This window comes from Schistocerca piceifrons, chromosome 9, assembly GCF_021461385.2.
Source record: "Schistocerca piceifrons isolate TAMUIC-IGC-003096 chromosome 9, iqSchPice1.1, whole genome shotgun sequence".
Lineage (NCBI taxonomy): Eukaryota > Metazoa > Arthropoda > Insecta > Orthoptera > Acrididae > Schistocerca > Schistocerca piceifrons.
Window position 1 is genome coordinate 216,167,195 of NC_060146.1, and position 72,089 is coordinate 216,239,283.

The window sequence follows — 72,089 nt, forward strand, 5'->3', positions numbered from 1 at the left end:
CTCTCCTTCTCCCCCAAGGCGTGTCCCATCTACAGCACCACCTGGCGGAAATCGCCCTCGGCCGTCTTCTGTGTCGCCGAGGCGCACTGCTGGCGGCCGATCAACCGGCCGATCAGGAGCTGCTCCTGAACAACCTATGGATCAGGATCTTCTGCCTTCGGCTGAATGCCATTCCATGCTGTCGGTCGCAAGCTCCGAGCAGTCGTTGAGTTGACAGCAACCTTGGTCACATTCCTCCATTTTCTGTTCACCCTATGTCCATTATCCACTGGAATACCCGCGGTATTCGAGCCAATCGGGATGAATTGTCCATCGTCTTACGATCCTACTCGCCGGTCATCTTCTGTCTACAGGAAACAAAGCTGCGTCCCCATGACCGCTTTGTTCTCCCTCATTTTCAGTCCGTCCGATATGATCTCCCCTCTGTTGAAGGCACTCCAGCACATGGAGGACTCATGATTCTTCTCCATGAAACTCTCCATTCTCACCCCATCCACTTAAACACTTCCTTCCAAGCTGTCGCCGTCCGTCTTTCCCTTTCCGGATACACGTTCTCTCTTTGTACTGTATACATTCCATCGTCCACACCAATGGCACGAGCTGATCTCCTTCATCTTCTTGGTCAGCTTCCACCCCCCTATTTGCTGGTTGGGGACTTCAATGCCCACCACCCTCTTTGGGGAACTCCACATCCTTGTCCACGTGGCTCACTATTGCTAGACGTCTTCCACCAAGCGGATCTAGTTTGCCTCAACACTGGGGTCCCTACATTTTTGTCTGCCTCCACGACAAATTTATCTCATTTGGACCTTGCGGTCGGTACTGTTCCGCTAGCACGGCGCTTCGAATGGTTCTCCCTTGATGATACACACTCGAGTGACCACTTTCCATGTGTCCTTAGACTGCAGCCTCAACTGCCACACTTGCGCCCGCGACGCTGGAAGTTTGCCCAAGCTGATTGGACACTTTTTTCGTCTCTAGCGACATTCGATGACCGTCACTTTCCCAGCGTCGATGATGAGGTCACACATATTACCGACGTTATTCTTACAGCTGCGGAACATTCAATACCACGCACCTCCGAATTGCCCCGGCGCCCCACAGTTCCTTGGTGGAACGAGGCATGCCGTGATGCAATACGTGAGCGGCGACGTGCTCTCCGCGTTTTCCGCCACCATCCTACTTTGGCCAACTGTATCCGCTATAAGCAGTCCCGTGCGCGATGCCGTCGCGTCATCCGCGATAGCAAGAAGGCAAGCTGGAAATTCTTTACTAGCTCATTTAACACCTTCACTCCCTCCTCGGAAGTTTGGAGTCGGCTTCGACGGTTCTCAGGCGCGCCTAGTTTCTCCCCGGTCTCTGGGCTCACTGTCGCGCATGATACATTAGTGGACCCCGTCGCAATTTCTCTCGTTGGGTCAGCACTTTGCTGAGATTTCGAGCTCTTCAAATTACCCGCCAGCGTTTCTCCCGAAGAAACGTGCAGCGGAAGTGCGACCTCTTGCTTTCTCCTCTCAAAATCGCGAAAGCTACAATACTGTTTTCTCCATGCGGGAACTCCAACATGCACTCTCTTCTTCTCGCTCCTCCGCCCCGGGACCGGATGGTATCCACGTCCAAATGTTGCTGCATTTATCAACCCATAGTCTGCGTTACCTCCTTCGCCTTTATAATCGAATTTGGACCGACAGTACTTTTCTCAGACGATGGCGGGAAGCTATCGTCGTTCCTGTTCCGAAACCTGGAAAGGACAAACATCTCCCCTCTAGCTATCGCCCCATTTCTCTCACGAGTAGTGTCTGTAAGGTTTTGGAGCGTATGGTGAATTACCGTTTAGCGTGGTGGCTGGAATCCCGCAGTCTTTTAACACCTGCCCAATGCGGATTCCGAAAGCATCGTTCTGCAGTTGACCATCTTGTTGCTCTCTCCACTTATATCATGAACAATTTTCTCCGGAAACGCCAAACAGTAGCAATATGTTTTGATCTGGAGAGAGCATGCGATACCTGTTGGAGGACAGGCATCCTCCGCACACTGTTCTCTTGGGGCTTTCGAGGTCGGCTGCCCCTTTTTCTTCGCGAATTTATGGAAGAGCGCATATTTAGGGTGCGAATGAACACTACTCTCTCCCGTACTTTCTCCCAAGAAAACGGGGTACCCCAGAGCTCCGTGCTGAGTGTTGTACTGTTTACCATTGCCTTCAATCCAATTATGGATTGTCTCCTTCCTGATGTCTCGGGCTCCCTCTTTGTGGACGATTTTGCGATCTACTGCAGCTCTCAACGGACCAGCCTTCTTGAAAGACGTCTTCAAGGATGTCTCGATCGCCTCCACTCGTGGAGCATCGAAACCGGCTTCCGTTTTTCCCAGTAAGACCGTTTGTGTTAATTTTTGGCGACGTAAGGGGTTTCTTCCGCCCTCCTTACATCTAGGTCCTGTCAACCTTCCGTTTTCAGACGTCACTAAATTCTTGGGTCTTATGTTTGACAGAAAACTGTGCTAGTCCTCCCACGTTTCCTATCTTTCGGCTCGCTGTCTGCGATCCCTTAACACCCTCCGTTTCCTGAATGGTACCTCCTGGGGAGCGGACCGAGTGGTCCTTCTCCGCCTCTATCGCGCCTTAGTGCGCTCTAAATTGGACTATGGAAGCATAGTCTACTCCTCTGCTCGGCCGTCTATTCTTCGGCGTCTCGACTCTATCCACCACCGTGGATTACGTTTAGTGTCTGGAGCTTCTTACACCAGCCCTGTGGAAAGCCTTTATGCTGAGACTGCTGAACCTCCGCCGTCCAATCGGCGAGCAGTCCTTCTGAGTCGTTATGCTAGCCATCTGTCTTCCATGCCTGCTAATCCAGCCCATGACCTTTTCTTCGACGCGTCCTTTGATGTAGGTTATGCAGGCCGCCCCTCCTCCCTACTACCACCGGGAGTCCGCTTCCGTCAACTGCTCCATTCTCTTTCCTTCCGCTTCCCCAAAACCTTCTTGACAACTTGGGGTACAGCACCGCCTTGGCTCCGTCCCCGGATCTGCCTGCTCCGTGACCTTTGTCGATTTCCCAAGGATGGTACCCCTTCACTTGTTTATCGTCGGGCATTTGCTGCTCTATGTGCACAAATGACGGACGCCACATTTATTTACACCGACGGCTCGAAAACATCGTTAGGTGTAGGGAGTGCCTATATTGTTGGCGAAACCCCAAATCACTTTCGGCTTCCCGACCAGTGTTCGGTTTATACTGCGGAGCTTTACGCTGTTCTCCAGGCTGTCCACTACATCCGCCGCCATCAGCGGATACAGTACGTTATCTGCTCAGTTTCTCTCAGCTCTCCTCAGTCTCCAAGCTCTTTATCCTGTCCACCCCCTGGTCCACCGGATTCAGGACTGTCTGCGCTTGCTCCACCTGGGGGGCGTCTCGGTGGCGTTCCTCTGGCTCCCGGGACACGTTGGTATCTGTGGAAACGAGGCGGCCGATATTGCAGCCAAGGCTGCAGTCTCTCTTCTTCGGCCAGCTATTCAATCGATTCCCTTCACCGATCTACGGAGCGGTTTATGTCGCCAAGTTGCTCACTTATGGCATGCGCATTGGTCAACACTTCCCCATAATAAATTGCGGGAAGTGAAAGCCCTTCCTTGCGCTTGGACCTCTTCCTCCCGAACGCGTCGTCGGGAGGAGGTAATTTTAGCTAGACTCCGGATAGGGCACTGTCTTTTTAGCCATCGACATCTTTTAAGCGGCGATCCTCCCCCACTCTGTCCCCACTGCTCTCAGCTGTGGACGGTAAGACACCTTTTAATTGAGTGCCCCTATTTTAATCCGTTACGCTCCCGTCTACAGCTATCGCCTGATATATCGTCGATTTTAGCAGATGACACGCGCTCAGCCGACCGCGTTCTCAAGTTTATTAGTGCCAGTGACATTTGAAGCTTTTTTGGGGGCAACCGACCCCTTTCTGTAGTGGATTTTTAAGCCTTCCTTCTGCTTTTATTTTCTCCAATTTTATGACTTTCGTTCCCATTGCTGCTGGTTTTCAATTTCGGTTTTTTACCGTTTCCTAAGTCACGGACCGAGCGCTAATGACCATAGCAGTTTTGCGCCCTAAAACCCCCCCAAAAAAAGGCTCTGAGCACTATGGGACTCAAGATCTGAGGTCACCAGTCCCCTAGAACAGAACTACTTAAACCTAACTAACCTAAGGACATCACACACTTCCATGCCCGAGACAGGATTCGAACCTGCGGCCGCAGCGGTCGCGCGGTTCCAGACTGAAGCGCGTAGAACCGCTCGGCCGCAGCGGCCGGCCTACTGCCTCACTGTTTCGACCCGAATGATCTGCAGAAAGGCGGGTAATCATCGTCAGCGGTCCTTCAGGCATAGAATCACTGTCTACACCCTTACACCCTGCAACTGGTACGTGGACCCGGGATAGTGGTATGTTAATACAGATCAATCCCAGAATGTCGCTCTCAGATTAGTGGAAGAGCAGATCAACTGACCACTGCCCCCCCCCCCCTCCCCCCACTTCGTAACGCTGCAGACACCCTTCTACTTTGCGGAGTGCGAGGGGCCGGCTGTGGAGCGGCTTCCGGCGGTCGCAGCTGCAGCTCTGCCGTGCCGTGCCGTACGCACACAGTGAGCCCGCCTGCCTGCCTGCCACCTGGGCGCCCTCCTTCCGGTCTTTTGGCACAGCTCCACCGTCCGTTACGACCTGTGTGGTCCGGCGAAAAGGCGAACTGCCGCCGGACGCGAAGGGTGCCACACCGATGTGGAACTTCTCGTCCCGTTCGGTGGGTACATTTGCCTTTCAAACGCAGAAATCGGCTTTCACAGCGTTCAGCATCGCTCTTTTATCAGAATCCAATTTCTGCCTTGTGTTACACAACTCTAAATACGAATATTAGTCGACCACAGAATTATTGCTCCGGTAGTGAGGTCAGTTCGGTCGGTTTGTCGTGGGTTTTTATCGCGAGAACACGCTGAACAAGTTGGTAGTTGTATGCACATGCATCTTGCAAGCATTCACAGTACGACGCGTTTACCTTAGTCTCAACCGTTCACTATAGCATCAGCGCATTTTCGCGATAACGGCCACGGAAGGCTAAGTGAGGCAATATCGTGGTCGGATGGTAAAATTTCCCTTGTGGTTGCTGCTGTTGTTGTTTCTGATGACAATTATAATGATAATCATGATGATGATGATGATGATGAAACTTCCTGGCACATTAAAACTGTGTGCCGGACCGAGACTCGAACTCGGGACATTTGCCTTTGGCGGGCAAGTGCTCTGCCAACTGAGCTACCCAAGCACGACTCACGCCCCGTCCTCACAGCTTTACTTCTGCCACTTTCTTTCAGGAGCGTTAGTTCTGCAGGTTCGCAGGAGAGCTTTTGTAAAGTTCGGAAGGTAGCTCGGTGGCAGAGCACTTGTCCGCGAAAGGAAAAGGTCCCGAGTTCGAGTCTCGGTCCGGCACACAGTTTTAATCTGCCAGGAAGTTTCATATCAGCGCACACTCCGCTGCACAGTGAAAATCTCATTCTGGATGATAATAATGATGATGATGATAATGATGATGGCAGAGGTTTCCGTAGACCAGCTTTCTTAGACCTTTACCCCTGTGTGCAATCAGACATTAGCTAGTACACTCCCCCTCCCCCCTCTCCCTACCATCTATTGTCCGCTCCCCTCCCCCACATTCTCATCAACTCTAGGACGTAAATAAATTGTAGAACGAAAAACTTTTCTTGGAACACTTATTTTTAAAATGATGAAAGATAAATGATATTTAGTTTGTGTGGGTGCGTGCTTGAGTGAGTGTGTCTGTGTGTGTTTTATAATGGGGGACGAAGCGATTCGTGGTGCATCACAAGTGCTACCCACAACTTCTTATCAGATAAGAAAGCTAACTATCCACGGTGAGGGTAGACACTTGTTAGTAAACATACTTCCCCTGCATTACTCTTCTCCATTGCACTTGCTTGACCTGCACGCTGCAACCCGCATTTAAAATCAAACAAGTTCAAATGTGTGCCCCATACTTACTGCTCGTAAATCACTTCGTTGCTGCACTCCTTATTTCTGAACTGGCACAAACTGGACAACTTCAGACTGTAAACGCTTTGTGTCTAACCATTCTAATAATAATAACAATAATAAAAACAAAAAACTGTGTACAACACTGTAGTAGCACTTATGTAGTTACTGCTGTCTCATGCTGTTAATTGACCCATTTATCTGTTTCGAAGCGAGCAATGAAGCAATTTCTGGACTACTGCAGTTACTACCTACAACTTGAAGATACTTTCTTGAGATATTTAGCATTCCTTACGTATACGTCTCCCTTTTATCATCAGCGACGTACGGGACAAAACACAACATACGTGTGTAGTGGATGGACTATGTGAAGTACCTCCGCCGCATTTATGCTACTAATTGAAAAAAGTAATTATTGATAACTTGTATAATCAGTATTAGTCTTACAAAATTGTGATAATAGTAATGGTCTGTTGAAAGTAATTCAGTTTCGTGACAGAAACAAAAATGATTTAAATCGCTCTAACCATTATGGGACTTAACACCTGCGGTCATCACTCCTCTAGACTTAAAGCTATTTAAACCTAACTAACCGAAGGACATCACACACATCTATGCCCGAGGCAGGATTCGAACCTGCGGCCGTAGCAGCAGCGCGCTTCTGGACTGAAGCGCCTAGAACCGCTCGGCCACAGCGACCGGCTGACTGAAACAGAATCGAATGGTATAGTTTTTTCCGCTCAGAAAATTTCATTTTACCCCTAAGGGGGTAATTACCCCCAGGTTGGGCACCACTGCCGTAGACCCACATTCAGACAATTTCTCCACCCTTCCACCCTCGAATAGCACCTCACAAAAATTAACATAAAAATCTTCTCGTGCGAGCTATGATTTCTCTTGTTCTACCACAATGGTCATTTCTTCCTACGTAGCTGCGAATCGCCAAAATATGTTCGCATTAGGACAAGAAATCTGGTGAGTGACAGTTTATAACAGATCTTACTGTAACGAAAAATCGTCTTTGCTTTAATAATTGTCACTTCAACTCGCTTATCACGCCCGTGACATTATCTCTCCAGTTTTGCTTTTCAATTACGTCCATCAATGCCCTCTGGTAAGAATAACAAACTGCGGGGATAGACAAGCGTAGTGTGGACAGTCTCTTTGGTGGATTTGGAGCACATTCTAAGTGTTCTGCTAATACATGACAGTCATTGGTTCGTCTTCTCCCCAATCTATGTTACTTCTCCCCAATCTATGGTTCCCAGAGCCGGTCGCGGGCTATCTAACAAAACATTGATTTTCAATATTTCGTATGATTAGTGGCCGAATTTGAAAACGTAAATAGCTGTCATAATCTACTCATTAAGAGCTATAGCATGACGTGAAAAGTTTAACACAGTAGGACAGCTATTACGGCTACAAACTGTGAATATGCCAGACACAGCGTAACAAGCCGCACGTAAATTACGTAGAATAAAGGGTGAGTCAAAAAGGAAGATCGTATTTTAATTGTTTACTAGCTTCTCAAGTAGTCGAAATTCGACAAACTCTGTTTATAAAGAAACGAAAGTCCATCGTTTTATATAATTAAATGGAATTTAGTTCTTAGCTGTTCACACGTTTCAAAACAACAATATACTTATCGTTATCAAGGTCCACATTATTTATATTACTTTGTCAACGCTAATATTGTATCTGTCTAGCTCTTCGTCTTTCAATTCGACCTTTTAGTGTTCTTCTTCAAGGCTTAGCACAAACTGTAATAACGGAAGTTGTAGGTATTCAAAATGAAGAAATAGGAAGTCGAGAGCTTACTACAATTTTTATGATAACGGCGGCAAATGAGGAGGGAGTTAGTTCCATTTACTCTTAGACAAAACTAAACCAAAAAACGACGCCAACAAACAACGTTATGCCGGCCGCTGGTGGCCGAGCGGTTCTGGCGCTACAGTCTGGAACCGCGCGACCGCTACGGTCGCAGGTTCGAATCCTGCCTCGGGCATGGATGTGTGTGTTGTCCTTAGGTTAGTTAAGTTTAAGTAGTTCTAAGTTCTAGGGGACTTATGACCTCAGCAGTTGAGTCCTATAGTGCTCAGAGCCATTTGAACCATTTTTGAAACAACGTTATGTACAGTCTGCGTTGCCCTCAATAGCTTCGTTACTATGACGTATTGTTTACCACTGCTGACAAGGTCAACGACCAAGCAGTTGTGCCTTTGTAGCTGTCCGGTATGCGTGTGTTACTGAAAAGGAACGATCTGCAAAATTTAAGCGCGAACGTCTCTAGGAGGCGATTTCACGAAATGTCGTTACTCTCTGTGTGTCATTTCGATGTTATTGAAATATTTCTATAGTATTGAAATGATTCTATGATTTCTCTTGACTTCTTAGACCATTCGAAGCGCGTCCTTGGTATAGTGCGCAGAAAAACAAATTTTGTGTTAAAGTTGGCAAATTACAACTTTCCCTTATGGAAACACAACATGAATGCCGTTGTATGACGTAACCTCTGTTGCGAAATGTTTTACTTTGCAAAATCTGCACTGTAAATTCATCAGACCGCAATTGTAACTATCAGAATTATGTGGAATTAGCTACAGTGCACGTTTAAATGCGCCGTTCAATGAAACAGTTGCATTATCATCATGGAAGTCTACGTTCCTATTACTTTCTCTACACAAAAATTGTCTCTCTCGAGCTTTGCGCCTTTCACTCCGACCCGTCAAACGTTGGCTTTCCAGTGTTTCCCTGCAACGAATATACAGTTTCCGTATTATAAGGGAAGTCGGAAGCCGTAAATATCCTTATTAACACTATTGAAAACATTATCGACCTAGCAGTTGTCGCATGGTAGCTGCCTGCTATGTGTGTGTTACTGCAAATGAAACGTTATTTTCATGTGCCATTTCTACCACACCACCTGTTGATGTTCGCGTACTGGTGATTTTCGTGAATGACACAGAACGTATCGCCAGAGTTATGAATACGAAAGCATCTACTTCTTTTCACCATTGTTAACAGTTACGTGCACTCGTGAGTTTTCGTTTGTGCACATCTGTGGCAAAATACCTTTCGAATTATATAAGTTTCATTGAACTCCAACTATAAAAATCGGTACTTCAATTTTCGTGTTCAGGTATTAATGTTATGATAAACTAGCGCATGTCACCGGACAGAGGAAGATTCAGAGTTGTGATACAGATACACCTTTGCTTTGTTTACGGCAACATGGCGACTACACTGCAAGAGAAATCGTTTGGTGTGTTGGAATTTGCGCTATGCCAGTCCATTGATGGAGTGCAACGTGCATTCCGCCGTCGACTGAGCAAGAAGCGGTCTCTGGAAAAGCGGATTTATGACTGGCACAAAAAAAAAACTCTTGTAGGTTGGTTGCATATACGAAGGGAAGAGCGCTAGTCGGCCATGCACGTCTGATGAAAATGTCAAGCGTCCACACGGAGCCCTCGGAAGTTCCCCAGCAACTTCAGGTTCCTCAGACAACGGCACGGCGTGTTCTGACACGTCACCCAGATATGAAGATTTACAGGTGGCAGTTGCTGTAGCAGTTGCGTCCCGAAGAGCGTAACAGAAGGTACGGGTACATTTCATTTCTCCAGAATGTGACAGAGGACACTTTCCCTGAACGGCTAGTCTTCTCGGATGAATCGACATTTCATCTAACGGATATGTCAATCCTAAAGGCCCGGGGTCTATTCCCGGCTGGGCCGGAGAGTTTCTACACTCAGGGGCTGGGTGTTGTGTTGTCCTAATAATCATCATTTCATCCCCATCGACGCGCAAGTCGCCGATGTGGCGTCAAATCGAAAGACTTGCACCCGGCGAATGGTCTATCCGGCTGGAGGTCCTAGTCACAAGATATACAGGGTGGTCCATTGATGGTGACCACGCCAAATATCTCACAAAATAAACATCAAACCAAAATACTACAAAGAACGAAACTCGTCTAGCTTGAAGGGGGAAACCAGATGGCGCTATGGTTGGCCCGCTAGATGGCGCTGCCATAGCTTAAACGCATATCCGTTTTTTTTAAATAGGAACCCCATTTTTTATTACTTATTCATGTAGTACGCAAAGAAATATGAATGTTTTAGTTGGACCACTTTTTTCGCTTTGTGATAGATGGCGCTGTAATAGTCAGAAACATATGGCTCACAACTTTAGACGAACAATTGGTAACAGGTAGGTTTTTTAAATTAAAATACAGAACGTAGGTACGTTTGAACATTCTATTTCGATTGTTCCAATGTGATACATGTACCTTTGTGAACTTACCATTTCTTAGAACGCATTCTGTTACAGCGTGATTTCCTGTAAATACCACATTAATGCAATAAATGCTCAAAATGATGTCCGTCAACCTCAATGCATTTGGCAATACGTGTAACGGCATTCCTCGCAACAGCGAGTAGTTCGACTTCCGTAATGTTCGCTCATGCATTGACATTGCGCTGACGCATGTTGCCAGGCGTTGTCGGTTGATCACGATAGCAAATATCCTTCAACTTTCCCCACAGAAAGAAATGCGGGGACGTTAGATGCGGTGAACGTGCGGGCCATGGTATGGTGCTTCGATGACCAATCCACCTGTCATGAAATATGCTTTTCAATACCGCTTCAACCGCACGCGAGCTATGTGCCGGACATCCATCATGTTGGAAGTACATCGCCATTCTGTTATGGAGGGAAACATCTTGTAGTAAAATCGGTACAACATTACGTAGGAAATCAGCATACATTGCACCATTTAGATTGCCAACGATAATATGGGAGCCAATTATCCTTCCTCCCATAATGCCGCACCATACATTAACCCGCCAAGGTCGCTGATGTTCCACTTGTCGCAGCCATCGTGGATTTTCCGTTACCCAATAGTGCATATTATGCCGGTTTACGTGACCGCTCTTGGTGAGTGACGCTTCGTCGCGAAATAGAATGTGTGCAAAAAATCTGTCGTCGTCCCGTAATTTCTCTTGTGCCCAGTGGCAGAACTGTAGACGACGTTCAAAGTCGTCGCCGTGCAATTCGTGGTGCACAGAAATATGGTACGGATGCTATCAATATTGATGTAGCATTCTCAAGACCGACGTTTTTGAGATTCCCGATTCTCGCGCAATTTGTCTGCTACTGATGTGCGGATTAGCCGCGACAGCAGCTAAGAAACCTACTTGGGCATCATCATTTGTTGCAGGTCGTGGTTGACGTTTGACATGTGGCTCAACACTTCCTGTTTCCTTAAATAACCTAACTATCAGGCGAACGGTCCGGACACTTGGATGATGTCGTCCAGGATACCGAGCACCATACATAGCACACGCCCGTTGGGCATTTTGATCACAATAGCCATACATCAACACGATATCGACCTTTTCCGCAATTGGTAAACGGTCCATTTTAACACGGGTAATGTATAACGAAGCAAATACCGTCCGCACTGGCGGAATGTTACTTGATACCACGTACTTATACGTTTGTGGCTATTAAAGCGCCATCTATCACAAAGCGAAAAAAATGGTCCAACTAAAACATTCATATTTCTTTACATACTACACGAATATGTAATAAAAATGGGAATTCCTATATAAAAAAACGCAGTTGATATCCGTTTGACCTATGGCAGTGCCATCTAGCGGGCCAACCATAACGCCATCAGGTTTCCCCCTTCAAGCTAGACAAGTTTCGTTCTTTGTAGTTTTTTCGTTTGATGCTTATTTAGTGAGGTATCTGGCCCGGTCGCTATCAATGGACCACCCTGTATAAAAGACAGACTCTTTGTTCCGCCTATGGCAGCTACTCTCCAAGATACGACAAATCGAATTGTCGTAGGTGTGTATTCAATAAACAGGGACCTTTTCATTCGTCTGGGGAATGAAATAGACTTCCGTTTCGATGTTTCTGGAGCAGTGTTTGTGCGAATATAAAACTTTGAAATTTCCTCAGCCCAGTGACATGCACAATGTGTTCCTACCGTTCACAGTTTATCTGTAAGAAATAAGTGATACCTGTTCGTTCTATTTGAATCAGCCTGTATAATCGTGTAGTGTTTGCGAACGAGAGCACTTAGTGATGTACAACTAAACTTGCAGGTTATTTCAAACCTTTACGAAAGTTTTTTTGTTTTCTCTTTGACACGCCCCAGAAAACAATAAAAGGAAAAAAAATTGTCGCTTATTACATTTTCGCTGTAAATGCTGTAAGAGATTAGCATCAGGCTTCAAGTTTGAACTCGTGACTTCTTTACTATTGAATCTACTCGCAGCAGATTTTGCAAACAGTCTCTACGTATACCAATGAACGTACCTACAAAAGTATATCGCTGTACAATACGGAATTCAGGAAACATGCCGTGACCATCGACATGCGTAACGATGTTGCATTTCTAAAAACGCAGAGCAAAGTACCGAGAATATAGTGATCCAGTATCTGATAATGAGGGCACTTAGCGAGTTCCGTCAAACTTTAAGCGTTCCGGCGCAAAGTCACTCGCCGGCCAGGAACGTTACAGGAGAGGGGGCTGTGAAGAAGGCGCCAGCCAATAAACACTACGCGTACCGACCTCCTCTAGGACGCCAGCGAGACAGCAGCGGCCTCTAGACGAAGAGAAACATAACGCCGCACCTCCAGGCTGCAGCCCAGTTGGCCCACTTCTATAGCAGCGACTTAGGAACTGTATTACCTCTCTTGTATTGCGAGTTGTATATACGAGGTGCGGCTAGAAAAAAACCGGACTGATGCTGGAAAAAACATTTATTTACAATTTCATGTTATCTCCTTCAATGTACTCTCCTCCTCGGTCTCTACACCGCTCCATACGAATTTTCCACTGTTCATAGCAATGCTGCAGATCATTTTCGGTAAGTCCATACATTACTTCCGTCGCTTTTTCTTTTACTGATTCAACAGTCTCAAATCTAGTTCCTTTCAAAGCTGACTTGACTTTAGGGAAAAGAAAAAAGTCACAGGGGGCCAAATCAGGTGAGTAGGGTGGATGATCTAAGATGGGAATGTTGTGTTTTGCCAAAAACGTCTTCACTGACAACGCACTGTGAGCTGGGGAATTGTCTTGGTGAAGGATCCATGACTTTTTTCTCCACAAATCGTTCCGTTTTCTCCGTACTCGCTCACGTAGGGTAGCCAGGACGCTAATGTAGTAATGCTGATTCACTGTTTGTCCCTCTGGTACCCAATCAATGTGCATAATCCCTTTGATGTCAAAAAAAAACAATCATTATTGCCTTGAATTTCGATTTTGACATTCGTGCTTTTTTTTTGTCGTGGAGAACCAGGAGTTTTCCAATGCATCGATTGGCGTTTAGTTTCGGGATCGTAAGTAAAAAACCACGATTCATCGCAAGTAATAACATTTTGTAAGAAGGTGGGATCACTTTCAATGTTTTCCTGGATGTCAGAACAAATCATTCTTCGGCGTTCCTTCTGTTCAATTGTGAGACACTTTGGAACCATTTTTGAACACACTTTGTTCATGTTGAAACTTTCATGAAGAATCTGCCTAACACTTTCCTTGTCAACTCCTGTTAACTCAGACACTGCTCTGATTGTTAAACGGCGATCTTGTCGAACAAGTTTACCGATTTTTTCAATGTTTGCATCAGTTTTTGCTGACAATGGCCTGCCAGTGCGAGTGTCATCACTGGTGTCTTCGCGGCCATCTTTAAATCGTTTAAACCACTCAAACACTTGTGTTCGCGATAAACAATCATCGCCGTACACTTGTTGTAACATTACAAACGTTTCACTTGCAGATTTTCCTAGTTTGAAACAAAATTTGATGTTAACACGCTGTTCTTTCTGTACACTCAACATTTTCCGACGCACAGACAAAACGTCAACTACTTAAAACAAACGCCACGGGCAGATTGAGTGCAGGAGGCAGATGAAACTCGAGCAGTAGGCGGAGCGAGAGTCACGTGACAGGCCACGCGACTTTCAGCCTTATTGCATTCGTTTTATTGTTTCACCAGTACTAGTCCGGTTTTTTTCTAGCCATACCTCGTACTGAAGAGATTGCTTATGCTGCATGTCGGCCTTTGCTTGCGACATATCATTGTAGATTCTCAATGTCAAGTATTTTAATCATTTCCTTTTATAGTAAATTTCATTAATACGATTTGCTTGAATTGTTGTCTAGCGACCCGAGAAAGCAGGTTTCCTAGGCAACCCACACTTGACGAGTATGCGGGATACAACAGTAAACATAATTTCAAACGTTTAGTAAGCTCACCCTCGCTTAAGTTCTTAAGGTCAAATATTTATAATATCGGGTGATCAAAAAGTCAGTATAAATTTGAAAACTGAATAAACCACAGAATAATGTAGATAGAGAGGTTGAAACACGTATGTAACGTAGCAGCGATGGCGAGGCATTGCAGCGTCTCTGACCAGAGAGTATGCGCTTGACCGCGCGAGTGTTGCGAGCTGTACGCGAGTTGCAGTAGTCGTGTACTCTGTCAGTAGTTGTTGCGAGCAGTAGCTCTGTTCAGTTGCGTGCAGTACGCTAGTAGTCGTCATGCAGAGCACTCGGTCAGTGGTAGCAGCCCAGTGCGGTTGAGTGATGTAGTCTGTCGGCATTCTGCTCAAGAGGCTGAATGAGGTATATTATTAATTAAGGTAATGATCAGATAATGTAAAGTTTATTTATTGTAATTAATCTCCAACAAGTGCCCCAATAATAATTTTTATTTCAAAAGCATTTTTCAAAAAATTTTATTTTTTATTGAACTAACGATTTCGTTGCACTTCCCATTTCATTCCACTTCTTTTAAAGAAAAATTTCAGTAAAATCACAGAAAAAAGGAATATTATTATTTGCAATGCAGTTCTTCCAAGCCGTACGCAAGAATAAGAGCAGAAATTTGACTAGCAGTTACAATGAGGTAAGACTTTAATTCTGATTGTTTTACACAGGGCCAAAGACCGATATTTCGGTGTAATTGAATTATCATTATCACTGAGTTTTTCTTATCACTGAATTCACTTTAAAATTTTTTGTGAGGAATTTATATTTGAGTCAGATTGCGATTCTCATTTTATTGTCATTAAATTTAATTGCTAGGGAGGTTATTCTTGGCTCCTATTCATTTATTATTTCTGTCTTTAAAATTTCAGTGGAGAGTTCACACTTAGCGCAATGACCATTAGCATTTCTAAATAATATTTTCATTTCTTTATTTTAAATTTTTGTGGGGAGGTTACACTTGGCGACCCTGCCAGGATCGTATTTCGTTGAGAATCTTTTGAACAACAGTCAGATATCTGCTCTTATTTGCTTAGATATAATTAGGATTTGGCGCAACACTTTTATTAACTTGTGACTTTCTTTCTACAGGTCAACGGCAATTCGTTGCTCTGTTGTATTTGTGTGTTGTTTTTGCATTGTGCTTATTGTTTTGTGAATAATTGTGACTATTGTAAAAATGCCGCGAAAGACTGTGAATAGTGCTTCGCGAGGTATTATGAATGAAATTACCGACTCAAACAACTTTACCGATAGGACATATGACACGCAGTGTAATGATGACAATCCTGCGTTCACTAACAATCAGTGCATTCCAACCACTAATGATGACTTTTGTCTTAATGATGAACTAACGAACTCAATTGTCTCGTCTGTTAATTTGACGACAATTGATGACGCGGGACGCTCTATTGCAATGAGCGCTGCCGAGCTTCACACACCCGATTTAGAAAATTCAAATAACGTACAGACAAATTTTTCGAACGAAAATGGTCAGTGTACTGAAAATTCGACGGATTCATTTAACGCGACAATTGCAGGTACACAATCAAACAGCACTGATAATGGAGTAAGTAATGTTACTAGGGGTCAATTTATGGCATTTTTGGTACAAAATTTCAAACAACTTAGAGAACAGTATAAACAACTTAATGCAAAACTTGATGAGCAGAACAAACGACTGGAAGAAGAAAACAAACAATTTAGAGAACGGAACAAACAATTTTCTGAAAGTATTAAACAGCCGAGAGAAAAACACGATAATGTTAATGAACAGAACAGGCAAGTTAGTGAACAGAATACAGCTGTTACCGTGCAATGCCAGGACATTAAAGAACAATTACGTGTGAATACTAAGACTTGTGCTAATAACAGTAATGAAAAAGTTGGCACTGTTGCACAAGAATTAAATAGTACACGCGTAGGCATAACAGAATCACATAAAGACAAGATTAATGCAGTCACTGAACAATGTTCAGCGAACGAAACACAGATACACGAAATTAATGCAGTCACTGAACAATGCCTTAAAAACGCAGTACAGATTCGCGACGAGATTAATTTAGAGTCAGTGGAAGTTTCACACACTCCGAATACGGAAGCTGACGAGAAATTTGCACGACAGATCAACCAAATTGACGAAAGTGTTACAGTAGCAGAGTTGAAAACTATTTCAGTCACCAATACATCACAGAATCCGCCACGTTGCGAGCATTTGTCAGACTTACGCAGTGCGTATAATGTGAGCAATTTACAGAGACTACGAGACGTAAAATCCGAAAAGCCACGCGACTTAAAATCTGAAAAGCTATGCAACTTGAAATCCGAAATACCACAGATGAACAGATTCACTCACAAACCCGAACGTGTTTTCAAATTCAATGACGAGAACGTAGATTACGAGCAATTTTTATCCGCTAGAAAATGTAAGGAATTTAATAATGGCAGAACACAGATACATGATTTGCATTGTATACGACAATTTATTTTTGTACTTTCACCTCTATTACCTGTAATGCAAAAGCTAGCTTTGAACCAGATGCGACAATTTATTTTTGTATTTACAACAGCATTGCCTATAATGCAGAAACTAGAATTAACATGGATACAACTATTTGCTTTTGAATTTATACCGCAATTGCCTGTAACGCAAAAGCCAAAATTTATTTGCAGTGCGTAAATGACCTCAGGGGATTCATTACGCTTTAATGAATATGTGCCGTAGCGAGCATAGGGCCCCGAGCTGTAGTAGTGCTGTTTCATCTTTAGTTTTCTGCACTGCTGCCTTTTCTTCTACTATCCTTTATATCTATCCAAACTGCTCTTTAACTATTGCTCTATCTAGAATTAAGAAACATTGTAATGAAAACCCGATATGACAAATCTTTTACCGAATGTGACAATTTTCAGTAGGCACTCCCGTAATGACAACTACCGCCGTAATTTTAATTACAGATAAAATCGTAATCATTGTTATGTGTAAAATTATCAGTAACAGGAACGACATTTTTGTAACAATAGATGTTTTTCACCACAATAGCATGAAAGTCAGCCGCTTAGCATACCTAACCAACAATGCAGTCTACAAGGTCAACCAAACTTTAATGTTTCGCCGCGTGCACGTATAGTCCCAGCTCCAACAAATAGTAACGCATGGCAGCAAAGAAATAACTACGTACAGACAACACACCATTTCAAATCCTATCGCAATGCGCCGTATAGAAATTACTATCATGACAGACGTAAAAATAACGAGCACAATTTTCAGCGTACATTTAATAACAGTCGATCTTTTCAGCAGCAAGAACATCAGCAACAACACATTATCATGAATGATCCAAACAATAGGTGTCATCTATAGCGTAACACGTCAGTAAGAAATAACAGAACAGTTCATATAGTGGATATGCCACAGCATCCTCCCGTAAAATAAATAACGGAACGTACGATAGATTTTAACCAGATACAGCACAGATTGCATATTACAGTAACGCAAACATTACTTTTGACACGCAGAATTTTGTCCACGAGAATGTTATTTGAAGCATGCTTTGTTGAATGCTCCACTTTTATCGCACCCAGACCTTACTAGAAATTTTTCCATTGCCACCGACAGTTCCAACACCGCTTTAGGCGTACACATTTTCCAGGAAATTGAAGAAGATGGGTCTACAGTAATTAAAGACATCGCATTTGCAAGCCGCATTTTGTCACCTGCTGAACGAAATTACTCCGTTACAGAATTGGAAACATTATGTGTTGTATGGGCTTTTACGAGATTTCGGCACTTTCTTTATGGCAGACATACCACCGTGTACACAGACCACAGAGCGATACAATTTTTACTTTCGGCTAAGTTCACTCACGACAGATTAAGCAGATGGAAACTATATTTACAGGAATTTAATTTTACAATAGTTCACATTCCCGGCACGCAAAATGTTATAGCAGACGCACTATCGCGTTCTCTGAGCAACAATCAGCAAGACGTAGCAACCAACTTCTGCAAAACAAATTTCAGTGTCATGTACATTCAGCAAGTTGCATTTGAAAACTTTATTTCATCGTCATTACAGGACATAGCACAAGAGCAAAATAAAGACAACGTGTGGAAAGAAATTAAACACCTTTGGCAAGATAAGAATAATGTTACGATTAGAAACCATTACACTGTACGCAATGACATTCTGTTTCGCCGCTCTCATCCTGACAGTTGGTTATTATGCATTCCTGACGAACTGGTTAACAAATTAATTTGGTACACTCATTTAAGTTACGCACATTACGGAGCACGAAAATGTTTTCTTATACTGAGACAGAACTGTTATTTTACCAACATGGAGAAACGTATACGACGAGTTTTAGCGTCTTGTAAAATTTGCCAGAAAGCTAAATCAGACACCACTTCACATATTCCTTCATTATATCCCATTATACCTGTTAAATTAAGACACATGGCCGCTGTAGACATTTTTGGTCCAATTCAGAGAACTAACAGAGGTTTTTGCTACATATTTGTCGCTGTTGAGCTCACTTCAAAATTTGTTACTTTCACTCCATTACGCAAAGCTACTGCTAAAACTGTTTCGAAGGCATTTGTAAAACATTTTCTATTTCATGTAGGGCATGTGATGAAAGTAATTTCTGACAATGGATCTCAATTTCGTAGTAGCGTATGGACACGCATGTTACGAGCTAGAAACATTTCTCCGATTTATATATCCAAGTACCATGCTTCTTCGAACCCCTGTGAAAGATTAATGAAAGAAATTGGTAAGCTGTGCCGAATATACTGCCACAAAAGACATATTGATTGGGATACACACATACCCTCATTCCAAGATGTAATTAATTCCATTCCAAATGAATCCACTATGCTATCTCCGTCTGTTATACTGAAAAACGTTGAACCACCAAACAAAATTAAAGAATTAGTAAACTTCCCTAAATGTCGTCGACTAAGACACCACGAAATAATTGACATTGCGCTGAACAACATCAAACGTGCCGCAGAGCGCCGGAGAAGACAGCAAAAACAGGTTTGTAGACGCCGAGACTTTCACGTTGGACAGAAGATATTAGTACGTACACACTATTTATCCAGTAAATTAAAAGGTAAGTGCAGTAAATTTGAGCTTCTATACGCAGGTCCATATCGGATTCGCAGCATCCCTCACCCCAATGTTGTACACGTCGAAACTTTGAGAACCAGAAAATCGAAAGGTAATCACCATATCTCAAACATTAAACCGTTTATTGAATGAAACCACTTTATGATTCAACACGCTATGATGCTATTCACTAATGCAATTATATTCACCTGACTAATTACTGATGATTATCGAATTTTTTCTTGGCAAGTGCCCGGCAAGGTAAGGTTAGCAGGTCGTTTTTCTTGTCGTTACACATCAGACCGTGCACATTTTCCTTTTTTTTTATGTACGATTGTATTCCAGTTTTGTTTGTATGCACTGTGAAATAGTTAAGATATAACACACCAGTTGACTTTGACATTTTTTGCCTTATGCCATCTCAAGATCGTGACTGTTTAAATTTTTTTTTTGCCGCTGCATTGTGATATTCTCTGTACATTTTCGCTCTGAACACTGTCTATGTCTTTGACATATTACGTTTTCTGTCATGTTATGCTGTATGGTTAATTATGTTACCATAAACCAGTCGTTATTTAGTGGGTATATGATTTAAATGCAAGACATTAATCTTTGTTCATCAATTTCAGAAAGAAATGATGCGTGTAAGAAATAAATTCAACAGAAATGGGAATTTCACCTACGGAATAAACGAAAGAAGATGCAATAACTTTATGAGGAAGAGTAAATGGATCAGGATTAACAGGCATTAACAAGAATATACTATACTCATCGTAGAATAGCAGTCTTAACTAATTTTTTCTTTCAGAATACAAGGTGATTGATGCAGGCTGTCAGACAGAACTACACATCTTAGTTTTAGTGATGAAATGTGCTAGAGATAAGGAATAGTTGTATAATGAGTAATGAAGTGATTTTTTGCAGATGATAATGAATACTGATGAATAAGATGAAGAATATGCTATTATGAATAATGAAGTTTTTCTTTATAGGTGATGATAATAATGAAGTTATGGTAATGTGGATAATGAAGTGATGGATAATGAAGTTTTTTCTTTACAGATGAGGATAATGTTGAAGTTATATTTAGGCTATGTAGTTACTTAAGTATTTGTTGCAGTTTGTTTTGACAGCAGGTGTTATATTGCATAGTAGGATGACGGAAAGTTTTGGAAAGGACAGCTATAGAACACATTTTTATACACATTTCACTACCTGTTAATTCGAAGTTCACTACTTTTCAGCATAGTGTGCGTTTCTTCTTTCAGGTCAATAATCCATTTTGTATATTTTTTCAGGAGAAGTTTTTCATGATACTTACTAAACCTGTTACTTATTATACCTGTTGTAGTACTTGCATTTTTATTTTTTACCCATTTGTGTTTATCATTTATAAATGTGATCACATATACTGCCTTGTTACATAACCTTGCTACAGCTGACTCATGACGAATGACGTTACCTATCCTGATTTGCAGCAATAGGTCAAAAGCAAGTAGTGTTATGCCTCAGCAATTAATTATCGATCCCAACGCAATGCATTGCTAACAAAACAAAAAAAAATGTATTACCAGTCCCAAATAGTGATACCAGTTTGAGAAAGTTCTGAGTAATGCTGATCAGCTCTGAATAGTATGGCACTTGAGTAATGACTTCTTAATGAGACAAAAAAAAGTATATATTTAAAATAATGCTTTGTCACTAACTAATAACTGCCACTGTTTATTGTAATGAGACTACTTATAATGCCTGTGATTATTAATGCTTTGATTGTAATTAGCTGATTTTTAATAATGACTTTGTAATGATCTGAATAATACTGAATGAGGAACAATGATTTATTGTAATGAGACTACTTAAAATGCCCATGATTATTAATGCTATGACTGTAATTAACTGATTTTAATATTGACTTTGTAATGATCTGAGTAATACTGAATGATGAACTATGTTTTATTCCATTCAATACTTGCTGGCCACTGAGCGCCAATAATTAATGTCACTCCATGAATATGTTATTAATTATGCCATTAATTAACTCTTGTTTTCAATGCTATACTTTGTAACTGGAAAAGAATGCGATTATTTAATAATGCTTTGTAACTAGGAAAAGAAGGCTACTGATTCTATGTAAAACAATTAATAAACATTTTTCTGTAATACTGCATACTTGGTACAGAAATGTTCAATAACTGGGCTATGAATGCCGCAAACTACTAATGAAGACTGTAATTGTCAATATTATGTGACTTAATGTCCTTCACCTCATGAGTTAACTACCCTGAATTACTGCAATGTCCATTTGTCCTGTTTATCCCAGTGATCATGGAGCACTATCTTTGGTTTTGCACTAATTCTACGTTGGTGTGCCTTGTAAGAGCGTAGTGTTGACACGACATGCTGTCCACCACCGTGAGCGGTGAAGACGTTATTATGGTCCCACTGTTTGGTGTACCTAATGTACTGCCAAAATGAGAACATGGAACATTACTACGACCGTTCAGTGTCTTGGCTACACTGATAACTTATGATGGGAAAAGAACTGCAAATTGTGTCACTTGGTGTTGTACTTCTGTGGAAAGATATGGACTTTCAGAACAGCTGTGTGCAATCTAAAGTGCTACAACCATGATGCAATCCTTCCCTTTCCTATCCTAATTCTTGTCACATAGTGAAAATCATTTTTTTGCTAACATCATTTATGTTCATGGGTTATACATTTTTTTTTTTTTTTTTTTTTTTTTTTTGATTCGCTGAACTCCAGTGCGAGTACACTTATGTCACTTATCGATATGAGTTTTTTTGCCATTATGTTTATTTATTGCGAAAATGCTAAAGACATTTTTTTGATTTGTTCTGAAGTACAGTATATGTACACTCTTGTCTTTTATATTGTATATACATTTTTTATTTTGATGATATGTTCTGAACTACAGTGCATGTGCACCACGTTTAATTCATGTATCTAAACATTCTGTAAGTTATACAAGTTGACTAATTAACGAAAAATTTTGCCGCGCTTGGCAAGTCCAAATGACTCACCATCGCTGCCAAATTTTTGCCCCCCCAGTGGAGGGTTATGAAACACGTATGTAACGTAGCAGCGATGGCGAGGCATTGCAGCGTCTCTGACCAGAGAGTATGCGCTTGACCGCGCGAGTGTTGCGAGCTGTACGCGAGTTGCAGTAGTCGTGTACTCTGTCAGTAGTTGTTGCGAGCAGTAGCTCTGTTCAGTTGCGTGCAGTACGCTAGTAGTCGTCATGCAGAGCACTCGGTCAGTGGTAGCAGCCCAGTGCGGTTGAGTGATGTAGTCTGTCGGCATTCTGCTCAAGAGGCTGAATGAGGTATATTATTAATTAAGGTAATGATCAGATAATGTAAAGTTTATTTATTGTAATTAATCTCCAACAAGTGCCCCAATAATAATTTTTATTTCAAAAGCATTTTTCAAAAAATTTTATTTTTTATTGAACTAACGATTTCGTTGCACTTCCCATTTCATTCCACTTCTTTTAAAGAAAAATTTCAGTAAAATCACAGAAAAAAGGAATATTATTATTTGCAATGCAGTTCTTCCAAGCCGTGCGCAAGAATAAGAGCAGAAATTTGACTAGCAGTTACAATGAGGTAAGACTTTAATTCTGATTGTTTTACACAGGGCCAAAGACCGATATTTCGGTGTAATTGAATTATCATTATCACTGAGTTTTTCTTATCACTGAATTCACTTTAAAATTTTTTGTGAGGAATTTATATTTGAGTTAGATTGCGATTCTCATTTTATTGTCATTAAATTTAATTGCTAGGGAGGTTATTCTTGGCTCCTATTCATTTATTATTTCTGTCTTTAAAATTTCAGTGGAGAGGTCACACTTAGGGCAATGACCATTAGCATTTCTAAATACTATTGTCATTTCTTTCTTTTAAATTTTTGTGGGGAGGTTACAAGGTACAAATTGACACACATGCTTGGAATGACATGGGGTTTTGTTAGAACTAAAAAAATACAAAAGTTCACAAAATGTTTGACGGATGGCGCTTCATCTGATCAGAATAGCAATAATTAGCATAACAAAGTAAGACAAAGCAAAGATGATGTTCTTTACAGGAAATGATCAATAGGTCCACCATCATTCCTCAATAGCTGTAGACGAGGAATAATGTTGTGAACAGCACTGTAAAGCATGTCCGGAGTTATGGTGAGGCATTGGCGTCGGATGTTGTCTTTCAGCATCCTTAGAGATGTCGGTCGATCACGATACTCTTGCGACTTCAGGCAACCCCAAAGCCAATAATCGCACGGACTGAGGTCTGGGGACCTGGAAGGCCAAGCATGACGAAAGTGACGGCTGAGCACACGATCCATCACCAAACGACACGCGCAACAGATCTTTCACGTGTCTAGCAATTTTTTTTTTGTTCCAATAAAACCCCATGTCATTCGAAGCATGTGTGTCAATTTTTACCTCTCTATCTACATTATTCCGTGATTTCTTAAGTTTTCAAACTTATACTGACTTTTTGATCACCCGGTATTTGTAATGAGACATTTGAAGCTGGTTCATACAATGGATCTCAATTCCTTAGAAACTGGAGATTTGACGGTAGTGTCTAAGTGATGGATTCGTTTTAAACTGTTGGTGATTGTGAGCCCAGACATTTAGTTAAATCTACCTTGTGAACGCCTCTTCATCTCTGTACAGCTGCCGCGGGCTACATCCATTTAAATCTACTGACCCCCTTAGGCGGTAGTCCCCGACTACAAATTTAAAACCAACCCTTCACTACATTGCCAGTCTGACGATCCCATGATGCCTCAGGACGTGTCCTGTCAACCGGTCCCTGGGTTAAGTGAAGTTGTACCATGAAGATCTCTTTCTCTCTGTTCGATTCAGTACCTCATCATTAGTTACTCAATCTACCACCTAATCTTCATATCTCTTTCATAGCACCTCATTTCAACATCTGCTATTGTCTACTTGTCTGAATTGCTTATCGTCCACTTCTCACTTCCATACAAGTCTACACTGAAGACAAACACGTCCAGAAAAAGACTTCCGAACACCTATCTTCTGACAGGCGTTCGATACAGTACCGCGCTGCCGCATGAATAAAATACGAGCGTACGTTATGCCAGACAAACTGTCTGAGTACAGTGAAGAGTTTCTAGCAGACAGAACACACATGTCATTCTCAATGTCTCCAGCCGAAGTAGCAACTTCTGGTGTGTCCCAGAGAGACGTCTACAGACGTTAAAGTAACCTCTGGTGTGCCACAGGGGAGTGTTACGGGACCATTGCTTTTCACAATACACATAAATGACCTAGTAGATAGTGTCGGAAGTTCCATGCGGCTTTCCGCGGATGATGCTGTAGTATACAGAGAAGTTGCGGCATTAGAAAATTGCAGCGAAATGCAAGAAGATCTGCAGTGGATAGGCACTTGGTGCAGGGAGTGGCAACTGACCCTTAACATAGACGAATGTACTGTATTGCGAATACATAGAAAGAAGGATCTTTTATTGTATGATTATATGATAGCGGAACAAACACTGGTAGCAGTTTCTTCTGTAAAATATCTGGGAATACGCGGACGGAACGATTTGAAGTGGAATGATCATATAAAATTAATTGTTGGTAAGGCGGGTGCCAGGTTGAGATCCATTGGGAGAGTCCTTACAAAATGTAGTCCATCAACAAAGGAGGTGGCTTACAAAACACTCGTTCGACCTTGAGTATTGCTCATCAGTGTGGGATCCGTACCAGGTCGGGTTGACAGATGAGATAGATAAGATCCAAAGAAGAGCGGCGCGTTTCGTCACAGGGTTATTTGGCAAGCGTGATAGCGTTACGGAGATGTTTAGCAAACTCGAGTGCCAGACTCTTCAAGAGAGGCGCTCTGCATCGCGGTGTAACTTGCTGTCCAGGTTTTGAGACGGTGCGTTTCTGGATGAGGTATCGAATATATTGCTTCCCCCTACTTATACCTCCCGAGGAGATCACGAAAGTAAAGTTAGAGAGATTCGAGGGCCCATGGAGGCTTTCCGGCAGTGTTCTTCCCGCGAACCATACGCGAGTGGAACAGGAAAGGGAGGTAATGAGAGTGGCACGTAAAGTGCCCTCCGCCACACACCGTTGGGTGTCTTGCGGAGTATAAATGTAGATGTAGATAACTGTTGTAGGAGTACTACTTTTGACAATACCTACACACTCATGTTGAGAAACAAACCTTGAATGACAAGACATAGGACGTTCATACTCACAGGACATGTACATTAGAATGATCTGCAGAAGAGATCTGCAGAAACGATTAGCATTTGAACCGTGTCGACCCGCGAGTTCGAGACCAACATCGGTATCGCGGCGCAACACCACTTACGGCTAAAACGTGCCTGCGGTTTTCTTTGTCGCTATAAACTGAAGTAATGGGACACTGTGACTTGAGCAGAAGTGGCCCATGCGTCGCAGACATATGCGCGAAACATACCTGTAGGGAAGCAGCCTACTCACTCCTTAGAGAATTCATGTGCCTTACGTGGTGTGCCAGTCTAGTCCGCTGTAACTAGCTATGACGTCACGAATGTTGCGGAAGACCTTAAAAGTAAAGTAAATGATCTGAAAAGTTAGTAGCATGTCAGGAGTGGTGCTAAAATGATAATGTCTTAAGTTTCAGTTAACAGTTTTCGAAATTTGGACGTTTTACGTAAAAATCGTCGGCGCAACAGAAAGGAGCTAGAAACCTCAAAGTATATAGTCGGGTTCATTTTTCATTGTAATTTAATGGAAACAGCCTGTTGGATCTCTCAAAGTAATATCTTGGTTTAAATTCATGATTTTCTGTTTTTGTGTCCTAAAAGTACGGAAGCAAGGTAGATTAAGTAAGTGATTAGATAAAGCTAGGATGTTTAGATTTAGGTAGAATGGAGATAAGCTATAATAACAAAGATGTGAGAAGTTTCCAAGAGGTAGCTATAGGACTATAGCTGTAGTTTCTCTCCAAAGGGCAAGTTCAGAGCTCATCTATTGCGTGCAGTGCAACTAAAATAATTCTCTCAACAAAAGTATTTAACCTAGCCACATTAGAATTTTATTATAGATACTTACGTGTGTGCTGATTCCACAATTAAATCGAGAGCTTCATTGGCCTGCCGCGAATGAAGCAATTAATTATTTAGCAACTTGAAGTGGTGTTCTGCTAGCCCAAGCGACTAGCCAGGAAGGCAAATGTTGTCGGCTGCGCCTTCGGCGGTCCGCACCGCGGCTATGTGAATATGAGTGCTGCGAGATAGTGTCAGGCCCCAGTTCTCTTCTAGGTTCGCAGCAGCGCGCACTCCGTGTCGGAAGCCGCGTCGCGTTTGTGCAGTTTCCAGGACAGCCTTGGATGCCGTATTACGTAATTCGATATGCACTTAACAGTAAGTTCGCATTGTGGTAAAGTGTTAATTACGGAATGACTCCAGTGAGTTAGTCTCGGTTTCCGTATGTCGTATTTTCACGTGTCGCCGCAGGACTGAATAAATGGTTCAAATGGCTCTGAGCACTATGTGACTTAACTTCTGAGGTCATCAGTCGCCTAGAACTTAGAACTAATTAAACCTAACTAACCTAAGGACGTCACACACATCCATGCCCGAGGCATGATTCGAACCTGCGACCGAAGCGGTCGCTGCTCCAGACTGCACCACCTAGAACCGCACGGGCACTCCGGCCGGCTGCCGCGGGACTGACTTCCTACAATTGCTAGCGTGGCGTTTGATGAGTATTAACATTAAATTGTGGCAAGCATTCACTTTGAACATTTACATCGATAACAGTAGTTTCTGAGTGTCAAAAGGCAAGTTTTGTCAGGAAATACAGGGTGTCCGAAAAGTCTTTCCCTGAGTACATAAAGTGATAACTCGAGCGAGAAGTAAGATAGAAATATGAAAGTGGTATCTAATTGTTTACAAACTATCAAAGTTTTTTTCACACATCAGTAAACATCCACATGAGCACCCTTGGTAGCACGTAGCACATCTAGGAGATATTCAATTTCCGTCCACACAATAGCCAACATCACTGGAGGGATCGATTCAACGACTGTGGTTATCGGTTGCCGCAGGGTTTCAAGTTCTGGTTCGGTAGACCTCGTCCTTGACATAACCCCATAAAAAGAAGTCTAATGGGGTTATGTCAGGACAGGGTGGAGGCCAAACCGTTGTCCCATCACGACCAATCCATCGCCCAGGAAAGGTCTTATCGAGATAGGCACGGACATCCGAACCCCAATGAGGCGGTGCACTGTCTTGCTGAAACAAGACATCGGGGTGATACTGAAGCAGCTGAGGGACAGCATACAGTTGCAACTTGTCCAGATATACTGTAGATGTGATGGTAGCCTCAGCGAAGAAGAATGGCCCGATAATTCGATCGTGCAACAGCGCGCACCAAACATTGACAGTTGGACTGTCTCTGGTGCACTCCATGACCTCGCCAGGAGGTTGTGAACCCCAAATGCGCACATTATGGCGATTCACTACTCCACTGACAAAAAAGGTCGCTTCGTCGGAAAAGGCAATTCGTCTGAGATAACCATCATCGTCCTCAATACGTGATAGCATTCCGACCGCAAAGTCATATCGACGTGTACTGTCATTGGTCAAAAATGGAAGTGGAAGTTAACTGATGTGTGAAAAAAACTTTGATAGTTTGTAAACAATTAGACACAAGTTTCATATTTGTATCTTACTTCTAGCCTGAGTTATCAATTTATGTAATCAGGGAAAGACTTTTCGGACACCCTGTATTTCCTGACAAAACATGCCTTTTGCCACTCAGGATCGAGTAGTCCACAGGTCATAAATACTATCTTTTAGTAATATTACGATGTCAGAAAATGCTAATATTAATAAATAAATGAATAACTTGGGCATAACTGAAAATGTACGATCTCATACGAACTATACCGATAGCGGGCTCAAGTAACACCCTGTGCACCATAGTCAGCAGGTGTCGATAGGACGCCTTTCGATCTACTCATGCAGTAAACCAGGCTCTCATATCTTTAATAGCTAGCTTATAATCAGTGTCAACAAGTTCGTTTTGCTGTGTTTCTTAAATAAACGTACCATAAAGCTATCCCGTGTAAAAATTATTTACACGTAAAAGAACTTCTTCGCGGTTCATTTCGTAAAACATTAGTATTGCGCTTTCAGAATCCGATGGCGCTGCTACGGCTCTGCAAGGGGCCATAAAACTACGAGAGCATCTCAGTAACAGGCAGGAAGGTCACTCAGGCAGTTCAAGGACGGACTGGCTTAATTATCGCAAAACTTGGATAGGACAGCGTGACCAGTTATTCTGTACGCCCCTTATACCAACATCTACCGACTCGCCGAGGTTTAGTACAAGTGGGGTTTTCTTGCAAGATGTAGAGCAGGACAGCGAATAAATTCGAATTTTTTTATTGCTTATTTTATTAGACTGATGCTTTAACAATGACATCTCAATGTTTCAAAATCGAAATCCGCCTAGGAATATGATTCAAAAAGGTTTCTTTCTTCTTCTGCACTTGCCACACCCCCTTTTCTCCGTGCTGTGTACCTCACTTTGTCTGCGCTAGATATTTTTTGTGTTAATTTTTCGGTCACACAGTCGAATCAATCTGCAGATGTATCTACACTCCTGGAAATGGAAGAAAGAACACATTGACACCGGTGTGTCAGACCCACCATACTTGCTCCGGACACTGCGAGAGGGCTGTACAAGCAATGATCACACGCACGGCACAGCGGACACACCAGAAACCGCGGTGTTAGCCGTCGAATGGCGCTAGCTGCGCAGCATTTGTGCACCGCCGCCGTCAGTGTCAGCCAGTTTGCCGTGGCATACGGAGCTCCATCGCAGTCTTTTAACACTGGTAGCATGCCGCGACAGCGTGGACGTGAACCGTATGTGCAGTTGACGGACTTTGAGCGAGGGCGTATAGTGGGCATGCGGGAGGCCGGGTGGACGTACCGCCGAATTGCTCAACACGTGGGGCGTGAGGTCTCCACAGTACATCGATGTTGTCGCCAGTGGTCGGCGGAAGGTGCACGTGCCCGTCGACCTGGGACCGGACCGCAGCGACGCACGGATGCACGCCAAGACCGTAGGATCCTACGCAGTGCCGTAGGGGACCGCACCGCCACTTCCCAGCAAATTAGGGACCCTGTTGCTCCTGGGGTATCGGCGAGGACCATTCGCAACCGTCTCCATGAAGCTGGGCTACGGTCCCGCACACCATTAGGGCGTCTTCCGCTCACGCCCCAACATCGTGCAGCCCGCCTCCAGTGGTGTCGCGACAGGCGTGAATGGAGGGACGAATGGAGACGTGTCGTCTTCAGCGATGAGAGTCGCTTCTGCCTTGGTGCCAATGATGGTCGTATGCGTGTTTGGCGCCGTACAGGTGAGCGCCACAATCAGGACTGCATACGACCGAGGCACACAGGGCCAACACCCGGCATCATGGTGTGGGGAGCGATCTCCTACACTGGCCGTACACCACTGGTGATCGTCGAGGGGACACTGAATAGTGCACGGTACATCCAAACCGTCATCGAACCCATCGTTCTACCATTCCTAGACTGGCAAGGGAACTTGCTGTTCCAACAGGACAATGCACGTCCGCATGTATCCCGTGCCACCCAACGTGCTCTAGAAGGTGTAAGTCAACTACCCTGGCCAGCAAGATCTCCGGATCTGTCCCCCATTGAGCATGTTTGGGACTGGATGAAGCGTCGTCTCACGCGGTCTGCACGTCCAGCTCGAACGCTGGTCCAACTGAGGCGCCAGGTGGAAATGGCATGGCAAGCCGTTCCACAGGACTACATCCAGCATCTCTACGATCGTCTCCATGGGAGAATAGCAGCCTGCATTGCTGCGAAAGGTGGATATACACTGTACTAGTGCCGACATTGTGCGTGCTCTGTTGCCTGTGTCTATGTGCCTGTGGTTCTGTCAGTGTGATCATGTGATGTATCTGACCCCAGGAATGTGTCAATAAAGTTTCCCCTTCCTGGGACAATGAATTCACGGTGTTCTTATTTCAATTTCCAGGAGTGTAGAAGGCTGTGAAAGGAATAAAGGCCAAGAAATTAAAATTCACTGGGATGTGCTAAGAGACTGACAGTCAAAGTAGAGGACACATTACAAATATGTTATGGAAAAGCCATCAGAGACAATGTACGTAAAGTGAAAACGATGCACCAAGTAGTGTGGGCAGTATTCTTCCACCAACCTTCCAAAGATGAGAATCTTCAGCATTTCCTGCGTGGCAAATATCTTCAGACAGAAGCCTGTTGTAAGCCATACATCCATAGGCATGGTTTGCCAGCTACTGTTTTTAGTGTTATAGAGCCAACTTTCATATACCCAGCTTATCCTTAACTGCTAAAAAAAAAAGTGTATATGGAAAAACGCGAAATACAAATGACAGCTAGGTTTCTGGACAGGCATCGATGTGCTATTCCTGGCATCATTGTGTGACGAGCCATAGTGTTTGGCTTTGGGTCACAGCCGGCAGTGATTCAGGGAACTCTGCAGGGGCAAGGGTAAGTACTGCGCCGTCAAGTATTAGCTCTCGTGCAACGGTATGATGATGCCATTTTTCAACAGGGCTCATGCACTCATGGCACGTGTCCGTATAAAGTGTGTATATGATTCATGGAGCTGAATTCCGTCTACGCATCTAAATGAAAGACAGTTTGTTTATTGCCATACGCGTTTCGCTTCTTTTATTTGTGAAGCATCCTGACTGGCTTGTAATAAATATTTCTATGTGCATAACATGTGTTTTTTTTTGCAGTAGTTACAACATGTTCAAAAATGGCTCTGAGCACTATGGGACTTAACATCTAAGGTCATCAGTCCCCTAAAACTTAGAACTACTTAAACCTAACTAACCTAAGGACATCACACACATCCATGCCCGAGGCAGGATTCGAACCTGCGACCGTAGCGGTCGCGCGGTTCCAGACTGCAGCGCCTAGAACCGCTCGGTCACACCGGCCGGCGAAAGGAAGTCGGCCGTGCCCTTTCAAAGGAACCATCCCGACATTTGTCTGAAGCGAATTAGGGAAATCGCGGAAAACCTAAATGAGGATGGCCGGACGTGGGTTTGAACCGTCGTCCTCCCGAATGCGAGTCCAGTGTGCTAGCCACTACGCCACCTCGCTCGGTCGAAATTTGGCCAGCTGGCGTACGGGGACTAGTAAACACATCTCCAGGACCACACATAAGGGCTAACAGCACTAAAAATCTTAAGTAACATCGTACGATAATTTCACTTGAAACGTCCACTTTGGAAAATTATGAATGACTGTGCTGGTAAACCTCTTATGTTATTTGATTTTCAAACAGCTGAGCAAAACTGGACGTACTCAGACATTTCTCTCTTTACTTATTGTGATCAGCCCTAAACTGACGCACATTTTTTTTTTTTAGTGCAACGCAGTCTTTCAATAAGCAATCCCTACAAAAGAATGGCCCTGACTAACAATAACCTATACCTTTCATGAATCACTTACCTTACAAAAATGTTCGTTACTCAAACTACTGCAATACAGCAAGCGCCAATACTGCCAGCTAAATAAAAGATTCTAACTACTGAAGGCGCTAACTACTGATGGGCATAGTTAGCAAATGAAAGATTTTGATGGAGAACGAACAATGTATTTACCTTAATAGTGTTCAAAAGTCACAATATACCGGGTGATCAAAAAGTCAGTATAAATTTGAAAACTTAATAAAACACGGAATAATGTAGATAGAGAGGTAAAAATAGACACACATGCTTGGAATGACATGGGGCTTCATTATAGCAAAACAAAACTATTGCTAGACGCGTGAAAGATGTCTTGGGCGCGTCGTTTGGTGAGTAAGAGTGATATCAGGTGTGCCGCAGGGTAGTGTCATAGGACCGTTGCTGTTCACAATATACTTAAATGACCTTGTGGATGACATCGGAAGCTCACTGAGGCTTTTTGCGTATGATGCTGTGGTATATCGAGAGGTTGTAACAATGGAAAATTGTACTGAAATGCAGGAGGATCTGCAGCGAATTGACGCACGGTGCAGGGAATGGCAATTGAATCTCAATGTAGACAAGTGTAACGTGCTGCGAATACTTACAAAGAAAGATGCTTTATCATTCAGCTACAGTATAGCAGTTCAGCAACTGGAAGCAGTTAATTCCATAAATCATCTGGGAGTAGGCAGTAGGAGTGATTTAAAATGGTATGATCATATAAAGTTGATCGTCGGTAAAGCAGATGTCAGACTGAGATTCATTGGAAGAATCCTAAGGAAATGCAATCCGAAAACAAAGGAAGTAGGTTACAGTACGCTTGTTCGCCCACTGCTTGAATACTGCTCACCACTGTGGAATGTGTACCAGATAGGGTTGATAGAGAAGATCCAACGGAGAGCAGTGCGCTTCGTTACAGGATCATTTAGTAATCGTGATAGCGTTACGGAGATGATAGATAAACTCCAGTGGAAGACTCTGCGGGAGAGACGCTCAGTAGCGCGGTATGGGCTTTTGTTGAAGTTTCGAGAACATACCTTCACTGAAGAGTCAAGCAGTATATTGGTCCCTCCTACGTATATCTCGCGAAGAGACGATGAGGATAAAATCAGAGAGATAAGGGCCCACACAGAAGCATACCGAGAATCCTTCTTTCCACGAACAATACGAGACTTGAATAGAAGGGACAAACGATAGAGGTACTCAAGGTACCCTCCGCCACACACCGTCAGGTGGCTTGTGGAGTATGGATGTAGATGTAGATGTAGATGATCGTGTGCTCAGCCACCACTTTCGTCATGCTTGGCCTCCCAGGTCCCCAGACCTCAGTCCGTCTGATTATAGGCTTTGGGGTTACCTGAAGTCGCAAGTGTGTTGTGATCGACCGACATTTCTAGGGATGCTGAAAGACAACATCCGACGCCAATGCCTCACCATAACTCCGGACATGCTTTACAGTGCTGTTCACAACATTATTCCTCGACTACAGCTCTTGTTGAGGAATGATGGTGGACATATTGAGCATTTCCTGTAAAGAACACCATCTTTGCTTTGTCTTACTCTGTTATGCTAATTATTGCTATTCTGATCAGATGAAGCGCCATTTGTCGGACATTTTTTGAAATTTTGTATTTTTTCGTTCTAATAAAACCCATGTCATTCCAAGCACGTGTGTCAATTTGTACCTCTCTATCTACATTATTCTGTGGTTTATTCAGTTTTCAAATTTATACTGAGTTTTTGATCACCCGGTATATATCAGTTTATGTCACCCAGTCTTACAAATTTCCTTTTTCTGACGGACACACGTCCAGATCGTCCGCTGTCAAAACTCCGCCATCTCTCTCCCCACATCCACCACTGCTGGCGGCTCACCTGGAACTGCGCAACGCTACGCGTTGTTCCCATCCAACTGCCCAACACTACAATAGTGAATATTCCAACAACGCCATCCAGCCACAGACTACACACAGCACAGTAAGTGATTTTCATACAGAGCGCTACGCGGCGTTACCAACATAAAAACCTAAACAGCCTACTTACACACTTCACGAAATTTGTACTAAAAAGTTGATTCTAATCTGAAAAACTAGAGAGAAACTTGACAAAATATAACAAAGTAACATATTGTAACTACTACATAATACACTTATCATACTCGATGTAAAAAAAGGAAGACGTATTACAGGCTACTGAAGATGTTTCACAAATAAAAGGAGCGAAACCCATATGGCAATAAACAAACTGCCTTTCGTTCAGTTGCGTACACGGAACATACCTCCATGAATCTTGAAGCAACTAAGGAACGACAGAAAACAGACAAAATGACTATGTCTCTATGGTGTTCAGATACTCCCGAGGATAGCAACATTCCCAGGTTCATCGCTGACAGACCAGCTCGGACTTTAGCCTCGTTCAAGTGCCTATATCCAGAATATCAAGAACCAGTTACATCAGCTTGTAATGGTTCTTTATTTACGTGACCATTACGCCACTCCAACCCCAGTTCTCGATACCAGTAATATCGTACACATTTTCTGCGAAGTAACAGACATATTTTTGTGACAATATCCACATTTGGTTTTATTAATGTATATAGGTTCTCCGATGTATCGATATATTACGGTGATATGGATCTTGTGTGTCTTCATTTCTGTGAGACTGCCATAGTCTTTGACTTACTTGTACCCGTTTTGGCGCGAGTGCGCAGAGAGCAGTCTTTGTTTCACTTTGCAGAAGTTAAGTTGTTATTTCGCTTTGCAAAAGAACAGCAGGTCTTGTGTTTGGTTAAAGTGGAAATTAAATATATGAAGATTGATACAAAACTGTTTTCTTGATGATATGACGATTAAGAAGAATTATATGTGAATTTACAAGAAGTTTAATAAAAATGTGGTTCGTGAACACCAAGTCAAAAATTATTTCTACCATACCATTGTTCTGATCTGGGATTGTTTGATCATTAAGAATTTCCTGAAAAACGCATTTGTTAGGTCTTCAAATATTGCTAAAATACAGATCTGGACCTTCTAGCAGTCAAAGTGGAATCACCCTAGAATCTACGTGGGAATCCATTCAAGATAAGTGCCAAAATTAATGACTTGCTTACAGTGACTTCATTATTTCCATTCTGACGATACCATCCACAGTCAATAACTTTGTTGTTGCCCGATAATGCGAACATATGCTCCGTGAGCAACATTATTAATCTGATTTCTTACCTACTTTGCAAGTGGTGGTATTGTTAGAAGCTGTGGTCCAACTTGTCTCAGAAGGGATACAGAATCAAATTTTGCATCCAAGTCCGAGGTTCCTCAACGCCTTACCGATAGGTGGGATCGTGTTCCCAGTCTCTTATTAATTTAACTCGGTTTTGCAATCACTCATACATGATCACACATCCTCTCAACCTGCAATGTTTCATTTCGTTTCGTCCTCCATTTCTGGGCGCTTCACTATTTTTTGTCGGCCTTAGCATTCGGGATGGTCTGTCTCAGCCGCATCGCCTTGTACACAGCGCCACACTGTACTATGCGAAGCGGTTCTCCGCTGCCGAGGTCCCGGCGCGCAACCTCGCCGTATGTGTGTCAATGTTTGTGGAACGCGACCGCTACATCGCCGCTCGCTGTTCGCCGCCTGTGACGCAACCACACGGCTTTCGCACGCGACCCGTGCCTGCCATTGCAGAAGCGGGCGCGCCTTTGCGGCTATAGGCGCAGCTGGCGACCGAAGGTCAGAAATGGGCTCTGTCTACTCTCTTCGAACTCGCCAGCGGGTCCTGTGTCGTCATCTCCGATCGCGCCGTCTCCGTATACTCCAAGTCTTGTCTCGCGGGTCTCAGCCGCTGCCCGTTTAACTAAAAACACGGTCCAACGAGCTGTACGCGCCCTGTGATGTACGCCACAGCACTAAGAACTACAGAGGTGCACGAATTCTCTTTCGAGCCTGCCTGCCCCTTGCTCCGCCGCAACCAGCAAAGCAGCTATGCCTGTCGCAACGGAGACCTGAGAGTACATGTGTACCGAAGCGCAGTGGTGAAAGCAGATCATGGCTAAGTTACACGGGACCCGTTCAGCCTGCTGCACTTGGCAACAGGTTGCGCGTTAAATTCGCCGTGATCACAGTTTAACTTCTCTTCCCATCTAATTGCAGTTTTTTTACTGTTAAAAAGAGTCTTGATCACGATTTATTTATCAAGGTGACCGGTTTCGACCACTACTGTGGTCATCTTCAGACGATTGAGTAGGAAAGAAAGAGGTTCCTACTCAATGGTCTGAAGATGACCACAATAGTTGTCGAAACCGGTCACCTTGATAAATAAATCGTGATGAAGACTGTTTTTAATAGTGAATATTTGTAAGGCATTGATCACTGCCATAATGTATTCAAAAGTAATAAATTGTTATGACTGAATAGTACCTAGTTTCTTACATGGAAACTTTTCAGTGAGAGAAGTCGCTTCCCCAATATTTTTACACAATTATCTCCCACACTTCCATCTAGAAATTTTGTTACTGTTTCGAAAGCTCATGTCTACAAAAAATATGATGAGTTAGTTACGGTTCATAATCATACTCTGCCTGACCCTCTTTGTCTAAGTCAGCACCTGGAGTAAAATTTCTGTGGCTCTGTGGAATTCCGGTTATCGTCGACACTGAAAATTCTTAAAATAATAACCAGAGGCGCAGTCGTACGCCGTGGGGAAGGCCGTCTCGGGTGCTACGACTGGTCACTCCGCAGCGTGGGAATCAGCGTCCAAGTTGTGTATTAATTTCGATGAAGTCCAGAAATTAATCTCTTAAAATTGAGCGTAAACGACAGTGGAGCAGACTCTGCTGATTTCCCAGGATACAAAGTTCCTTACGAGTTACGACACTCCAAATAATGTTCCGAGCCACATACAAGGGAGAAGTCAAAATAACCAAACAACGGAAAGTACCTTTTTCATTCATAAAATTATACTTTTTTCGTAAACAATCTTCATGGCAACATTTCCGGATACATCATCGTCTTGTATGGATGAAATGTTAGCATAATTAATCCAATTACATCCATTATTCAAAAAGGCAGCTTACAACAATGCCGCTAATTTCAGTTCGACTCCGATTCTACTCTCCGAAATTCTCAGTCGGAAGTTGTCAGTCCACAGTGCACGTAATGTTCCACGTTATATCCACAGAATCTTCGTGTCACGACTCAGAGATAATCTGCCTCTCGCAGTCGTAAGGCGTCTTCGAACCATACAAATAATCCGCTCAAATGTCACCCACTCGAAATCATTCCAAGCGCCATCACCTAGGAATTACTTAACCTTGGTTTATAAGAGCGGAACACAATATGCACCGACGCATATAACCCATTCCGGCTTCCGCGAAAGTACAACCGATTAATGGATAGTTACATATGGATGCTTCACGTGCCTGTTACAAAGCACTACATAAATTCGGACTGTTGGTGTACTGAATATGTGTCGATGTGCTCTGCGCTTCACGACCGCCCAACAACGCCTCGACGTACGTAAACGTCTTCAGTGCTTGGCTCATAGTCTAAACACAGTTTTGAAGCATGTTCTGAGCAAACAGCGTAAATAGATAAACAGTAAATAAACAAATATGGATGCTTCACGTGCCTGTTACAAAGCACTACATAAATTCGGACTGTTGGTGTACTGAATATGTGTCGATGTGCTCTGCGCTTCACGACCGCCCAACAACGCCTCGACGTACGTAAACGTCTTCAGTGCTTGGCTCATAGTCTAAACACAGTTTTGAAGCATGTTCTGAGCAAACAGCGTAAATAGATAAACAGTAAATAAATAAGTCCGAAATATGGCGAAAAGGAAAAAAGGGCAAATATAATACACTTCCTTCTGGATGACAATAAACGAATGTGTATATATAATAGACTTCGCCTTGTGATACTTGGGTAAAAAAGAACCCTTCAACTTCCGAGACCTACTCATAAAACTACAATGAAAGCGCACAGACCAGAGTGCTACGTAGCGTAAAACAGAAGGAAGACGGGCAGGGAAACGAGATTGCTTTACAATGCTTGCGTTGCGAATCGCTTGGCTTGGATAGGAACAAAGCAGTCTGCCCATTCTACTGATAAGATGCGGCAGGCTTCCTGCCGGACTAAGAGGGAAGCTTGAAAGCAGCATGTCTTCACCTCTGAGTAAAGATCTTACGTGTTCCAACGGTCGTGTCTCCAACGAGGACCAAGTCACTATTTGGGAATAGTTTAATATTTTTGTACAGATGTGTGTGAATTCGTAAGGGACCCAACTGCTGTGGACATCGGTCCCTAGACTTACGCACTACTTAAACTAACTTACGATAAGAAACCCCCCCCCCCCCCCCACACACACACACACACACACACACACACACACACACGCCCGAGGGAGGACTCGCACCATTATCGGGAGGGGCCGTGCAGTCCGTAACATGGTGCCTTAAACTGCGCGGCAATTCTTACGTTGGTGCGCACTGAAATAGACTCCTGCTCTATAACATGTGACAAAGTAAGAACTTCTTTGGTTCCTTTTCATTGACGTACTGATTTCCCGCCTGTCCCCAGACTTAGCCGGACGTGCCCACGACAACATAATAATAGCGAGAATTCGCCAATGAGATCGAGAAAACGTAAGTAAACGCTGTTAAACATCCGCAACACAATCCATAAATAACAAACTACACAAATAGTTTTCCAAACGAAAACCTCACCACCAATCTCCACAGGTGATTTTCAACATCGAAACCATAGCACGAACACATTTATCAGGCAAATAGAAGCGAAGTACCACTTAGAGAAAGTCAGTTACAGCAATGACAAAGGACAAAGTAAAAGGGGCTTACGCCACTAATTGAACGGTTACGTTATAAACAAAGGAAATCGATTCAGACGTTTGTTTAACATGATTGCAGGTGACGTGCTATATTAATAAAGACTTGTGGCTATTTTCTGTTGACTGTAACAGGGCTTACATAACGTAAAAAAATCTGGCCTTGACATAATCCTTAGATATATATATACATATTTCAGAAACGATAAAAGAAAAAAAAAACTGCAGACTTCACCGCTGTGGGGACATATATTTGTGGTCTGAATGAAAGAAAAACTGTGTTCTTGCAAGAATGCGAGCTCTCTTTAATGCGTCACTACATAGCTATGGATTACAACTACCAACAACTTAAACTGGAACCATCAAACAGACGATGATGTGGGGAAAGCGAACCAAAGACTGTCATTCTTTGGCAGAACATTCAGGAAAGACAGCAGGTCGTCAAAAGAAACTGTTTACACTACGCTTGAGGGTCCTGTTAGGGAGTATTGGTGCGCGGTATGAGATCTGCATCAGATAACACTGACGGAGGACATTGAAAACTTACAGAAAAATAAATCTTGTTATACACTCCTGGAAATTGAAATAAGAACACCGTGAATTCATTGTCCCAGGAAGGGGAAACTTTATTGACACATTCCTGGGGTCAGATACATCACATGATCACACTGACAGAACCACAGGCACATAGACACAGGCAACAGAGCATGCACAATGTCGGCACTAGTACAGTGTATATCCACCTTTCGCAGCAATGCAGGCTGCTATTCTCCCATGGAGACGATCGTAGAGATGCTGGATGTAGTCCTGTGGAACGGCTTGCCATGCCATTTCCACCTGGCGCCTCAGTTGGACCAGCGTTCGTGCTGGACGTGCAGACCGCGTGAGACGACGCTTCATCCAGTCCCAAACATGCTCAATGGGAGACAGATCCGGAGATCTTGCTGGCCAGGGTAGTTGACTTACACCTTCTAGAGCACGTTGGGTGGCACGGGATACATGCGGACGTGCATTGTCCTGTTGGAACAGCAAGTTCCCTTGCCGGTCTAGGAATGGTAGAACGATGGGTTCGATGACGGTTTGGATGTACCGTGCACTATTCAGTGTCCCCTCGACGATCACCAGTGGTGTACGGCCAGTGTAGGAGATCGCTCCCCACACCATGATGCCGGGTGTTGGCCCTGTGTGCCTCGGTCGTATGCAGTCCTGATTGTGGCGCTCACCTGCACGGCGCCAAACACGCATACGACCATCATTGGCACCAAGGCAGAAGCGACTCTCATCGCTGAAGACGACACGTCTCCATTCGTCCCTCCATTCACACCTGTCGCGACACCACTGGAGGCGGGCTGCACGATGTTGGGGCGTGAGAGGAAGACGGCCGAACGGTGTGCGGGACCGTAGCCCAGCTTCATGGAGACAGTTGCGAATGGTCCTCGCCGATACCCCAGGAGCAACAGTGTCCCTAATTTGCTGGGAAGTGGCGGTGCGGTCCCCTATGGTACTGCGTAGGATCCTACGGTCTTGGCGTGCATCCGTGCGTCGCTGCGGTCCGGTCCCAGGTCGACGGGCACGTGCACCTTCCGCCGACCACTGGCGACAACATCGATGTACTGTGGAGACCTCACGCCCCACGTGTTGAGCAATTCGGCGGTACGTCCACCCGGCCTCCCGCATGCCCACTATACGCCCTCACTCAAAGTCCGTCAACTGCACATACGGTTCACGTCCACGCTGTCGCGGCATGCTACCAGTGTTAAAGACTGCGATGGAGCTCCGTATGCCACGGCAAACTGGCTGCCACTGACGGCGGCGGTGCACAAATGCTGCGCAGCTAGCGCCATTCGACGGCCAACACCGCGGTTCCTGGTGTGTCCGCTGTGCCGTGCGTGTGATCATTGCTTGTACAGCCCTCTCGCAGTGTCCGGAGCAAGTATGGTGGGTCTGACACACCGGTGTCAATGTGTTCTTTTTTCCATTTCCAGGAGTGTATATTATCACGAAACAACGAAGATAGTGTCACGGATGTGATACGCGAATTGGGGTGCCAGTAATTAAAACAAAGGCTTTAGTAAGCTTTCACTTAAAATTTATCTGTAAATGAAAATACTGAACATTGTTTTTAAAAAGCTTCCTTCTCGTTTAATGAATCGTTAAGATATCGTATTCAGCTGCTGAGCAATTCTGATGTTGTTGATCCTGTGTTGCGCATGTCAACAGTGTTGTGAAACAAAACTTTAAACTTGGCGAAATACTGAATTTTAAATGATAAAAACCAATATAATTAAATGCCAAAAGTAACTAATTGTGTACTCAGTGAGAACTGTTTAACTCAAAATCAATACTGAACAACATTATCAAAGTCCCGTCACGGGAAGTGCAATTTCTGACTTGAAATGTCCCCAAAAATAAAATATTGCTCTACTCAGAAAAAAAAATAATTGTTTGAGATTATCTACACCAGTCACTGTAAATTAATTTGCTTATCGAAGCACCTGATAATTAGGACTACCAACTGTTCCTAATTAGAATGCTAAATGAGATCTGCCCTGAAATAAAAATGGCTTACCTCATGCACAGAATGTTGTTTTGCGTCAGGTCTATTGACGTTCTCGGAAGCAAATAGAAATCAGCAGATACAGCAGCCAGAGGGAAAAAAAGTAAACCACTGACTAGAAAATTTATTTTTCGCTTGTCAGAAACAGTCTGGCTTCGTGTGGCGTTGGGTGCAATGCATTCACTACAAAATACTCAAAACTTTATTAAGAATGATGGACTAGGGTTTTTACTTTAAAGAAAGTTGTTCTTGTAAAATTAAACTCTGGTTATTGCAAAAAAGCTGTACAACATAAGAAGGCCTTAACAATTACGAAAGTATCTCAATACAGAAATTAGAGACATTCCAACCGACTGCGTTATTTGTGACATAATGGAAACAAAAAGATCAAATTGATACTAATCATGAACGACTTTAGTTATCTGAGGGACAAATATTTCTTCAGTTAATAGTTCTGACGAACAAATATTTCGTTCTTCCGCATGCATTGGTCACCTTGAAAAATTCTTCTAAAATCTTCTCGGTCAATATAAATAACTAAAAAGTATTATAATTGCGTTTTCATCACCATAATAAAATGTTCCAGATAATTCGTCCCGGATTCGCAAATATCAAGCCTCCACCTCAAATAATTAGGTTGCTCGCTGCTACGCCCCACGTAAGAATGCCCCAGCGGTGCACAACGGACTGACGAGCAAGAGAACCACAGATAAACAGAGTGTCAAGGATCTTACACACTACTCGTGCAGCGTGCTCGTTCATCTTTGTCCCAGTACAGCAATGGCCGAAAACATATGAAAACCTTCAGCGTTTTTCGTTGCAGGAGGTCCTTCTCATGAAATTTCGATCACTAACTTTCTCTTCCGACTGCGAAATGTTTTATTGATGCCAAACTACATAGGTATAAACGATCATCATAATAAAATAAGAGAAATCAGAGCTCGTGCGGAAAGATCTAAGTTGTTCATTTTTCCCAAGCACTTGTAATGTCTCTTTCTGCTATAAGTTATATGAGTATTCTATTGAGTTTGTGAATTTAAATTTCGTGAAGCTGTCTTTCATAAAACCTCGTAAGAAACAATTACAAATAAGCAATATTACATTTGTAGGTTGCCAAATTAAACTTTAAATTCGGATTGACACCGAGCGCCAGGCTCCCTACAAATAATATCAGATGCGTTAGCGTAATAACATTTATGCAGAGAGGCACGTGACCTATAATAAATTGTATCACTGAAAATAGTCACTAAATGATAAAATAAATCTAATTGATGCTAATTAATTTTGATAGCATTTTTAAATAAGTTCTTCTGCTCCGGGTTCGTCGTATATCCTGTGGAAATAAAAAGCTTAAATGCGCCGCGTAATGGCGGTCAACTTTCTCAGTCAAAGATGATCGTAGCTAGCCCCGCAGCAGTTGCAAAAAATGCTACACAAACACTTTCGTTATAACAAATGTGGCGTGGGTTCCTTAAATGATCACTCTGCACTCTTGCACATCAATTATGTTCCAGTAATTAAACGAGGGCAAGAGGCAAGACAAAAGCTATCGCAACACAATCGTACCTTCTGCACTCAAACAATAGCTAAGACACAATAAAACATCAGAAGACGACCAAGTTCATTGTCTTCCAGTCCTTTTATAATACAAGAAAGATTATAGTGTTCAGTTGTTTAGTTTTCACACATGATCTTATATCACTGAGAATAATGCCTTTTTTTCTATTATCAGAATCGGTAAATTGCCTTCAAAGTTATTTCGTCACTTTGTCCGGATCACAATTAGGCATTAAAGTTCACACAACATAACGCATGTGTACTTCTTTTGTCGTTATTTGTATTGTTCGTGTCAAATATATGGAAAGGGACATTATACACTGTTTGAGAGTGGAACGATAGTGAAGTGGCCTGGGGATTGTTCGATGAACCCTCTGTCAGGCATTTGAATGTGACTTGCAAAGTAGTCGTGTAGATGTAGACGTAGACATTAAATCAAACCTGTTTTTCTGTTACAGCAAAGTCTGTCACGAAATTTCAGTCACTAACTTTGTTTTCCGAATGCCAAAATATTTTGTTGAGTTCCACCTACACAGGCAGAAATAACCATCGTAATAATAGAAGAGAAATCGGAGTTCGCAATGGAAGATTTAGGTGATCATTTTCCCACGTGCTATTCGATAGTGGAACGGTCGAAAAACAGTCTGAAAGTATTTGGGTAAACCCTCTGCCAAACACTTAAGTGTGAATTGCTGAGTAGTCACGTAGATGCAGATGTAGATCTGCGTACGCTGCGGCCCGTTAGAAATGCAACACCGGTAGGGAGAGCAAAGAACGGGAATTTCACTAACTGTGAGTGTAGAATACAGAGGGAAAAATACATGATTGAATTTGTAGGGGTATACTGGGTGCGGAATTTGCTAGGAAGAGCTGTCAAATCTGCTCTCACCTGGCTGCGCATCTGGTATAAACGTGCTTGGTTGACACATAGGGTTACGTTCAAATGGTTCAAATGGCTCTGAGCACTATGGGACTCAACTGCTGAGGTCATTAGTCCCCTAGAACTTAGAACTAGTTAAACCTAACTAACCTAAGGACATCACAAACATCCATGCTCGAGGCAGGATTCGAACCTGCGACCGTAGCGGTCTTGCGGTTCCAGACTGCAGCGCCTTTAACCGCACGGCCACTTCGGCCGGCTAGGGTTACGTCATTCCATGCAGCTTCAAATATATACTGGAATTTGTCACTCCTAGGTGCTGGCGGATAATGACGTGTCTGTTATTTGGCAACCCACGACCAGATGACTCTGCATCGAGGTAGGCCGGGAGGAAACGGTAACAAGCGGTCTTGTGTTATCTTGTTGAAAGACAGCGTCAAGGAGACCTAGAAGATAGGGCACAGCCACAGGCCATATTATGTCAGAAATGTAGCTGTTGCTATCCAGATCACCGTCTGCGTGAATCAGTGGGTTCTGTTCTGGATCCGATGATCTTCCTCTAAACGCAGTAGGGCCTTCAAGCATTTTTCCTCTCAGAAATGACACAAATACCATTGTGAATTCAATGCTGAGGATTTAGTACTATGTGGAATCGATTCATAGCTTACAGAAAACAGACTGACGCGTATCCGCAACAACATAAGAGGCACTTAGTTCCTGGCCCAAAGAAGTGAGGTTTTGTCTCGGAATGTGATTATGTAATCAGTCAAATCGAAAGTTTTTCGTGCTGAGGATAGATGAAAAATTACCTTGGAAGTATCACATCCAGCATTTTGTGCGAAAACTTGAGGTGCTGTCTTTACTATGAGAACAAATTTTTCCACTTTCTCTGACACGGTAATGAGAAAGTTTGCTTATTTTCCACACTTTTTTCAATTACAGCCCGAGAAATCGCATTTTTGGACAACTCTGGTTTTGTCCGCAAAGTTTATCCTAAGAGAAGAAAAGTCACGGAGAACGATCTGCTATGTTAGTTCGCAAACCTCCAGTAGCCCGTCTCTGGATTCCAACTCTGCCATCCTACACTCATGCTCATAAATTACGGGTAATTGCAGAATGTGGTGCCGCACAACGTGGCACTACACAAAACTGGCGATAATAGCATAGGCACACAGGAAACACGCACGGCACGGATCTGTAAGTACACAGTATTGATGATAAGTTGAGAAAACCGTCCCGAAACACACGTGTTACAAAACGCCACTGTTTCCTACGCATGTACCCAGACCTCAATATGGGATATGATCACCATGCACACGTACACAGGCCGCACAACGGGTTGGCATACTCTGGATCAGGTGGTCGAGCAGCTGCTGGGGTATAGCCTCCCATTCTTGTACCAGTGCCTGTCGGAGCTTCGGAAGTGTCGTAGGGGTTTCAAGACGTGCAGCGATACGTCGACCGAGAGCATCCCAGACGTGCTCTGTAGAACAGCCAGGCCACTCAATTTTCCTGATATCTTCTGTTTCAAAGGTACTCCACCACGATGACAGCTCGGTGGGGCCCTGCGTTATCATCCATCAGGAGGAAGGTGGGACCCACTGCAACCCTGAAAAGGCGGACATACTGGTGCAAAATGACGTCCCGATACACCTGACCTGATGCAGTTCCTCTGTCAAAGACGTACAGGGGTTTACGTGCACCAATCACAATCCCACCCAACACCATCAAACCACGACCTCCATACAGATCCCTTTCAAGGAGATTAAGGGTTTGCTATCTAGTTCCTGGTTCACGCCAGATGAAAACCCGGCGAGAATCACTGTTAAGACTATACTGGGACTCGTCCTGTGACCACTGTTCCATTGACCATGTACTGCGTTCTTGACACCAGGCTTTACGTGCTCTCCTGTGACCAGGGGTCAGTGGAATGCACCCTGCAGGTCTCTGGGAAAATAAACCGTGTCTGTTTAGTCGTCTGTAGACTGTGTGTCTGGAGACAACTGTTCCAGTGGCTGCGGTAAGGTCCCGAGCAAGGCCACCTGCAGTACTCCGTGGCCGTCTGCGGGCACTGATGATAAGATATCGATCTTCTTGTAGTGTTGTACACTGTGGACGTCCCGTACTGTAGCGCCTGGACACGTTTCCTGTCTGCTGGAATCGTTGCCATAATCTTGAGATCACACTTTGTGACACATGGAGGGCCCGTTCTTCGACCTGCTGTGTTTGACCAGTCTCCAATCGCCTTAGTATTCTACCTCTCGTAACGTTATCAATATGTGTTCTTTGAGCCATTTTCAACGCACTGCCACCATTAGCACGTCTGAAAACGTCTGCACACTTACTCACTCCACTGTACTCTGACACACACCAACACACCTCTGCGTATGTGGACTGCTGCCAGCGCCACCGTGCGATGACCGGAGGTCAAATGCACCGCATGGTCATACCCCGAGGTGATTTAAACTGGCAAACCGCCCACCAGGGCGTTGTTTCGCCATGTATCAGCATTATCCTTAATTTATGAGCGTGAGTGTAGGACATACACTATCTCAAGAGTTTTATTTTTAATTTGTCTCATTCAGAAGGAACTTCCTCATTGATAGAAACAATCTCTGCACGGGAAAAACGATTTCTACTAGGATACAATTTTTTAACTGTTGTACTGAAAGGTTTGCACTATTCTTCAATTTTAATTACCTGAAGGTTTTCGTGAAAGCTGAAAAATTTGAACGATAAACCTCATAGTTTCAAATCAGTTGAAATGGTTTCTTGTGGCACATCCCTTTTATTTTGTACAGGAGTTTTTTGCTGCAGCTTTATAATCTTCCAGCGCGACGAATTACTCGTATTTAGCGTACGTTCTGTTCTGAAGATGTTTTAAACTCTTCTTTTTACGTTTTTCAGTTGTCTTATTAACTTCCTGCGAATGATATAGTGACTGATTCCATGGCCAAGTAGCTTTGGCTAATGTGTTTCTATGGAAGCTGATGAATTAAAAATTTAGAAAAGAAATCCGCTAGAAAAAATGCTACGCCATTATCGTCAAATAAACAATGAAATACGTTAACGAAATAAATGTCGCTAATGGCTCTGAGCACTATGGGACTTAACATCTGAGGTCATCAGTCCCGTAGACTTAGAACTACTTAAACCTAACTAGCCTAAGGACATCACACACATCAATGCCCGAGGCAGGATTCGAACCTGCGACCGTAGCGCCTACAGCCTCTCGCTCACAGCAGCCGGCGAAGTAAATGTGTGGTGTAACGAATGCCATGGACAATACCTCATCGGGATTTGTTTGGTTTCCACTTCTCCCAATTATTTTACAAAGTTAGAATCTAGAACCTATGAATCTGGACACTTGCCAACATAGTTTACCAAAATTATCATCCACACATTCCGGAAGATAGCAGACACAGGTAAGCTTGGGGACTCTCACACAATCAAAATAACATGTTATACGAGGTGCATTCAAGTTCTAAGGGCTCCGATTTTTTTTCTCCGGACTGGAAAGAGATAGAAACATGCGCATTGTTTTAAAATGAGGCCGCGTTCATTGTCAATACGTCCCAGAGATGGCAGCACCGTACGGCAGATGGAATTTTACCGCCAGCGGCGAGAATGAGAACTGTTTTAAATACTTCGTTTTCTGAATTTGCGTGGTGTGAAACCAATTGAAATTCATCGACAGTTGGAGACATGTGGTGATGGAGTTATGGATGTGTCGAAAGTGCGTTCGTGGGTGCGACAGTTTAATGAAGGCAGAACATCGTGTGACAACAAACCGAAACAACCTCGGGCTCGCACAAGCCGGTCTGACGACATGATCGAGAAAGTGGAGAGAATTGTTTTGGGGGATCGCCGAATGACTGTTGAACAGATCGCCTCCAGAGTTGGCATTTCTGTGGGTTCTGTGCACACAATCCTGTATGACGACCTGAAAATGCGAAAAGTGTCATCCAGGTGGGTGCCACGAATGCTGACGGACGACCACATGGCTGCCCGTGTGGCATGTTGCCAAGCAATGTTGACGCGCAACGACAGCATGAATGGGACTTTCTTTTCGTTGGTTGTGACAATGGATGAGACGGGGATGCCATTTTTCAATCCAGAAACAAAGCGCCAGTCAGCTCAATGGAAGCGCACAGATTCACCGCCACCAAAAAAATTTCGGGTAACCGCCAGTGCTGAAAAAATGATGGTGTCCATGTTCTGGAACAGCGAGGGTGTAATCCTTACCCATTGCGTTCCAAAGGGCACTACGGTAACAGGTGCATCCTACGAAAATGTTTTGAAGAACAAATTCCTACCTGCACTGCAACAAAAACGTCCGGGAAGGGCTGCGCGTGAGCTGTTTCACCGAGACAACGCACCCGCACATCGAGCTAACGTTACGCAACAGTTTCTTCGTCATAACAACTTTGAAGTGATTCCTCATGCTCCCTACTCACCTGACCTGGCTCCTAGCGACTTTCGGCTTTTTCCAACAATGAAAGACTCTCTCCGTGGCCGCACATTCACCAGCCGTGCTGCTATTGCCTCAGCGATTTTCCAGTGGTCAAAACAGACTCCTAAAGAAGCCTTCGACGCTGCCATGGAATGATGGCGTCAGCGTTGTGAAAAATGTGTACGTCTGCAGGGCGATTACGTCGAGAAGTAACGCCAGTTTCATCGATTTCGGGTGAGTAGTTAATTAGAAAAAAAATCGGAGGCCTTAGAACTTGAATGCACCTCGTACATTCAAGCTGCTGAGAAAAACAGTGTACAGAAGAATGGGAAAGGAAACTGAATGTCCGTTATCCGGCGATCAGTTTGGCTTTAGCAAAGGTAAAGGCACCAGAGAGGCAATTCCGACGTCAGGTTTGGTAATCTAACGAAGGCTTAAGAACAAGTCACGTCCGTATGATATATCGATCTAGAAAGAGCGTTCAACAAAGTAAAGTGGTGCAAAAGTTCCAAATTTTCAGGAAAATAAGAGTAAGCAATAGGGAAAAACGGTGATATACAATATGTACAATGACCAAGAAGGGACTATAAGAATGGAAGACCAATAACGAAGTACTCCGATCAGAAAAGCTGCAAGATAAGGATGTAGTATTTCGCCCCTACTGGTCAGTCTACAGATGGAAAAAGCAATGAAGGAAATAAAAGAAAGGTTCAGGAGTGGGATTAAACTCAGAGTGAAAGGATATCAAAGTTCGCTGATGCAACTGATATCCTCTATAAAAGCAACGAAGAATTGCAGATGTGTTAAAAGGAATGAACGGTGTGATGAGAACACACTCTGGATTGAGAGTAAACTGAAGAAAGATGAAAGTAATGAGGAGTAGCATGAATGAAATTAGAGATAAACTTAACATCAAAACTGGATAGACAAAATGAAGGAATTTTGTCGGCTGGGAAGCAAAATAACACAAGACAGACGAAGCAAGTAGGGTAATAAGCAGACTATCACAGGCAAAAGGGGGCATTCCTCGCAAAAAGGAAATTAATTTAGGATAGAATTGTCTGAGAACGTATGTTTTGAGCAGAGCAGTGCATGTTAGTGAATTATGGATTGTGGGAAAACCGGAGAGGAGAGAATCGAAACATTTGACATCTGGTGCTGTGGAAGCATAGTGCCATTCGAATAGCCCTTGGGTGCTAAAAATGAAAAGTCTTTATGTTGCATAGGAGTGATCCATCATTAATTATTGATTTTTTTGTTCTCCAAATGTAGGATACCTTAACTAGAGATATCCGTAATGAATATCAGAACATTTGCTTGGGTTGCAGAACATTGCAGACCCGAATGACTATAAAGTTCCATGCATGAGGATCTCTCCTTTGCGAACAATTTCACTTTTCGTGGGTATTTAGCAAAGAAATTTAAGATGATTTACGGTGCAGTAGAGGCAATCTTTAATAAACGTAGATAGGCAAGCTGGTCGTAGGTTGTGTTCCAAAAATGAACAGCACAGAGACAGAAGTGATGACACTTTCTGCAGGACCTGGCCATCATTTTGCAGGACAATGTTCAAGCACGTACAGTGCAAGCTATTACTGATTTGTGTGACTTACAGGGCTGCTAAGTGCTATAGCACCTACTGCACTCCCCTGACTTAAGCCCTCGTGAGTTCAACTCAATTTCTAAGCTGAAGGAAACACTTCACGACATTCTCTTCAGAGCTGCTACAAATTCTTCGGGCAATAGACCACGCATTTCGAACTGTCAACACAACTGGCACTCTTGAGAGTATCCTACGACTTCCACATCCCTGACAACGGGTTATACACAATGCTGGTGACTACTTTGGAGGTCAGTAAAACTTTGAAATGCATATCTATTTTGTACGAGCTGTAAATAAATAGTTGCCACTATTAAAAGTTATCTAGTCGCGTGCACTAATGGCTGTCGGTTTTGTCTTAAGTTGAAGATAATACAGCGGGTGGCCACTTCGCAGATCTGAAGCTATACCCATGGGCTTTAGTCAACATGTCATTGTATGTTGTAATTATCTTTTTTTATGTGTGGCTAGTGACTCGAATTAATTGAAGAAATGTTGCTTGTTTTGTTAAGAACCTTCTAAGTGGCTTATTGCTACCAATCAGTAATGTTATCTGTTTCTGTTTATTTGGGTAAAACAGGTCACGATTTGGAATCACGACATAAGTAATCCTGTTGAATGCTGTAAGTACCAGTGTATGTTCCTTAAATGATGTTAATAAATACCGGGTGATCAAAAAGTCAGTATAAATTTGAAAACTGAATAAATCACGGAATAATGTAGATAGAGAGGTACAAATTGACACACATGCTTGGAATGACGTGGTGTTTTATTAGAACCAAAAAAATACAAACGTTCAAAAAATATCAGACAGATGGCGCTTCATCTCATCAGAATGCAATAATTAGCATAACAAATTAAGACAAAGCAAAGTTGATGTTCTTTACAGGAAATGCTCAATATGTCCACCATCATTCCTCAACAATAGCTGTAGTCGAGGAATAATGCTGTGAACAGCACTGTAAAGCATGTCCGGAGTTATGGTGAGGCATTGGCGTCGGATGTTGTCTTTCAGCATCCCTAGAGATTTCGGTCGATCACGATACACTTGCGACTTCAGGTAACTCCAAAGCCAATAATCGCACGGACTGAGGTCTGTGGACCTGGGAGGCCAAGCATTACGAAAGTGGCGGCTGAGCACACGACCATCACCAAACGACGCGCGCAAGAGATCTTTCACGCTTCTACCAATATGTTTTTTTTTTGTACTAATAAAACCCCATGCCATTCCAACCACATGTGTCAATTTTTACCTCTCTATCTACATTATTCCGTGGTTTATTACGTTTTCAAATTTATACTGACTTTTGATCACCCGGTATTTTGTACATCTATCAAATGGTTAAAATGGGTCTGAGCACTATGGGACTTAACTTCTGAGATCACCAGTCCCCTAGAACTTAGAACTACTTAAACCTAACTAACCTAAGGACATCACACACATCCATGCCCGAGGCAGGATTCTCACCTGCGGCCGTAGCGGTCGCTTGGCTCCAGACTGTAGTGCCTAGAACCGCACGGCCAATCCGGCCGGCTGTACATCTATCGTCCAGTGGCTTTTCACTCAAGGATCACTGTCTCCAAGCTGTCCTGCTCCAAAGATTTTAAAAGGTTTTTACTTCAGAAGTAAATCCAACTACCTTCACCAATTCCTACCGCCCCCCTCCCCCCCCCCCCCCTCCCATCCCCGACCCTCATCCTGTCAAGAATGATACGTGTCAATAGATACTTTTCTTCGAAGTATTCCATAATGTTGAAATGCAGTTTATGTTCCAAAATTCTACTTTTTTGTTGGTACAAAGAACAATTTGCAATGCTTTAGAAACTTTGGTATCAGCTTTCAGTAACGTTCCACTTTCAGAACAGATAGCACTAATAGGTTATACAGATTACAGAGTAATCTAACATGGGTACCTTGAGAACTAATGGTGGAATGGTTGAGTATTCTCTTGACTCTATTGGAACAGCTGAAGCTCGTTGAGACAGTTCAGATCGACTATCACCGATGTCGATGAAGAATAATATCTTGACAAGAGCTTTGAGTTCAAACTCATTTGGCTCCATTGGTTATACTGTTGGTTTACGATAAGAGCTCTGTAAAGCTGGCAGAACGCACACAAGAAAGATGCATTTCATACTGTCCTGGTAAACAGAACGTACGTTTCTTTGTTGCAGGTAAGTGAGAGCCTGTCGGAGGAAGTGATGGTGGACAATGCCTATTGAGTAAGTGTCTTTCCAATCATCCAATTGGCAGTAAATTGCAGTTTATAAAATAGAAATAGCGACTTCTTACTCCTGAAGCGACTAGGTAGACTGGAATACATCATGATCAGTTCCCCAGCGAGATATTTTCATGAACTTGGATCATACAAATATGGATATTTTTCTTAGAGAGGAAATCGTTTTCAACTTCTCTTTGAGTCATGCCCACGATTGAGGGAAACAGGCCATAACACTCATAACAAACTTGTAAAAAGTCGTTTTTAAGCCTTAGGTTTTTCTTACCACTGGCTGTTCACATATGTCTTGAGCCTTTGATACCACCCATCGGCTATGAGCTGTGTCGTTGTACTGTTGTGGTGCGTGACTTCATTCGTTCATGAGCTTACGCTCGTAGTCGAACAGAGATAAATAATTATATTTTATCATCATAGTAACCAGCAAAAACAGTGATCACAATGTATATGAACTTGGAATATATCTATATAAAAGAACAATAATCACCGCTAACGGATAAGTTGTTGTTGTTGTTGTTGTGGTCTTCAGTCCTGAGACTGGTTTGATGCAGCTCTCCATGCCACTCTATCCTGTGCAAGCTCCTTCATCTCCCAGTACCTACTGCTGCCTACATCCTTCTGAGTCTGCTTAGTGTATTCATCTCTTGGTCTCCCTCTACGATTTTAATCCTCCACACTTCCCTCCAGCACTAAATTGGTGATCCCTTGATGGCTCAGAACATATCCTACCAACTTGTCCCTTCTTCTTGTCAAGTTGTGCCACAAACTCCTCTTCTCCCCAATTCTATTCAGTACCTCCCTTATTAGTTACGTGATCTACCCATATAATCTTCAGCATTCTTCTGTAGCACCACATTTCAAAAGCTTCTATTCTCATCTTCTCTAAACTGTTTATCGTCCATGTTTCACTTCCATATACGGCTACACGCCATACAAATACTTTCAGAAAAGACTTCCTGACACTCAAATCTGTACTCGATCTTAACAAATTTATCTTTTAAGAAATGATTTTTTGCCATTGCCAAGCTACATATTATATCGTCTTTGCTTCTATTATCATCAGTTATTATTCTTCCCAAATAGCAAAACTCGTCTACTACTTTAAGTATCTCATTTCATAATGTAATTCCCGCAGCATCACCTGATTCATTTTGTCTAAACTGCGTTATATTTTTTTTTTGTTTTTTTGTTTTTGTTGATGTTGATCTTATATTTTCTTTTCAAGACACTGTCCATTCCGTTCAGCTGCTCTTTCAGGACCTTTGAATTCTCTGACAGAATTACGGTGTCATCGGTAAACCTCAGAGTTTTCATTTCTTCTCCCGGGACTTTAGTTCCTACCCCAAATTTCTCTTTTGTTTCCTTTATTACCTACTGAGTACACAGATTGAATAACATCGGGGATAGGCTAAAACCCTGTCCCACGCCGTTCTCAACCACAGCTTCCCTTTCGTGCCCCTAGCGTCATATTACTGCCATCTGGTGTCTGTACAAATCGTAAATAGCCTTTCGCTAACCATATTGTACCCCTCAGAATGCCCGCGAAAGGCAAAGTACCCGAGTTCGAGTCTCGGTCTGGCACACAGTTTTAATCTGCCAGGAAGTTTCGTTTTATATTGTACCACTTCCACCTTTAGTGGTTCAAAAGAGTATTCGAGTCAACATTGACAAAAGCTTTCTCTAAATCTACAAAAGCTATACCGTATGCTTGCCTTTCCTTAACCTATCTTCTATGAGAAGTCGTAGGGTCAGTATTTCCTCGCTTGTTCCTACATTTGATATAAATCCAAACTGATCTTCCCCGAGATCTACCTCTACAAGTTCTTTCATTCCTCTGTAAAGAGTTCGTGGTAGTATCTTGTAGCCATGGCTTACTAACCTGATAGTTCGGTCGTTTGAGTCATGTGCACGATTGAGGGGAATAGTGCATAGTACTCATAACAGAGTTGTTCTAAGCCTTAGGTGTTCTTTATCGCTGGCTGCTCACATACGTACTCCAGCCTTTATCATCATCCATCGGCTATGAACTGTGTTTTAGTACTATTGTGGTGGGTGACTTGATTCGTACATGAGCATACGCTCGTAATCGAACAGAGATTAAACATTACATTTGATCGTCCTCGTAACGAGCAAAAACACTGATCACAGTTCATATCAACTTGGAATGTATCCTTATAACAGAACACTATTCACCGATAACCGATCAGTCATGTAGTGGTGCATAATAATCGTCATTATCAACGTTTGCGTTTCTGTCGGAAGTACCAAGAGTCATCGGTTATGCTTGCGAACTCGTGCACTCACCATGCTTTCTGCCTTCCACTGGTACCCGACAACACATTCAGGGGATGAGTTTTCAGTTGGGTGGGCAGCAGCGGACACGGGCGACTCAAGACGCCGCAGAAGCAGAGTTCGGCGATGACGTCATAGTGCCTTGTGACGCGTTCGAAGCGACTTTACAGAGCTAATTTCTGGTCTCTAATTCCCAGTTGAAAGTAAGTGGAACTGGATTACAATTGTGGGAGTTCCTTTATAACCACGGGAAAGCAACTTAAGACATTGATCGGAACTTGGAGATTAGAACAATGTTTTATTTTTTTTTCTAGAATCACGTTGTCAACTATCCAGACACGCGAAAGTCAAATATTTGTGTGTGTTATATATATACAGGGCTATTACAAATGATTGAAGCGATTTCATAAATTCACTGTAGCTCCATTCATTGACATATGGTCACGACACACTACAGATACGTAGAAAAACTCATAAAGTTTTGTTCGGCTGAAGCCGCACTTCAGGTTTCTGCCGCCAGAGCGCTCGAGAGCGCAGTGAGACAAAATGGCGACAGGAGCCGAGAAAGCGTACGTCGTGCTTGAAATGCTTCACATCAGTCAGTCATAACAGTGCAACGACACTTTAGGACGAAGTTCAACAAAGATACACCAACTGCTAACTCCATTCGGCGATGGTATGCGCAGTTTAAAGCTTCTGGATGCCTCTGTAAGGGGAAATCATCGGGTCGGCCTGCAGTGAGCGAAGAAGCGGTTGAACGCGTGCGGGCAAGTTTCACGCGTAGCCCGCAGAAGTCGACGAATAAAGCAAGCAGGGAGCTAAACGTACCACAGCCGACGGTTTGGAAAATCTTACGGAAAATGCTAAAGCAGAAGCCTTACCGTTTACAATTGCTACAAGCCCTGACACCCGATGACAAAGTCAAACGCTTTGAATTTTCGGCGCGGTTGCAACAGCTCATGGAAGAGGATGCGTTCAGTGCGAAACTTGTTATCAGTGATGAAGCAACATTTTTTCTTAATGGTGAAGTGAACAGACACAGTGTGCGAATCTGGGCGGTAGAGAATCCTCACGCATTCGTGCAGCAAATTCGCAATTCACCAAAAGTTAACGTGTTTTGTGCAATCTCACAGTTTAAAGTTTACGGCCCCTTTTTCTTCTGCGAAAAAAACGTTACAGGACACGTGTATCTGGACATGCTGGAAAATTGGCTCATGCCACAACTGGAGACCGACAGCGCCGACTTCATCTTTCAACAGGATGGTGCTCCACTGCACTTCCATCATGATGTTCGGCATTTCTTAAACAGGACATTGGAAAACCGATGGATCGGTCGTGGTGGAGATCATGATCAGCAATTCATGTCATGGCCTCCACGCTCTCCCGACTTAACCCCATGCGATTTCTTTCTGTGGGATTATGTGAAAGATTCAGTGTTTAAACCTCCTGTACCAAGAAACGTGCCAGAACTGCGAGCTCGCATCAACGATGCTTTCGAACTCATTGATGGGGACATGCTGCGCCGAGTGTGGGAGGAACTTGATTATCGGCTTGATGTCTGCCGAATCACTAAAGGGGCACATATCGAACAATGCCTAAAAAAACTTTTTGAGTTTTCGTATGTGTGTGCAAAGCATTGTGAAAATATCTCAAATAATAAAGTTATTGAAGAGCTGTGAAATCGCTTCAATCATTTGTAATAACCCTATATATATATATATATATATATATATATATATATATATATATATATATATATATATATAAGAGAGAGAGAGAGAGAGAGAGAGAGAGAGAGAGAGAGAGGAGAGAGATGGAGTGATGATACCTATGAGGTGTAAACCTTTCGAACGCTTTTAATGGACCAGTATCACATTATGCACGTCTTTCACCTTTACATCTACGAATGTAGTTTCTGAGTGGTGGCTGTTCCATCTTTTAATGTCGCGAGAAGTCTGACCATGTTTGAATTAAACTGGTAATTGCATATTTCTTTTAAACGAAGTAACAGAGCAGTACTAAGTTTAAGTCGCGTCCATTTGGCGATAAAGCATAGAAAACAGAGAGTGTTAAGTCTATGTGGTATTCCGATTACTGAGCAACATCTCCCACCACCATCACCACCACCACCACCACCACCACCACCACCCCCTGATTCACAGATTTGATACTTGTTACTACTTTATAAAGGCTACATCCTAGGGTTCTCCATGCATCTTAGGTCTCCCCTATACTCGTCCATGGTGAGCCAGTACGTCTTCTCATGTCATCTAACGTTTCCATTTTCAATCAGATAGTCGTCTATCCTCTTGGAATCCAGCAAGCAGCTCACTTGGCCCACCTGTCATCCATTCACCTAGATACATGTCTATCTCACCTCTGTTTTCAGTGTAGTCATATACAAACTTTATAATAATTTCCAACTGCTGTCGCCCCATTTACCGTTCAACAGCACTCAGTTATGAGCAACTATCCCGTTAAAAGTAATTGTCTCATGGTCGTGTAAGTCACAAATAATGCACAAGCAGTGTATGTAAGCTTTCCTTCTCAGATATGGCGGGACTTCAAACAGTAAGTTACGCATTATCGTTTAGGACCAATTAACTTTTACTGAATCCTGCACTTCACTTCTACGTGACTCGGATACATGACACTATTTTTGAATTGTATAAATTGAAAGTGGAGGGGGGCAGAAAGGCAAGGAAATGGAAGGAGCTGATGTCAGCTGCATCGGATCTTGATGCGGAATCAGCGGCGATGAGTGGAATTGTGTGTCGGACTGGGACTCGAACCCAGAATCATCCGGTTAATAGGTAGTTGCATTAACCACTGCGCAACCCAAACACAGTATTAATTGCGAATGTGCAGACTCTGGGGCGGCGGGTTAAATAGTAAAACAAACTTAGCCGTTACTACAAGAGCCTGAAAACTATTTTTACGTTCAGGGAGAAAGCGATGGAGAACATTCTAACCGAAATTACCAGTCTGCAAGTCCACATTCTTTTTGTGCTCACCGAAAGAAAATATTTCTACACTCTATTCATTCACTAGGATCAGGAAGTACGATTTTAAATAAAAGTTTTCAGTTCTAACTAATTAATATATTCAGTAAAATTTCACACGCACAAACATAATAATACTGATGATGAAGATGATAATGTCCCTACCGCAAAGAGCACTATTAGCAGTTCAAAGGCGACCTCTACGGTAAATTCCTAGTAGAATGGTCTGACTTCTAATGATCAAAGTTAATAGCTCGCCACAAAAGTGGAAAATAATCTCACCACTTGCCATCTAGCTTTGTCAGCATTACGGGCGGCGCACAGACAGTTACTCTCATGAAATCTAAGTGATCCAGGACAGTGTACAGTCCTCGTGAGTTGACTTCCTACTTTTACCGAAAACATGAGTTCGGTAGGTGCCTAGTACTGACGTCATCCGAGGCAGCTCGTATGCCGGCGTTTGACCGATGCCGACAGACTGTAGCTCGGTGCGAAGTCTCTCTGTTAACTGCCTCTGGCCTTATTTATACATACATGGGCGCAACAGAAGGCCGAATGGAACATCTGTTGTCAAGCGATCTAGGCACAGCCAGTACCATCAACATGGTCGCTCTCTCGGACACGTATTATTTAATAACTCTTTTGTGTAACAGCTTATAGTCTTCGTAGTTTTTATATAAATGAAGTTACGTTGGCTTTAGTTAATGTAAAATTTTCACCTCGACTACATTTAAACTTTGCCAGTTAGAATTTTGACAACGGAGCTGACAGTATTAGGACAATGTGAACACCACCTCAAAGTACCGTTACCCAATATGGCGGCGATGACGTCATCCAAAGTGGCGGCCGTGACGTCATCTGATGACGTCATCCAAGATGGCGGCTTTTGGTGGGAAGTTTGAATTTGCCAGGAAGATTGGTCACTTGGGGTACCTCCACTAACCTAACACCCTCCCCCAGAAAATCATGAGACGTTCAAATTCCATCAGGATAATGCAGCCTCTACTAACATAAGAAAAATGGTGGGAAAGAAACGGCAGTCGGGGTACCTCCACTAACCCAAGTCATCTGACCGCCACCTAGGGATTGGTGCAAAGTTTGAATTTTGGCGGTAAAGAAAGGTCTATATCTACATCTACATTTATACTCCGCAAGCCACCCAGCGGTGTGTGGCGGAGGGCACTTTACGTGCCACTCTCATTTCCTCACTTTCCTGTTCCAGTCGCGTATCGTTCGCGGGGAGAACGACTGTCTGAAAGCCTCCATGCGCGCTCTAATCTCTCTGATTTTACATTCGTGATCTCCTCGGGAGGTATAAGTAGGGGGAAGCAATATATTCGATACCTCATCCAGAAACGTACCCTCTCGAAACCTGGCGAGCAAGCTACACCGCGATGCAGAGCGCCTCTCTTGCAGAGTATGCCACTTGAGTTTGCTAAACATCTCCGTAACGCTATCACGGTTACGAAATAACCCTGTGACAAAACGCGCCGCTCTTCTTTGGATCTTCTCTATCTCCTCCGTCAACCCGATCTGGTACGGATCCCACACTGATGAGCAATACTCAAGTATAAGTCGAACGAGTGTTTTGTAAGGCACCTCCTTTGTTGATGGACTACATTTTCTAAGGACTCTCCCAATGAATCTCAACCTGGTACCCGCCTTACCAACAATTAATTTTATTTGATCACTCCACTTCAAATCGTTCCGCACGCATACTCCCAGATATTTTAGAGAAGTAACTGCTACCAATGTTTGTTCCGCTATCGTATAATCATACAATAAAGGATCCTTCTTTCTATGTATTCGCAATACATTACATTTGTCTATGTTAAGGGTCAGTTGCCACTCCCTGCACCAAGTGCCTATCCGCTGCAGATCTTCCTGCATTTCGCTACAATTTTCTAATGCTGCAACTTCTCTGTATACTACAGCATCATCCGCGAAAAGCCGCATGGAACTTCCGACACTATCTACTAGGTCATTTATATATATTGTGAAAATCAATGGTCCCATAACACTCCCCTGTGGCACGCCAGAGGTTACTTTAACGTCTGTAGACGTCTCTCCATTGATAACAACATGCTGTGTTCTGTTTGCTAAAAACTCTTCAATCCAGTCACACAGCGGGTCTGATATTCTGTAGGCTCTTACTTTGTTTATCAGGTGACAGTGCGGAACTGTATCGAACGCCTTCCGGAAGTCATGAATAATAGCATCTACCTGGGAGCCTGTATCTAATATTTTCTGGGTCTCATGAACAAATAAAGCGAGTTGGGTCTCACACGATCGCTGTTTCTGGAATCCATGTTGATTCATACATAGCAGATTCTGGGTTTCCAAAAACGACATGATACTCGAGCAAAAAACATGTTCTGAAATTCTACAACAGATCGACGTCAGAGATATAGGTCTATGGTTCTGCGCATCTGCTCGACGACCCTTCTTGAAGACTGGGACTACCTGTGCTCTTTTCCAATCATTTGGAACCTTCCGTTCCTCTAGAGACTTGCGGTACACGGCTGTTACAAGGGGGGGGGGGGGGGGGGCAAGTTCTTTCACGTATTCTGTGTAGAATCGAATTGGTATCCCGTCAGGTCCAGTGGACTTTCCTCTGTTGAATGATTCCAGTTGCTTTTCTATTCCTTGGACACTTATTTCGATGTCAGCCATTCTTTCGTTTGTGCGAGGATTTAGAGAAGGAACTGCAGTGCGGTCTTCCTCTGTGAAACAGCTTTGGAAAAAGGTGTTTAGTATTTCAGCTTTACGCGTGTCATCCTCTGTTTCAATGCCATCATCATCCCGGAGTGTCTGGATATGCTGTTTCGAGCCACTTACTGATTTAACGTAAAACCAGAACTTCCTAGGATTTTCTGTCAAGTCGGTACATAGAATTTTACTTTCGAATTCACTGAACGCTTCACGCATAGCCCTCCTTACGCTAACTTTGACATCGTTTAGCTTCTGTTTGTCTGAGAGGTTTCGGCTGCGTTTAAACTTGGAGTGGAGCTCTCTTTGCTTTCGCAGTAGTTTCCTAACTTTGTTGTTTTACCACGGTGGGTTTTTCCCGTCCCTCACAGTTTTACTCGGCACGTACCTGTCTAAAACGCATTTTACGATTGCCTTGAACTTTTTCCATAAACACTCTACATTGTCAGCGTCGGGACAGAAATTTTCATTTTGATCTGTTAGGTAGTCTAAAATCTGCCTTCTATTACTCTTGCTAAACAGATAAACCTTCCTCCCTTTTTTTATATTCCTATTAACTTCCATATTCAGGGATGTTGCAACGGCCTTATGATCACTGATTCCCTGTTCTGCACATACAGAGTCGAAAAGTTCGGGTCTGTTTGTTATCAGTAGGTCCAAGATGTTATCTCCACGAGTCGGTTCTCTGTTTAATTGCTCGAGGTAATTTTCGGATAGTGCACTCAGTATAATGTCACTCGATGCTCTGTCCCTACCACCCGTCCTAAACATCTGAGTGTCCCAGTCTATACCTGGTAAATTGAAATCTCCACCTAAGACTATAACATGCTGAGAAAATTTATGTGAAATGTATTCCAAGTTTTCTCTCAGTTGTTCTGCCACTAATGCTGCTGAGTCGGGAGGTCGGTAAAAGGAGCCAATTATTAACCTAGCTCGGTTGTTGAGTGTAACCTCCACCCATAATAATTCACAGGAACTATCCACTTCCACTTCACTACAGGATAAACTACTACTAACAGCGACGAACACTCCACCACCGGTTGCATGCAATCTATCCTTTCTAAACACCGTCTGTACCTTTGTAAAAATTTCGGCAGAATTTATCTCTGGCTTCAGCCAGCTTTCTGTACCTATAACGATTTCAGCTTCGGTGCTTTCTATCAGCGCTTGAAGTTCCGGTACTTTACCAACGCAGCTACGACATTTTACGATTACAATACCGATTGCTGCTTGGTCCCTGCATGTCCTGACTTTGCCCCGCACCCGTTGAGGCTGTTGCCCTTTCTGTACTTGCCCAAGGCCATCTAACCTAAAAAACCGCCCAGCCCACACCACACAACCCCTGCTACCCGTGTAGCCGCTTGTTGCGTGTAGTGGACTCCTGATCTATCCAGCGGAACCCGAAACCCCACCACCCTATGGCGTAAGTCTAGGAATCTGCAGCCCACACGTCGCAGAACCGTCTCAGCCTCTGATTCAGACCCTCCACTCGGCTCTGTACCAAAGGTCCGCAGTCAGTCCTGTCGACGATGCTGCAGATGGTGAGCTCTGCTTTCATCCCGCTAGCGAGACTGGCAGTCTTCACCAAATCAGATAGCCGCCGGAAGCCAGAGAGGATTTCCTCTGATCTATAGCGACACACATCATTGGTGCCGACATGAGCGACCACCTGCAGATGGGTGCACCCTGTACCCTTCATGGTATCCGGAAGGACCCTTTCCACATCTGGAAATACGGAGACTTACAAGCAGTCGTTCTTCCCACGCACAATTCGTGAATGGAACAGGGAAGGGGGGAATCAGATAGTGGTACAATAAGTACCCTCCGCCACACACCGTAAGGTGGCTCGCGGAGTATAGATGTAGATGTAGATGTAGATGTAGATGTAGACTCCCCCGGTATGCACACGGAGTGCAATTTGGTTTTCTTCCCCTCTTTTGCTGCCATATCCCTAAGGGGCCCCATTACACGCCTGACGTTGGAGCTCCCAACTACCAGTAAGCCCACCCTCTGCAGTCACTTGGGCTATCTCTCCTAACCTAAGAAATTGGCAGGAAAGAAAGGGCACATGGGCTACCTCCACTAATCTAAGTCACCCGACTGCCACTTCTTCCTAGGGATTCGATTACGTCACAGCAGGTATGACAGCACCCTCTGGTGGCAGTACTGTGTACTAGGTCATTTGGACTCTGAACCCCATGGTGATTACACTTGATGGTGGTACTACCTCTAATTGTTTAAATAAATAGTGCATGCAAAATAAAGACTTATGTCCAGCACACATCGAGTCCTCTTCCCACCAATCCCTAGGAAGAGGTGGCAGTCAGTTAGGTTAGTGGAGGTAGCCCAAGTGCCCTTACTTTCACACTATTTTCTTAGGTTAGTAGAGATAGTGCAAGTGACCTTTCTTTACCGCCAAAATTCAATCTTCGCACCAATACTTTGGAAAAGGTAGCAGTTGGATGACTAGGGGTAGTGGAGGTAGCCCAACTGCCGTTTCTTTCGTCGCCATTTTTCCTATGTTAGTAGAGGCTGCATTATCCTGATGGAATTTGAACTTCCTGTTATTTTGGTGGAGGGTGTTAGGTTAGTGCAGAAAGTCCAATTGACCAATCTTCCCACCAAAATTCAAACTTCCCGCCAAAAGCCGTCAGCTTGGATGGTGTCATCAGATGACGTCATGGCCGCCATCTTGGATGACGTCATTGCCGCCGTCTTGGATAACGGTACTTTGGGGTGGTGTCCCCCTTGTCCCAATACTGGCAGAGCTCACCCCCGTCGAAGGAGGAATGTGTTTGATGTCATGGAGGAGCAATGATGGCAGGCATATCAAACATCTCATAAGGTAGATCCGAATATCTGTAGTGACGCTTACGTGTTGAATTAAAGTGTGTGCACGCCGTAGTCTGTAACGAATCTACGGTTTTTTTTCGTATAGTTCAATAACTGTCACCCTCTACATCGCTTACTTAAAAATGAATATTCCACTATGTTTAACAGAAACATTTGAGGCCATTTTTACTGTTCTGCTTAATTCTCTTGCTCTCGAACAAGTTGTTCTCAACTGTTCTAAATACTGTAAGTCACTAACTCATCGAGTGGTTTCATTGTCATTCCATATTGTTCTATTTTCAACGTGTTGGTATTACATTATTCTAGTTTTAGAGCATTTGACTTTCCGGTTAACTAAATCTTGTTCCTTTAAGTTATTCCATTACTTTTTTTTCGTCTTACCCACATTTATGGCGAAGAGAACAGTGTCGTCACTGTAACAGAGGTGGTGTAGGTATGTTACAGTAACACGCGTCTTTTCATTGTTTCTCCAGTTTTGGGTCGTAGAAGAAATCTTTCTGCAAGGCTTCTGAGATTGTTCAGCTGATGGAGCATCTCCCCGACAGACGTACCTCACAATTCTGTATTGCCTTCTATCCTAATAATGTCTATTCGAAACTGTAGCCGTCGCGTGCACATACGTCAGTGTACTGATGCAGGATGAATCAGTGACTTGCTTACCGAGGACTGGACGTAAACATTTTGCCGAAACTGTACTAAGAATGCCCTCAAATTCTGTGAAATCGATTCATGACGTCAATTCATACATATTGTTAGTCCCTTCTACAACGTCAGTCCTGTATGCTACACTTGCCTCTAAAACTAGGCTATACAGTGTGTTTCAGACGTGATTGTCAATAATTGACACTTGGAAAGCACATGCCGAAAGTAACTCCAATGAACACTGTTCCGAAAATCAACCATTGCCGAGGTATCGCAATAATTCGAATTGGAGACCAACTGTAAAATTCCCTGGACACCGCGGTATTTACGTTGGTATCTCAAAATCTGGATCGACCATATCTTTACGCATGCTCAACTATTTCCCTTTCCCCCTCCGTGCAGCGTGCCGTACCGGCCATACAATCAGTTACGAACATGAAGGCACCGTGGATAGAGGTTACACCAATGAAGAGTACGCCGACATGCGCTTCATGTATGGCAAAGCCAATGCCAGTGCCCTAGAGGCTGCAAGATTGAATGAAGAAGCTTTTCCTCTCTGCAGGCAGCCCGACAAGCGTCCATTTAGCCTATTACATCAGCGCCATACAAAAACCGGGAATTTCGCATGTCATGTACGAGAAGGTCGACCAAGATCCATAACACTCGATGGTGAGGAAAGGGTTTTACGCGGTGTACCTGAATGTGCGAGTACTTCAACAAATAGGATTGCTACCCAAGAGCGTGTTTTGGGTCATAGGAGTGTGTGGTGGATTTTACATCGGCAAGTCGATCCATATCGTCTCCAGCGCGTGCAAGCCCTCAACAATGCAGACTCCTAGAGAGAATTTCTGCCAATGGGCGCAATGGGCCAATGGTATGCAGATAGAATAGCTAAGTCTCAGGATAAAATTAAAACCATATGATCAGTCGTAAAGGAAGTGGCTGGTCTGCAGAGACAGGTCCACGATATAGAATCAGTGCGTAGTGGGAATGCCCGTGTTACTGATAAGTCGCATATATGTACAGTATTTAATAATCACTTTCTGAATATAGCAGGTGAACTAAATAGAAACCCAGTCCCAGCAGGGAATCATATAGCGCTCGTAGAAAAAAGTGTTCCGAGACTGTTACCTGAAATGCTCCTCCATGATACTGACAAGAGGGAGATTGAGTTAATAATTAAATCACTAAAGACCAAGAACTCTCATGGATATGACGGGGTATCTAGCAGAATACTGAAGTATTGTTCCATGTATGTTATCCCAGTACTTAGCCGTATCTGTAACTTTTCCTTTGGGAGTGGTCGGTTTCCTGACCGATTAAAGTACTCGGTAGTGAAGCCATTTTATAAAAAGGGAGACAGGGATAATGTTGATAATTATAGACCTATTTCTATGCCATCGATGTTTGCTAAAGTTATCGAGAGGGTTGTATATACAAGGTTACTGGAGCATTTAAATTCACATAATTTGCTGTCAAATGTACAGCATGGTTTTAGAAATGGCTTAACAACTGAAAATGCTACAGTCTCTTTTCTCTGTGAGGTTTTGGACGGATTAAATAAAAGGTTGCGAACGCTAGGTGTTTTCTTCCATTTAACGAAGGCTTTTGACTGTGTTGACCACAAAATATTACTGCAGAAGTTGGACCATTATGGAGTAAGGGGATAGCTTACAATTGGTTCGCCTCTTACTTTAAGAACAGAAAGCAGAAGGTAATTCTCCGCAATATTGAGAGTGGTAATGATGTTCAGTCCCAATGGGACACTGTTAAATGGGGCGTTCCCCAAGGATCGGTGCTGGGGCCACTGCTGTTTCTTATTTATGTAAATGATATGCCTTCTAGTATTACAGGTGATTCAAAAATATTTCTGTTTGCTGATGACACCAGCTGTAGTATACAGAGAAGTTGCTGCATTAGAAAATTGTAGCGAAATACAGGAAGATCTGCAGCGGATAGGCACTTGGTGCAGGGAGTGGCAACTGACCCTTAACATAGACAAATGTAATGTATTGCGAATACATAGAAAGAAGGATCCTTTATTGTATGATTATATGATAGCGGAACAAACACTGGTAGCAGTTACTTCTGTAAAATATCTGGGAGTATGTGTACGGAACGATTTGAAGTGGAATGATCATATAAAATTAATTGTTGGTAAGGCGGGTACCAGGTTGAGATTCATTGGGAGAGTGCTTAGAAAATGTAGTCCATCAACAAAGGGGATGGCTTACAAAACACTCGTTCGACCTATACTTGAGTATTGCTCATCAGTGTGGGATCCGTACCAGGTCGGGTTGACGGAGGAGATAGAGAAGATCCAAAGAAGAGCGGCGCGTTTCGTCACAGGGTTATTTGGTAACCGTGATAGTGTTACGGAGATGTTTAATAGACTCAAGTGGCAGACTCTGCAAGAGAGGCGCTCTGCATCGCGGTGTAGCTTGCTGTCCAGGTTTCGAGAGGGTGCGTTTCTGGATGAGGTATCGAATATATTGCTTCCCCCTACTTATACTTCCCGATGAGATCACGAATGTAAAATTAGAGAGATTAGAGCGCGCACGGAGGCTTTCAGACAGTCGTTCTTTCCGCGAACCATACGCGACTGGAACAGGAAAGGGAGGTAATGACAGTGGCACGTAAAGTGCCCTCCGCCACACACCGTTGGGTGGCTTGCGGAGTATCAATGTAGATGTAGATGTTGGTAGTGAAGGATCTTGTGTGTAATATTGAAACATTATCAAATAATGTAGTTCATGAAATAAGTTCATGGCTTGTGGAAAATAATTTGATGCTAAATCACAGTAAGACTCAGTTTTTACAGTTTCTAACTCACAATTCAACAAGAACTGATATTTTAATCAGACAGAATGGGCATGTTATAAGCGAGACGGAACAGTTCTAGTTCCTAGGCGTACGGATAGATAGTAAGCTGTTGTGGAAAGCCCATGTTCGGGATCTTGTTCAGAAACTAAATGCCGCTTTATTTACCATTAGAACAGTATCTGAAATAAGTGACATTTCAACACGGAAAGTAGTCTACTTCGCATATTTTCATACGCTTATGTCATATGGTATTATTTTTTGGGGTAATTCTCCGGATCAAAAAGGGTATTTTTGGCTCAAAAGCAGGCTGTTCGAGCTATGTGTGGTGTAAGTTCGAAAACCTCTTGTCGACCCCTATTCAATAGTCTGGGAATTTTGACATTGCCCTCACAGTATATATTTTCTTTAATGTCGTATGTTGTTAGCAATATTAGCTTATTCCCAAGAGTTAGCAGCTTTCACTCAGTTAATACTAGGCAGAAATCAAATCTGCATGTGGAATGCACTTCCTTGACTCTTGTGCAGATAGGAGTGCAGTATTCTGCTGCATCCATTTTCAATAAGCTACCACAAGAACTCAAAAATCTTAGCAGTAGCCCAAACGCTTTTAAGTCTAATCTGAAGAGTTTCCTCATGGCTCACTCCTTCTATTCTGTCGAGGAGCTCCTGGAAGAGCTAAAAAATTAAGCAAATTCCAGTGTTACATTCTTGATTTTCTTTATTTAAACTAACGACGTGTCGCCTGAATATGTTTCTTATATTTCATTTTATCTGTTTCTACAATCGTGTTATAATTTCATGTATTGACTCGTTCCATGACCATGGAGACTTCTCCTTCACGTGGTCCCACGGAACAATAAATAAATAAATAAACAGTGTCCTCTGAATCTCCAGTTTGTAAGCGGTATTCTGTTCAGGGATCAGGCTTGATTTACCCGTGACGGTGTTTTTAATTACCATAACTGTCACATTTGGGGCGATGTCGGTCCTAATGCAAAACACGTACCACGACATTAGCAGCGTTATTCGTTGGACGTCTGGACAGGACTACTCGGACACCGCATAACTGGACCCGCTTCCTACCACAGACGCTGACTGGACAGCAGCACATGCGGATTCTGCGGAGTGTACTTCCAGATGTACATGATGATGTCACACTGAACCAAAGTCCGAACATGCGGTTAATGCCTAACGGTGAACCAGGATATTTTCATTTAGAAGTGCGCCAGTTTCTAGCTTCGACGTATGGTCAACATTGGATTGGTGGATGAGGACCTGTGCCATGGCCTCGAAGGTCATTTCAAAAGCCTGGTCTATGCTACCGAGGTCAAATGTCTTGGGGATTACGCTTGCAAATTGGTGCCGCCTTCCAGCATTTACAAATTTCCCAAGGACTGCCTGACAGGATCCCCAACTCATTTCAGAGACTACACTACTGACCATTAAAATTGCTACACCAAGAAGAAATGCAGTTGATAAACGGGTATTCATTGGACAAATATATGATACTAGAACTGACATGTGATTACATTTTCACGCAATTAGGGTGCATAGATCCTGAGAAATCAGTACCCAGAACAATCACCTCTGGCCGTAATAACGGCCTTGATACGCCTGGGCATTGAGTCAAACAGAGCTTGGATGGCGTGTACAGGTACAGCTGCCCATGCAGCTTCAACACTATGCCACAGAGTAGTGACTGGCGTATTGTGACGAGCCAGTTGCTCGGCCACCATTGACCAGACGTTTTAAATTGGTGAGAGATCTGGAGAATGTGCTGGCCAGGGCAGTAGTCGAACATTTTCTGTATCCAGAAAGGCCCGCACAGGAACTGCAACATGCGGTCGTGCATTATCCTGCTGAAATGTAGGGTTTCGCAGGGATCGAATGAAGGGTAGAGCCACGGGTCGTAACACATCTGAAATGTCACGTCCACTGTTCAAATTTGCCGTCAATGCGAACAAGAGGTGACCGAGACGTGTAACCAATGGCACCCCGTACCATCACGCCGAGTGATACGCCAGTATGGCGATGACGAATATACGCTTCCAATGTGCGTTCACCGCGATGTCGCCAAACACGGATGCGACCATCATGATGCTATAAAGAGAACGTGGATTCATCCGAAAATATGACGTCAAGGGTAACCGCAGCCACGGTCTCCGAGCTGATAGTCCATGCTGCTGGAAACGTCGTCGAACTGTTCGTACAGATGGTTGTTGTTTTGCAAACGTCCCCATCTGTTGACTCAGGGATCGACACGTGGCTACACGATCCGTTACAGCCATGCGGGTAAGATGCCTGTCATCTCGACTGCTAGTGATACGAGGCCGTTGGGATCCAGCACGGCGTTCCGTATTACCCTCGTGAACCGACCGATTCCATATTCTGCTAACAGTCATTGGATTTCGACCAACGCGAGTAGCAATGTCCCGATACGATAAACAGCAACCGCGATAGGCTATAAACGTGATGGTACGCATTTCTCCTCCTTACACGAGGCATCATAACAACGTGTCACCAGGCAACGCCGGTGAATTGCTGTTTGTGTATGAGAAATCGGTTGGAAAGTTTCCTCGTGTCAGCACGTTGTAGGTGTCGCCACCGGCGCCAACCTTGTGTGAATGCTCTGAGAAGCTAATCATTTGCATATCACACCATCTTCTTCCTGTCGGTTAAATTTCGCGTTTGTAGAACGTCATCTTCGTGGTGTAGCAATTTTAAGGGCCAGTAGTGTAGTTGAGTGTTGCGTTCAAACACGCGACAACATTTCGAACACCTACTTCAACGTCAGAGATGCCACGTGTTCCTAAACACTGATGAACAGCAACAGAAAATGTGTTGTGTCTCGTTATTTTTGGCCCGTACTTTTCATGTGTGAATTAATGACCATCACCTCTGAAACACCCTTGTACTGCCAAACTTCAATGCGACTGGTATCAGTTGTAGAGAATAAATACAACAAAGTTCATTAATTCAAAAAATGGTTCAAATGGTTCTGAGCACTATGGGACTTAACTGCTGTGGTCATCAGTCCCCTAGAACTTAGAACTACTTAAACCTAACTAAGCTAAGGACATCACACACATCCATGCCCGAGGCAGGATTCGAACCTGCGACCGTAGCGGTCAAGCGGTTCCAAACTGTAGCGCCTAGAACCGCACGGCCACTCCGGCCGACAAGTTCATTAATTAATCGACATCATTGTGGCGTCTGAGAAATGTTTGGATACCAGTAACATTTTTTACCGTGGAAGTAATGAACATAACCTCAGTTATTGTGAGCCTGTGAACCATCAATGGTTTAGCGCCAGACCCAAGTATATTGCATGAACCGTGCGTGGCTCGCGCTCATGCCATATCTTAGTTTACCCCTTTTTTTCGTGTTGCCACCTCGTTATGTTAGTTTCAATTTCTATTGTCACTGAGGTGCTGCTTTGTCGCCCATCAGCGGCAGCAGCAGCATCAGTACCTATCGATATAGCTCTCACTTGTTATCTTTGCTGCACTTCTATTACTTCCCGGTTATCATCAGTCGTGGAGGAGTTGAAAGGTGCCTAGAGGGCAGTTCGGGCCTGCCAGTCGTGAAGTTGGAATACGGCACTAGTTCAGTCGGGTTGGAGCAGCAGTGAGCCCTGGATGTCCATGGCTCGCCCGACCGTTGCCGCCACGAGTCACTTTTACCCGGGGACGGTCTTCGTAGATCGTACGACGTGAATTGGCTCGCTGATAGCTTATGGGTTGGCTGTGTGTGTGTATCGACTCCCGATTTGTCTTCGTGATTGCACAGCCACTGCTGAGTGTCGTTCACGTCTTCGTGCAGGTGTTTGTCAAACTGTGTGTTGATGGTGTCATTTCCACTGACAGCTTGTTTTAAATGTTGTCGGCGTACTGGCAGTGAGTCGGTCGGTCGGAGCGGATCAGCAAGCAAGTCTCCGTGTGGCGCAGTCGGCCGGGCCCGCTGGCGGTCTCTATGCAGTGTCGGAGCGTGTGGGGGCTGTTCAGAGTGCTACGAGGTTCGTGGCTCACCGACCCAGGTCATGAAAGTTGAGTGAAGATTTAATTACCGAAGCCACGTCTGTTCACATTGTCCTCTTGGTTGCTGGTTCGCTGTTGGCGGTATTCCTGGGAACAATAGCGAGTGTTCGAGTTGGTGAAGATTTAGCCGCCGTGTGGTGGAAATAACTACGTTTGTCGGTTTGAAATTCAAGTGCACCAGTGGAATTTTCTGCCTTGTGGCCGTTAGTGTTCCGATTACCTGCCCTGGTCGCTCAAGTAAATTCGGGCAGTGTCCTTTCCTCGCCTGTTGTCGCTGTTCAACATGGTGTGTAATTTTTGACAGCTTAATGATTTTTGGTTGTGGGTGTCTGTGTCTGTAACGCTTTGGCTTCGGAATTCTTATATACTGGTCCGTGGTTAGCAAGTCGTCTTGTCGGTGGGTCCCTGACTGTCTCTTGGTTGTGTTGCCGGCGGATCGAGTATAATTGGGCCGACTTCTTGTCTCACCTAAGTGAACGTTAAGATTGCAAGGGCAGACCGAGCTCCCTGGAAACTTCTGAGCAGCGTTGCCTATACTGCCTTTTTGTTGGCATTTAGTTGTCTATTTTAACGGCTCATAGCCGTGGTTGGAATTGTGTTTTTAAAATCAAAGACCTTCACCCGTCTTAAAAGTAAGTTTATCTAAATTGGGCAAGTCTTACATTGCATCGGCCTTCAGCCGCTTTAAGTTTTAAGGATCTTACGTATCAAGTATTACCTTTTGGAAAATAAAGCTGTGGGCTTTCTGCCTGTTGAAAATTTATTTTATTGTTTTTTGAAAGCATGGGCCCTCAACCGCTTTAAGTTTTAAGGTTCTTACTTATCAAGTATTACATTCTTTCAAGATAAAGCTGTGGCCTTCTGCCAGATGAAAATTTATCGCAGTTGTATTGTTCTTAAAATGATGGGCCTTCAGCCGCTTTAAAATTTTGTATTCTTGCTTATCAAGTCTTACGTAGCTTGGGCTTAAATACTATTTAAGGTTAAAGCCTAGATCCTTCAGTCTCAAAAAAATTTATAGTAGTTGTATTTAATTCGTGGGCCTCCAGCCGTTTTAGAATTAAAGACGTTTTCTGTCGATAATCAGGGTTAGAAGTTGCGCTGTAATGTTTGGACAACTAAATAAAGCGTTATTTTTGGAGTGTAACTGACAGCCACTCATTCTGGCCCCCGTCCACAGTTCCCACTACTTGTCCTGCCCTGCGGGTTTAGCAGGGCGTCTCAATGCAAGATCGTTGTTGTAGTCTGAAGGAGTGATTTGCGAAATGAAAGTACGGATTTTGTACCTTTCTGCTAAAAGAAAATCGACGAGGCGGCTTTATTGCTGAGCTGTGCACCTGTGCGTCGTTTATGTAAATTTACGATTGTAGCATCCCGTCTACATTCGTTCTTGAACGGACGTAAAGCTTTGCGCCGCCGATCTGGAACCACGCGACCGCTACAGTCGCAGGTTCGAATCCTCCCTCAGGAATGGATGTGTGATGTCCTTAGGTTAGCTATGTTTAAGTAGTTCTAAGTTCTAGGGGACTGATGACCTCAGATGTTAAGTCCCATAGTGCTGAGAGCCATTTGAACCATTTGCGCCGCCGGTGGTACACGCACATAATTCGTCACCTGCCAGGGTCGACACATTCATCGATAGCT